Below are 72089 nucleotides of genomic sequence, written 5' to 3'. Positions count from 1 at the left end.
TGATTGGGACAGCACTTGTTGTGCTTTTCATTGCCTGTAATTCAGGCAGTGAAAAGTGCGAGGGGCTGTCCATGGGGCCCCTGCACTGCCCATGCTAAGTGCATGGGCAGTGCAGGGGTCCCCATGGGGCCCTCAGCACCCCGTTTCCACCACCCTTTGCATGGAGGTGGAACCGCTATACAAAAGCTGGCGGACATGGGACTCGTAATCCCCAGGGAAGCGCTGCTTGCAACTCTGCTCTGGCAGATTAAGACCACCAGCACTGCCAGACCGTCAGACAGCGAAAAAGTGGTGGTGCCAGGGGTCTACCGTAATTGGCGCCTCATTCTTGAAGTCAATAAAATGCATGCAATCATGCACACTATAATAAAACCAAAACACACATATTGACATCTACTGTGTTTGCCCTGTCCAGGATTCATGACTTCTGCAGAATCAGAGAGAAAATGGAAAAATAAAAAAATAAAAGATAAAACTGAGCAAAAATCAAAACAACATTTTTCTTTTTAAAGTTTCTTTGCACTATTTACAGCAGTTCTCGATCTTCAAGAAACTTCTTGAGCTCAGCAAAAAGTCGTCAAAAATCTATTCACATATTTATTTTCAATAGAACATAGTCTGTTTATAACTTTCTAGAGTGTAATGTCTCTGTTGATCAATTGGCAAGATGATTTCTAAACTCAGTTCAAATGCAATTTCAAGTTCCAGAATGTTCAACTGAATTTTCGTGGTCAAAATTTGCCATTCATTTGTGGCAAAATAGATCCATTCAGGTGAAGAGTATCTGCGAATTGGCACTCTTTTTCTTTTCATTCTCCTTACAGCACCATCTTTATCTTCATTTTGATTTGACTCTTCAATTGCTTCTGTTACTGATGGGAGTTTATCAGCAACCAGTTCATGTACAGCAGCAAGCCATTTGTCTACTTTCACAGTTCTTTTTTCAGATGCAACTGCTTTCACAACATTTGCTATACTGGCATGAATAAGTTGATTTTTTTTAGGTAAATCAGCTTTATTGAAATCAGACATATAAGAAACATATATTAGCAGTAAATAATGTTAACCTTAAAAATACATTTAAGTATACAAAAAAAACGTGAAAAAAGGAGAAAGCTGTTTAACATTTTGAAAGTATTCAGGGGTAAACAAGGAAAAGGAAGAGAAAAAGTGTTAAAGGAACAAGACCAATAAAAACTATATATTTGAAAACATAGCCACATTTGACATTAAGGCAACCAATGACAAAGAAAGCAAACCTCATATGGTGGCTTAAAGATTTCAGATAAAGTACAATTAGTACATTTACTAGCATAACAAAACAATATCAAGATAAAAAGTTAAAGGAAACCAATATATGTCTCTATTAATCAAAGGGCAACACAGAGAAGTCAGTACAGTATCCAACTTATGACAGTGACAAACACTGTACCACTAGGCTTTGTAGGAAATATTAGAAGAATTTTTCCAATTAAGAGTAACTTGTCAAAAGGCTGTAGCTAGCATAAGATCTAACAACCTCAAGTTATCAAAATCTGAATCAATATCTTCAGATAAACTGCCTAAAAAGAGTGTGGGGGGAGATATTCGGGAACATAAATAAAAAATTGAGGAAAGCTGAAGCTAAACATTTTCCCAAAAGAAGGCAGTAGGATGGCATTTGAAGAGGATATGCATGAGGTCTCCATTGGGATGGTCACTTGACCAACATTTTGAAGTAGAGGACATGGAACATTTAGCTATGGTGGAAGAGATGAAATATAGCCTATGATATAAAAAGAACAGTGATTGTGAAGTAAAAGCCGACCTAGAACTTTTATATGACCTATTCCATAACTAATTCCAGAAAGAAATAGTCCAGGTACAGCCCAAATCCAATTCCCAATGAGACTCTATTTTAGAATTAGGCATTGTCAGAAGAGGAGAATGACAAAAGTTTATAAATAGTTGATGCCTTCGGAAAAGAGATAAGAAAGGAAGATAAAGACAAGTGCGATGGCAAAGAAGGTGGGAGAATTGGCAATAAAAAGAAGATGTCAAGAAGGATATTTATAAGGAGAAGGTACTTCGGCATGAAGGGACTAGAGCAATTAAATAGTCCAGGGAACTGTGAAAAAGAAAGTGGGGTATCATTAGAGAATAAATCTTTGACCCATGCTATACCCTTTTGTCTCCAAGAGTTCCAAAATAATCATTTTTTATTGATAGTAATGATTTGATTATGCCAAAGAGGAGAATGTAGAAAAGAACGAGTTACAGTTGGTGATAAGTAGTACATTTGTAGAGGAGCACAAGTATGTTTAAGAAGCAGGGGAGATATAATAGATGTATTAGAAGAAAAGAAAAACAATATTCTACTATTATCAGAAGAAAGTCTTCCTTTGACAAATCCGGATTGTTCATTTCCTATCATCAATATGTAAAACTAATAATTTAGCAAAAAATTTTCTACTCTACCGTTTACAGAAAAATTGGTCTATAGTTTTAACAAAAGGTAGGTTCCTTACCCTCTTTTGGAATAAGCAAATAGTAGCTTCTTGAAAATTACCCCCTGTATTTCCTGAGTCTAATAAGAATTGAATTGAAAAAGATGTAAAAGCCTGGGAAATAAGGTGCTTGAAAAGTGAAGGAAGAATTCCACTGTGAAACCATCCGGTCCAGGCGGTTTACCTTTTTTAAGGGAACGAAGGGCCTGAAGAATTTCAGACAAAGAGATATATTATTCGAGGGGCGAAAATTCGATTAGATTCTTATTAGGATTTTGAGCCTTCTTTAAATAGTCATCAACCTGTGAGGGGCATTGTGGCAACTTAGGAGTAAAGAAAGTTTGATAGTATTTGACAAGCTTAGCCAAGATTTCATTATCCTTAAAAACAGAATGACCTGTACCAGTGTTTATAGATTGAACTGTGACGTTGCTTTTGAACTTTTAAATAATTAGCAAGAAGTTTCCCCATTTTATTTCGACATCCATAATAGCGGGCACTGCTATGCAAAAGAAAAGAAGAAGCATTATCCATGGAGATTTTATTAAACTGTAATTTCACTTGAATAAATCCTTGTAAATTAGGATTTGTGGAGGAAGAATAATATTGATGTTCTAAATGCTTAATCTTTGATAACAGAGATTTCTATTATTTATTATCAGCTTTATTCTTTTTTGAAACAAAGTCAATAATATATCCACGTGCTGTAGCCTTAAATTAATCCCATAACAGTTGAGGGGAGATATCCGAGTTTTCGTTAATATTAAAGAATTCCTCTGCAAAAGCAATAAAAGATGAGGAAAAGTAATATCAAGCAAAAGAGAGTTGTTAAATCTCCACCTATTAGATTTGGAGTGTACTGTAAGTAAATCAAAGTCTATAATGATTGGCGCATGATCAGATGTCACAATGTGTTCAATGGTGGAAATAATACGGTTTTGGGAGAGTAATTTTGAAATAAAAATATGATCAAGTCTGGATAAGGAGCCATGGGACGGAGAGTAAAATGAAAATTCCCTATTATCTGGATTAAATATTCTCCATGAATCAACTAAATTACATTGGGATAGGAGTGAATTAAACTGTTTATGCATTTTATGAGGTATAAATTGATAGGATCAATTATTTGGTTACAATCTCATCCTAAAATAAAGAAATCATCATTATACGGCATACATTGTTTAGTAATGATAGGCCAAAATAAATAGTCTGATTGAGTAGGACCATAAATATTACCAATTGTTAACAGTGTCCCGTTAACAATTAGTTTAACAAACAGCCACCTGCCATCTGAATCAGACTCCTGAGAAACGACACTCACTGCAAATTTTTTATGGCAAAGCAATATTACTGTATTTTTTTTGCCGATGTAGGGGACATAAAAACATTCTCCACCCATCCGTGTTTAAGTTTCAGTGCTTCAGGTTCAGTTAGGTGGCTTTCTTGTAGAAGAACGAAATCTAGATTATATTAGCTAAATGGAATAACATTCTCTGCCTTTTTATCGGATTAATAAAACACTTGACATTCCAAGAAATAACACTTAATGTTACAACGAATGGCAATATAAACAAACATAAGGTCTTGTAAAATATTCAACTCAAGAAACACAGAAGAATTGGGAACAAAAAGATCAAAGGGACGGAAGAAGCCAGGGCAAACAATAAGAAAAAAGATGGAAGAAGATCTGAGAAAAAAGAAAAAACAGTGCATGCCAAATAATGATGACTGTAAAAGCATACCTGATATGGATGAACAGTAGGGTAGGAACAGTGATAGCACAGGGTGAAGACGGCACAGCGAGGGAACGGAAGGCACCAACATACAAATGATACGAGCAAAGGTATTAATGAAAAGAACAACAGAAACCTGCAAAAAAAAAGTTCGCGAATAAAGATATATGATAACATTAAATATATATAAACAAAGGACCAGCAACTATAAACCAGTAATTAAGAGTTTACGATGGACATGTTAGATGAAAACTAGTTATGCAATCAACTTGTAGAAGGACCAGCAGTTTCCATAGAACTTATAGAATGCGTACGTAGAAAGCCTCGAAGAGCTGCTGCAGATGTATCTGTAGCTGTTTTATTTTGATATGTCACTTTGAAAAGACAGGGATGAAATAATTTAAAACAAGCTCCCAAAGAATGATGTTGTGGACGAAGATCCACAAATGTTTTCCTTCTGTCTGCTGTGGCTATTGAAACAGCCTGCGAAATGAAGATCTTGCTCCCCCACCAGGAAATATGCTTTTTGGACTTTGCTGCTTTAAGGACTTTTAATAAGTCAATGAATTCAAGAAAGAAAATTATTATTCCTCTTTGTTTAGATGAAGAAGAAGAATTTTGAAGAGGCTGGCCGAAACAATGTGCCCTCTGAATGTTTAGTACTGTAGAGGATGGTAAGCCCACTAACTGTGGTAAAAAAAAAAGAATGAAGTTGGATCATTACCTTCAAGACCTTTTGCTAATCCATAAAGGTGAAGGTTATTTCATCTGTTTCTATTTTCCAACTCCTCAGAGAGTGCCCTCCCGAAAAACCTCCTCGACGGATGAGGTAAGTGGATCGGCCAACGGAGGGGGATGTGCATGTGTGAGAGCATGTGTAAATGTCGTGAATGCGGGGGTTGTTTGTGGGTCAGTGTCTGCATGTTGGATTGATTGTGGACGGAGTGAGGGTGTGTGTGAGTGTTTGTTGATTGGGGCTGGAGGTGCGTGTGCGTAAGTGGATTGGGGCTGGGGATGAATGCGTGAGTGCGGGTGTGAGTGATTGAGTGCGTGAGTGTGATTGAGCAGATGGAAGGGGTGAGTGCATGTATGCATGTGCATGCGTATGTAAGTGGACGGGGTGAGTGTTTGTGTGAGTGGACGGGGGTGCGTGTTTGTGTGAGTGGACTGGGAGGGGTGTGTGAATGTATGTATGCACTGGGTGAGAGGGGGAGGGGTGAGTGAATGTATGTATGCACTGGAGGAGGGTGGGAGAGTGAATGCGTTTGAGTGCAGTGTTTTTGTATGTATGTTAGTGTGAATGGGGGTGTATGATGCTATTGCGTGGGTGAGTGGGGGGGTGTTTGTGTATGGGAGCATGTGGGTGCATGTATGCTGGTATGTGGACATGTGGTTCCTGGAGTATCCCGGTGAAAGGAATGCAGATTTCTATCACCAGGATACAAGACCACCAGCTTTTTCAGGCAGTCGCACAGCCAGAAAAACGCTGGTGCTCTTCTGCGTCGTAATACCGGTAGCGGTATTACGGCATCCGCTGGGGCGGGTGGAAAAGACCACCACCGCAGCCCTTGCAGGCTTCGGACCGCAAGGGTCATAATAAGGGCCATAGTCTGAAAGGCTTTAGGAGAGGAGGAAGATGACGAAGACTTCTTTGAAGTAGCAATACGATAGCTGTTTCAGGGCAATTATCTAGCTTTAAAAACTGGGAGAATATATTAGTGGAAGGTGCCAACTGACGCAAAGGAGTTTTAGTTTTCTTTAATTTGCCCATATGATGCACAAAATCTTAATTGAGAATCAGATAGATGAACTGTAGGAGTGAACCATCCAACAAAAGCAAAGCACAATACCAAGTTAAGAGTAAAAGAACTCAAAATTCCCAATAATTGCAGTAGGAGGAAGAGAACAACACAGGGGCTCAAGTTATATGTTGTTGAAACAGCACAGCAAAGAGAGGTCTCCACAGAATCAAGTGACTCTTCTACACTGGGTGCCAGCAGCTGATAAATAATGTACAAAAACAGTAATTGACATGTGGAATTCCCATATATTAGCAACTAATCACATGCCTCATGTTAGGGCAGGTACAGTCCATTCACTGAAGGAGCGCAAATAATCCAGTCAAGTGTGCACATTAGTCTAGTGAGTACTGTAAATTAAATATGGCCACCACCGTGAGGAGAACTTGAGTGGACACATTAACAATTATTAAAAGAAGCAGAAGCTGCATCCAAATGTGTGATAGTGCTCACCAATAAGTCCAGTAACATTTAGCAAAGTCATTCTGACATTTTATATCGCTAAAACGGTTCCGGTGACTGAAACTCGTCCGACGATATGTAAAGCTCCTGATTCAGGCGGCCATCTTGGCTGGCGATCAGCATGGACCTCCAGAATCAGTTGATTTTGACTGACTTTGTTCTGCTGCACTTTTGTCAGTTTGCAAGCAGCTTGCACCTTTGTCTGCGCCTTTATTTATGTCTTTGTGTGCGCCTTTATCAGCTTGCAGACTGCTTGTGCCTTAACCACTTTGCACATTTTCTGTTTAAGCCACAGGTTCCATCCTCACAGCTTGGTCAAGTCAAACACCTTCTTCATCAGCATTTACTCTTGCAGGATCAGACTCTGGGTTTTCAAGAGGACTCTGAACTTTGCATGTGTGGCTTGCGTGTATCCAGTTCAGAAGACCAACACACTTCACAGCTGTTGTCATCACCAAGATGACTTAGAATGGGCCTTTCCACGTTGGTTCTAGGCAAGTTTTCCATACATGTTTCTTAACCAGCACCTACTCCCCAGCCTTCTGACTGTGGCACTGTTCTTGAGCAGATTGAACTGTTGCTGCTTCAACCTGATGAGATAAAATGCGAACCACATCAGCCAGACCTTTGCAGTAATACAGCACTAAGTCATCTCTTATGTTCACAAGTGTATTTGCATGTACTGCTGGTAGTCTCATTGTACGAACCATCAAGATTTCATGGAGAGACAGTCCTGTCTTCCTGTCAGAGGTGCTACGCATGCTCATCAGGACAAGTGTCAATGCATCAGGCCATTTCAACACTGCAGAGGCACAAACCTCTGCCAATCGAGCTTTCAGTGTTCTGGTCATTTGCTCCACCAGTCAAGATGCCTCTGGTCTGTAACTGCCGTGCAATTTTAGCTTAATGTGCAGTGCTGGACACAACAACTTTTTGACCTCATTATTAAAATGACTTTATCGATCTGATTCCAAAGAAGTCGGGAATCCATCCCCATGTATTAGTTCCTGGAGCAGCAGCTTAGCTACACTGAGTCTATCATTCCTAGGTGTTGGATAAGCTTCCACCCACTTGGAAAACACACAAATGATGACTAACACACAATTCAATCCATTGCAGGCAGGCATTTCAATGAAATCAGGTTGCATTTTGTTGAAAGGACCTCCTGATCTGCCTATGTGGCTCATATTAACCACTGTGCATTTCCCTACATTCATTTGTTGGGATGTAACACATCTGTGACAAACCGCTTCTGCAATCAATCTAAATCTGGGGGTTGTACCATGTCTGTGAATGTGTGAATCATTGCATCCCTGCCGAGATTAACCTGACCATGATAATATCTAGCCAACAAAATTCAGTAAATAATCTGGCAACACAACTTTCCCTACATTTGAAATCCAGACATCATCTCCCTCTCTTAGAGCACAACCTGCTTTTATCAAACCTCTGTGTTCTTCCTCTGTTGCCTCTTCCTGCAACCTCTTAATCGCAGCCCAGGTATCAACCACTGACAACAAGAAATTATTACTTGTCTCACTGGTTTCACTTTCATTACACCACTCTTCATAGAAAGTGATGCAATGGAGTGCACAATATCTGGCAATTTGTTCAGCATAGGCATTACCCAATGTTACATATTTATTTGATCTTACATGAGTGTTGCATTTTACAACTGCAATCTTCTCAGGTATCTGTAAAGCATTTAACAAATCTTGAATTCTTTCACCATTTCAAATGGGTGATCCAGAGGAGGTCATGAAACCTTGCTGGTGCCATAACTGCCCAAAATCCTGGACCACACCAAATCCATATTGACTATCTGTAAATATTGTCACTTTGAGCTGCTCTGATACACAGCATGCTCTTGTAAGAGCAACCAATTAGACTACTTTGGCAGAAACAACACCTTGAAGCCTTGAGGCTTCGACAACCCCTGAGAGGGTACAAACTGCATAACCTGCTCTCAGAGTACCTTCACTGTCTCTAAAACAGGAGCCATCAACAAAAACAACTTGGTCATTTTCCTCTAAAGGAGTATCCTGAATATCAGGTCTGGGTATGATGCACAGTCCAGTTGTCGCATGGGCTCTCATTATCCTAAATGAGACTACTGGATTTCTAGGTAGGCAGGGTTGTTCCTGGTGTGGGGGACTAAGTCTTACCCAATTGGAAGGACCACTGTCACCCCAAATCCGGTTTTGCTCCGGCTAACTAGCAGTGCCTCATTTCTCCCAAGGGGAAGAGATGATTGGGCAGCCGAGCGCATGACATCTTTGGAACTTCTCAGGGAAGTCGTGGTCACTCAGATCCAAACCAGCTCTCTCATTTACAGTATGATCTCATATACAAATGACAAAGGCAGTTTGAGTTTTATAGATTGTTTTAATAAAACGACTGCATTTTAGATATTAAGGCGTGAGCCGCAATAACCAGAACCATACAACACAGTAGGATTGAAATAGTCACGAGGAGAGTGAAACATAAGAATAACGCTATCATGGTGTTAACAATTTCTACTCTCTCTCAGCAAGTTCTATTTCGAGCACAGCATGTTAAACTTCTAACTTGTCTTTCAGATTCCCTGGGAAGCCGTCAACCCTCATACCTGAGCAAAGGCCTGTGATCTGGTTCAGCATCTGCAATGAGGCAGTCAGCGTCTAGTTGTGGTTCCCTGGTCGGAATCTCCCTCTTACGTGTATTGGGACAAGGAAGTGTTTTTATAACTAACATGTCAGTGTGATCACAAAATGTCCCTACGCAAGAATGCCGAAGATTAAACTCCTACCACGTCTATCGGCAATGTACCAGACTGTATCCTTGACTGAAGCACAGAGTGAACAAGAATGTGTTATTGAGAACTCCAGTGCTGAAGTAGGCTAAACAGTGTGATATAAAAAATAAAACAAGACCGTAGAACTGGTTATTTGAAAAATAACAGTACGAAGCCGAATAAAAAGCATTTAGAGCAAAGTGCACAGAGGTTCTAAGCTGCGAGCAAAGGAATAAAATACATCCAGGGCAAAGTGCTCTATCTCATTAATTAATATCATTTGAGTCATCATCATTTACAGGCATCAATGTGGCAGGATTTAAAGTGGCACACCTCTTGGTCACAACACTTGGGGATCCAAGATTTAATTACTCATCGTGGGTAAGACGGGCAATTTTCTAATTTGGGTCTTCGACCTGGTCAGGAGTATTTCGACCAAGTGTGGGAAAAATACAGTTAAAGAGTGTCCCATCACAATGCCTTTGCACTGACTAATATGTACACCAGCCAAAGCCACAGCTGAGCAAAGCAGCAGCGACAGATCCAATGTGTTGGAAAATATGCCACTGTCCTGTTCGTTCCTTAATGTAACTGGAACAAAACAGAAAGAGCACAACTATCACATTCATGACAAAACAGTGCAAAACCTTTTGTGTAATCAGGCATTCACAAAGCTGGAGCTCGGCACAAACTCTCTAAACTCAGTAAACGCTTTCATGCACTCTTCATTAAAAGGGACTGGATCTGTGACTTCCTTGTGTGTCGGTTTGGAAATTACTGAAAGATTTGGAATCCATTTCTCACAATGCCCAAAAACATTCTGACACCTCTCTGAGTTACTGGGGGATTCCTTTGCATACTGGCCGCAACTCTTTCTCTGGACACTTTCCTTGCACCTTTCTCAATTTGGTGACGCAAATACTTCACTTCTTTCTGACACTACTGTAATTTAGCATGTGAAACTTTGTGTCCATTCTAACCCAAATGATTCAATAACGCTATGGTATCTTTTCTGCAAGCTGCACGTGTATTGGACGCAACCATCAGGTAATCAATGCACTGCACTAAAGCAGACTGAAATGGCATGTTCAAAGACTCTAAGGGCCATATTTATACTTTTTGACGCAAAACTGCGCTAACGCAGTTATGCGTCAAACAAATGAGCGCCGGCTAACGCCATTCTGAAGCACCATGCGGGCGCCGTATTTATTCAATGACGTTAGCCGGCGTTAGCCGCCGGCGCTGTCTGGTGTGCGTGAAAAAAAACGACGTACACCAGGCAGCGCCGACGTAGGGGGATATGGAGCTTGGGCGTCAAAAAATGGGGCAAGTCAGGCTGAGGCAAATTTTTCGCCTCAACCCGATTTGCGCCATTTTTTCCGACTCCCAACCCCCATAGAAATGACTCCTGTCTTAGCAAAGACAGGAGTCATGCCCCCTTGCCCAATGGCCATGCCCAGGGGACTTCTGTCCCCTGGGCATGGTCATTGGGCATAGTGGCATGTAGGGGGGCACAAATCAGGCCCCCCTATGCCACAAAAAAAAAATATATATACTTACCAGAACTTACCTTAATGTCCCTGGGATGGGTCCCTCCAGCTTTGGGTGTCCTCCTGGGGTGGGCAAGGGTGACAGGGGGTGTCCCTGGGGGCATGGGAGGGCACCTCTGGGCTCCTTCCGAGCCCACAGGTCCCTTAACGCCTCCCTTGTCCAGGCGATAAAAAAACGGCGCAAAAGCGGCCGTACGTCATTTTTTTTGACCCGCCCACTCCTGGGCGTGAATTTTGCCCGGGAGTGTAAATACGGCGCACATGCCTCGGAGTCATTTTTTTAGACGGGAACGCCTACCTTGCATCTCATTAACGCAAAGTAGGTGTCCACGCAAAAAAATGATGCAAACTCCATGGACTTTGGCGCTAGACGCGTCTAACGCCAAAGTATAAATATGGAGTTTGTTTTGCGTCGGAATTGCGTAAAAAAAAACGACGCAATTCCGGCGCAAACAGAGTATAAATATGCCCCTAAATTCTTCTTCTTCTTCTGATGAAAAATGGAGGGAGATTCTGAAAACCCCTGTGGAGTATGACACCATGAGTACACACGGTTGCCGAATCTGAAACAAAAGAGGAACTGGCTATCCTCATGCAATGGGACTGAGAAAAATGTTTGTGACAAGTCAATGACTGTAATCCATTCTGCTGCACATGGAATCTGAAATAAAATCACAGCTGGATTTGGCATTACAGGACAACAGGATACTACAATGTCATTCACTGTTCTCAAATCCGGAACTATGCGATATTTCCCATGTGGCTTCCGCAATCCCATAATTGGTAAACTAAATGGGTTGCCCATCACTTCTTTTAACACTTCCTGCTCAATAAAATCTGTAATTACTGGAGTAATACCTTTAGTCCTTTCTAGGGTCATGTGATACTGTAGTGTTCTGTCAACACCAGGACAGTGCGCGCTCTAAGGGCAACATAATGCAAAATGGCAAACCTTATGCAATGTAATAATTCATTCATTATGTGCTGATATTGCATATTAACTTTCTGCATTGCAAGTATTTATCTTGAAATGTCTTTAATACTGTTTGCAATGTATTGTCCATTTTCAAGCCTTTCCTGCAGCCTGGCTGGGTGTGGCTGGGTGTGGCTGGGTGTGGCTGGGTGTGGCAGGTGGGCAGGGCTTGGGTCTATTTAAGGAACTCAGCCCAGTTCCACGTGCTCACTATTCAGAGGTCCCGGTGCAGAGCAGCAGCATTTTCCAGGGCTCCTGTTCCGGAGCCTACTTGGATATTTCCTGGCCATGTCCTCATTATCTTGCTGATCTTCAAACAGGGTGGTAAGGCGGAGTTCAGGATAGACCTTGACTCCGTTTTCTAGAAACATTTGAGTTTTTGGCCTTGTGATTTACCGTGTGTGCGATTTACTCTTGGCACTTAACCCTTGCAGTTCAGATCGGCAGAGTGCGCAATTATTTCAAGGCATTTGAATCTTGATGGTTGAATCGGCAACAGTGTGCGCGATTCATTCTTGGCAATTAACCCTTGCAGTTAGGATTGGCAGAGTGCGCGATCATTTCAAGGCATTTGAATCTTGATGGTTGAATCGGCAAGACTGTGCGCGATTCATTCTTGGCAATTAACCCTTGCAGTTCAGATCCGCAGAGTGCGTGATCATTTCAAGGCATTTGAATCTTGATGGTTGAATCGGCAACAGTGTGCGCGATTCATTCTTGGCAATTAACCCTTGCAGTTAAGATCGGCAGAGTGCGCGATCATTTCGAGGCATTTGAATTTTGATGGTTGAATCGGCAACAGTGTGCGCGATTCATTCTTGGCAATTAACCCTTGCAGTTCAGATCAGCAGAGCGCGCGATCATTCCAGGTACTTGAATCTTGATGCGCAGTCTGACAATAAGGTGCACAATAATTTCTGGGCAATTGAATCTTGAAACTTAGATCAAACACAGTGTGATCTTTCTTGACAAAACAAGTTTAGTCAGTTTGCCTATTTTACAGTATAACTCATGAATCCTATAGCAGTTAATTCTTTGGGAACTAATGTACTCATTGACTCTTGCTGTGATGTAATTGCTATTCTAAGGATTAACTTGAGAAAGTTCAATGTTCAGAGTATACGATTATAAAAAGGTCACGCTATTGAAAAGTTCTTGATCTCACATGTTATTAAAGCATAAAGCGTTAAAACAAAGTTCATGAAGAATAATGTGAATGACTTTGCTATCATGTTCTTAACTCTTGCTTCCACAGGTCTCCTTCCCTGCTGTTCCCAACCTAAACCCCATCCCCCGCTTGGCCATTCTTTAACTCTGTGCTCTAATAGCTAGTAGAGTTTGGAGCTGCCAAGAGGTGGACATATTGGGAACAGGCGCAAACCCCGAGGATCCGGTCTCGCTGACAGAATAGTGAGCCCACAAATTTTTTATCCTCCTCGTTTGTGCTAGGTTTTCAATATGGCCACATTGGACGAGTTACTTAAGGTAATTACGCAGCTTCAAGTGGATGTAGTCGAATCTAACAACATGGCAACCAATCTAGCAGAAAGGGTGGATCAGTTACAAGACAGGGTGGGAAAGAAGGAGCAAAGTTCTTTGGGTGTGGGTAGGTTTACTCCCACTCCTCAAGGTTCAGGAGGGAATCCTCCAACTAACATATCACTTAGAGTTCCCACACCCATTCCTTTGGCTCCCTCAGAAAGGTTTTCAGGAGATCCTCAGAAAGTACAATCCTTTTTGACTCAAGTAGAATTGCACTTCATCTGTAGACCAAACACCTTCCCTGATTCCCAATCCAGGGTCACCTTCTTGATTTCTTATTTGACTGGAGACGCGGCCACCTGGGCAATCCCTCTTGTGCGTCAAGATAACCCTTTGCTTTATAACTGGAGAGACTTTGTCTGAGAATTTGAAAGTGTTTTCGATCGAAGAACAGTTACTCTGTCCGCAGACCGATAACTGTTAGATTTGCGACAAGGAAATAAGGATCTTGTCTCTTACTTGGCTAACTTTAATCGGCTGGTAGCAGAAACGGCCTGGCCTGAGGAAAAGAGATCAGTCCTGTTCTATCAAGGACTCAAAGATGAGTTAAAAGACATTCTTGCACTGATTGATCCTCATCCCACAGATTGTCAAGATCTGATAAATCTTGTTTTTAGGTTAGACCATTGTCTTGCAGAACGACGTGGAACACGTAAAAAGACTGAGAAAAGTTCCTGGTGTGTTCATGAGCATAGAGACTCACAAATTCATGGAGACCACAATCATGAACCAATGGAAATAGGAACCATCAGGCGGCCCTTAACAAAAGAAGAGGAAGATCTACGTAGAAAGAACAGACAATGTCTGTATTGTGGTCGAAAGGGCCATTTCGCTAAAGAATGTCCAGCAAAACCAAAAAGTAAACAAACCCCTACCAAGAAGGTTGTAGCAAATGTGCAGATCAATCAGGAAAACTAGAACACCCAAGATGTAAGGAAGGGTTGCTCTTGGGTGTAACCATGGACCCTTCACAAGATGCTAAAAAGGTTTTACTCGAGTCAAGACATTTAAAATTAGATCTAGAAGTACTGGTAAAACAAAAGACTTATCTAAATCAAGCATTAGTAGATTCCGGGGCTACTGGTAATTTTATCGATGTACAATTGATTAAAAAAAGGGGGATCCCATGTAAGAAGAAGAAAACACCAGAAATAATACAAGCTGTAGATGGAAAACTCCTAGCTGGAGGTCTGGTGACTCTACAGACCTTCCCCTTGTCTGTGATCTGTAAAGGGGGAAATCAAGACACCAAACATGTAGAGAAAATATTCTTTGATATAATCCATGCTCCTCAGTATGGAATTATTCTAGGCATGCTGTGGTTAAGTTACCATAATCCTTTAATAAACTGGCAAGAAAGAAAAATCAAGTTTTCTTCATTTCAGTGTACAGAAAAATGTCTCCAAACATCAAGTGTCACAGATTCCCACAAATCCCACATAGCCCCAGCCGCTGAAAAAGATGTAACGCTGCCTTTGCAGTATTCATCCTTCCTTGATGTTTTTGATGAAAACGAAGCAGGAACCTTGCCACCGCACAGACCTTATGACTGTCAAATTGATCTGACTCCTGGTGCTATACTCCCTAGTTGTCGTGTGTATGCCCTGTCTGAACACGAAAATCAATATCTAAGGAACTATTTAGACCAATTTCTAGCTAATGGATTTATCTGTCCTTCCAAGACTCCTGCAGCATCTCCTCTTTTTTTTTGTTCCTAAGGCTAATGGGGATCTTACGCCTTGTATAGATTATAGATGGTTAAACAAAATCACAATAAAGAATAAATACCCATTACCCTTGATCCCTGTCCTGTTGGATTAAGTTAAAAAAGCCTAAATTTACACCAAGTTAGACCTAAGAGGAGTTTACCACCTAGTCAGGATGAAAGAAGGCGACGAGTGGAAAACCGCCATTAAAACTAGATATGGTCTATTTGAATACACAGTCATGCCCTTTGGACTTTGTAATGCTCCAGCAGCATTCCAATTCTTTCTGAATGATGTCCTTAGAGAATATCTAGATCTATTATCAATAGTTTATATTGATGATATTCTAATCTATTCTGATAACGAAGCCGAACATGTGCAACATGTCCAAAAGATTCTCACAGCCCTTCGGAAACATCATTTATATTGCAAATTGAGCAAACGTGAATTTTATTGTCCACTGTTGAATTTTGAGGGGTCATCCTAACCCCTCAAGGCATGGTAATGGCAGAAAGAAAAGTGCAAGCAGTATCCGATTGGCCAATCCCAAAAAACGTTCAAGATGTTCAGTGCTTCCTTGGTTTTGCAAATTTCTATTGTAGGTTCATATACCACTTCTCACAGACAGTGGCACAAATCACCAAGTTACTACAAAAGAAAGAACCATTTGTATGGTCTCCAGAAGCTGACATGGCTTTTTCAATCTTAAAGGAAGCCTTCGCCACCGCTCCAGTCTTGACTCACCCAGATACTGAACGTTCATTCATAGTAGAATCAGATGCTTCAGATGTGGCAATTGGTCCAGTGTTATCACAATGCAACAAAGATACCGGTCAGCTACACCCTGTAGCTTACATGTCCCGAAAACTAAACGAAGCGGAACAAAATTATATTATTGCTGAAAAAGAACTTCTAGCAATCCGTGATGCCTTTAAAGAGTGGAGACACTATTTGCAAGGTGCCAGATACACTATTACAGTATACACAGATCATTGTAATTTCCAGTTCATTAATTCAGCTAGACTTTTGATTCCTCGACAATGAGGATGGATGCTGTTTTTTGCCGAGTTTAATTTTGTGGTAACCGTTCGCCCCGGCAAAGATAATCGCAAAGCGGATGCCTTGTTCAGACAAGAATCTACCATGTTACCCACAATCCAGCCCCCACAAGCTATCATTGCTCCAGACAAAATCCTTTGTATCCTCAAAACTGAAGATTTTTTTGAAAATATGCATAGTTCTTTCACCATCGAAAAATGGCAGAAATGGGCTCAAGCAAACCCCAAAAGATGTTTATTTGTTCCTACTACCAATTTGCGCAAATTAGTGTTTCATTGGTTGCACGTTATACCTACGGCAGGTCATCCAGGTATTCATAAGACACTTGAACTAATCCAACGATATTTTTGGTGGCCTACTTTGACAAAAGACGTCAAGCAAATGGTAACTAACTGTGAAGTTTGTGCCCGTACCAAGACAAGTCATTCAAAACCAAAAGGACTGTTACATCCTCTCCCAACTCCGCTCCGACCTTGGGAACACATATCAATAGACTTTATTACAGGACTGCCAGTTGTTCAACATCACTCAGTAATCTTTGTAGTGGTAGATAGTCTCACAAAATATGCACATTTCATTGCTTGCAGGAAATTGCCTACCTCCAGTGAATTGGCAACAATACTTTTAAATCGAGTAGTCCGTTATCATGGATTAACAAAAATGATTCTTTCCGATCGAGGATCACAATTTGCCTCTGACTTCTGGAAAACATGGTGCAAAACACTACAAGTTACATCTACATTATCTACCAGTCACCATCCTCAAACAGATGGCCAAACTGAGATACTCAATCAAACATTGAAACAATATTTGCGTGCTTATGCTGAAAAAGCACTCCATTCCTGGGTATCAATGCTTTGGTTAGCTGAACTGGCCTACAATAACTCGTATCATACTTCTACTGAAGCGATGCCCTTTTTCAGTCTATTTGGTTATCACCCAGATACTTTGCCAATCACAATTCCACAAGAAAGTTCACTTACACCAGCAGTGTCAGAAACAATACGACAACTCCATCAAACACAGAAACAAATCCAGCAACATCTCAACAAAGGAAAACAAAAGTATAAAAAACATTATGACAAAGCACATTGTGAGGGACCACAATATACGCCAGGAGATAGAGTGTGGCTTTCCACACCTCACATTGACTTCAAGAAAGACATATGTTTAATCCCAAATATATAGGTCCTTACACAGTTCTTCAACAGATCAATCCAGTATCCTACAAAATACAGTTACCAAAATCACTACGTATTCATCCCGTCTTCCATACTTCTCTCATAAAAAGAGCTTTCCAGAAAACTTGCTCTCGGCCAACTCCAGTACTCATACAAGGAGAACTGGAATACTACTCATACAAGGAGAACTGGAATACGAAGTAAAACAGGTTTTGGATTCAAAATTTAGAGGTCGTACTCTCTGGTATCTAATCTCCTGGAAAGGTTACGGTCCAGAGAACACTCATGGGTCTCAGCATCTGACATTCATGCTCCACGACTAGGGCGGCGTTTTCACCACCTAAACCCAGACAAACCAGGCCCTAGAGTGCGTTCGGGAGGGGGGAGTACTGTCAACACCAGGACAGTGCGCGCTTTATGGGCAACATAATGCAAAATGACAAACCTTATGCAATGTAATAATTCATGCATTATGTGCTGATATTGCATATTAACTTTTTGCATTGCAGGTATTTATCTTGAAATGTCTTTAATACTGTTTGCAATGTATTGTCCATTTTCAAGCCTTTCCTGCAACCTGGCTCGGTGTGGCAGGTGGGCGGGCTTGGGTCTATTTAAGTAACCCAGCCCAGTTCCCCGTGCTCACTATTCAGAGGTCCCGGTGCAGAGCAGGAGCATTTTCCAGGGCTCCTGTTCCGGTGGCCTACTTGGACATTTCCTGGCCCTGTCCTCATTATCTTGCTGATCTTCAAGCAGGGCGGTAAGGTGGAGTTCGGGATAGACCTCAACTCCGTTTTCTAGAAACATTTGAGTTTTTGGCTTTGTGATTTACCGCGTGTGCGATTTACTCTTGGCACTTAACCCTTGCAGTTTGGATCGGCAGAGTGCGCGATCATTTCAAGGCATTTGAATCTTGATGGTTGAATCGGCAGCAGTGTGCGTGATTCATTCTTGGCAATTAACCCTTGCAGTTCGGATCGGCAGATTGCGCGATAATTTCGGGGCATTTGAATCTTGATGGTTGAATCGGCAACAGGGTGCGCAATTCATTCTTGGCAATTAACCCTTGCAGTTCAGATCAGCAGAGCGCGCAATCATTCCAGGTACTTGAGTCTTGATGCGCAGTCTGACAATAAGGTGCGCAATAATTTCTGTGCAATTGAATCTTGAAACTTAGATCAAACAGAGTGTGATCTTTCTTGACAAAACAAGTTTAGTCAGTTTGCCTATTCTACAGTATAATTCATGAATCCTATAGCAGTTAATTCTTTGGGAACGAATGTACTCACTGACTCTTGTTGTGATGTAATTGCTATCCTAAGGATTAACTTGAGAAAGTTCAATGTTCAGAGTATACGATTATAAAAAGGTCACGTTATTGAAAGGTTCTTGATCTCTCATGTTATTAAAGCACAAAGCGTTAAAACAAAGTTCATGAAGATTAAGGGGGTTATTACAAATTTGGAGGAGGTGTTAATCTGTCCCAAATGTGACGGATATACCACCAGCCGTATTACGAGTTCCATAGGATATAATGGACTTGTAATACGGCTGGTGGTATATCCGTCACTTTACCGTCACTTTTGGGACGGATTAACACCTCCTCCAAAGTTGTAATACCCCCCTAAATGTGAATGACTTTGCTATTGTGTTCTTAACTCTTGCTTCCACAGGTCTCCTTCCCCGCTGTTCCCAACCTAAACTCCATCCCCCGCTTGGCCATTCTTTAACTCTGTGCTATAGCTAGTAGAGTTTGGAGCTGCCAAGAGGTGAACATATTGGGAACAGGCGCAAACCCAGAGGATCCGGTCTCGCTGACATGTTCTGGGGAAAACTGCATTTGCCTTAACTGTCATTTTGACTGGAAACACCTCAAGTCCAATATCCTTTCCAGAGAGATCCCAAATCCTCCTGTAATTCATCAGGTAAACCTTTAGGTGTAATGGCAGGAAACAATATAATGAAAGGATACATCTCATCAGTTTAACTGAAAGTTTCATCATCGCTATTAGTTTGAATTTCTATCCCTCTTGTGTACAAGTAATGAAACATTGCAACTGGCATACAAAGTCGCTTCCTAACAGACTCACAGGTCTCGAATCACAATCTACAAATCAGTGCAAACCTTCAAAGGTTCTTATTTTAACTGGAATGGAATCTGTTATGGGGTTTACCAAATACTGATATGCTATTCCTACACCCTGAACTGTTCTTCCTGGAAAGGGGACATTTGGGACTTCTGCAGATCAGGAGTTGCTCCAATGTCAACCAGGAATAAAACCTCATGACCCAAGACACTTGCATTCACATAAGGACCATGCTGATCTACCTCCAATGAGGCAGCCAACACACATTCTTCTTCTTCCGAACTTTTTCTCATGCATCTTCACTCACATCATCATCACTGAAATCAATCAATGGGTATTGTGTGATTAACTAATTTGCATGTGCATTTACATGTTTGATTGAGGTTTGGCTGAGGAACTATCACCTGTTGCTGTGCCATGGGAGGTTGTGGTATCTGCATCTGCTATGGGATATGACTTTGCTGCTGGGGAAATTGTACTTGTTGCTGGGGAACCTGCATTTGGACTGCTCCTGTGGGAACATTCAGAGCTGAATTTCAGGGCCTTTGTACTCTCTGATTTTGAAACCATCTGTGCAACACCACCACCTTACACCAAATTATTTACATTACTGCAAGGACACTCCTGCTTCCAATGTCCGACACAACCGCATGCATGACAAGGTAGCATTTTCTTAATGTTCGGAACAGCAGCCACATTTGCGTTCGGATCTGCTCGAACTCCACGACCTCTACCTCTGAACTGAGGCACCATATTGCCCTACTGTTGCATCCCTTGCATTCCTCCTGGGTTTGCCATACTCTGCGATTTTAGCATACCTGCTGCTTGGGCTGACTTAATATGCATCACCATTGCCTTTTCCTTCAAACTTATCTTGTTCAAATCAATCTCATCACTACAATATATTGCATATTGCAGCACTTCATTAATCAGCTTTCCTTGCCACCAAATTAAATGATTCTTAATCATATTACTGATTTCAAGCTTCAATCCCTGAACGAACCTAAACACAAAAGTAATCATGTCTCTTGACTCAATAATTTCTGTGCCACTGTATTGTCTGAATGCTTTCAGCAGCCTCTTATAATAAGCATGAACTGCCAACTTTCCAAAAATCAGCCTGGTGGCACAAGACATGGCACTACAAATATTCCTGGTATCTGAGGGACTTATTTGGTTAAACGGAAGAGAGAAGGCAGAATCCACAGCAACCTGCAGTTCAAGATAGGTCAGCAACCTTTTCTTCTTAATTATGTTTTTATACATGCCTGGAATTATGACAAAGTGGATGGCTTCCAGGGGGTACAAAGCGATGGAAGTGATCTCTTTTCCTTGAAATTCAAATTGGAAGGAAGGAGAAAAAAGCAGCAAGATACAGTGATCTCAGTACAAATGGATTATCCTAGGCGACTCACTACTAGAATAAACAATGAGAGTTTGGAAATATTGGCTAATTTTCAGCAGAATCCCCCAATAGATAATTTAATATGGTATGAAGAAATAATTAGCCAAGTAGTTGATTGTTTGAGGGTTAACTTCAAAAGAAAGGTAGTGGGTGAAAATAGGTTTCAAAGGAAATTAGTCAAAGGGCAAGTAGGGTTTAGTTATGAATGCTGGAAATTAAAGGCACATATAAGAAAAGGGGAATCCAAACTTGGGAAAAGGTATAATATTGAGTGTTAATATGATCTGAAGAAGGAAAAGAAAAGGTATAAGATGTTCATTAGAAAGCAGAAAATAACTAATAAAGAGAAATGTTGGGGAGATCTGCTGGGTGCAATCGAAATAAGAAATATAAAGAAATTCTGGAAGTTCATACAGGAAGGATCAAGAAAGGATCATGGGACTGTGAATTGCGTGTTGGAAGAAGATGCCTGGAAAAACAATTGGAAGAAATATATGGGAAAATAGTAGAATTGGTAAGGAAGAGGACATTTCCCTGGCCTGAGACAGAGGAGCAATTTAGATCCCGCTTCTCAGTAAGTAATATCAGGTGCATTACAGCAAGTTTAACATTGAGTAGGGCAGCTGGCCCTGATAATCTTCCCACTGTGGTAATAAAATCTCAACCAGATTGGTGGGCTAAATTATTTTCTTGTATGTTTGATGGTATTTTAGATACGGGTGAGATCTCAGAAAATTGGAGAGGAGCTGTTATTAGGCCCATTCACAAACAAGGGACTGTGCAATTCCCTAAGAATTATAGGATGATAAACCTCTTGGATGTAAGCGAAAATGTATTTGCAAAAATTGGTTTGGAAAGACATAAAGACTGGGCTGCAGAACATCACATTGTGCCTCCAGAGAAAGGTGGCTTTAAGGAGGGTCACTCTACTATTGTCTACTGCTTTTCCCTTTGGGCTATCTCGCGTAAGGCTGTAGAGCAGAAGGGTAGCTTGTATTGCTGTTTTGTTGACTTTCAGTCGGCATTTGACTTAGTAGACCGGAATATTTTATGGGCAACCTTGATTAAATATGACACACCTAAGGATCTTTTAGCCATGAAACAGGAATTGCGTAGCAATAATTGGGTTCAGGTTATTATAGATATAGAGGGGGGTATAGCAAAGAAAGTAAATATTAAAAACAGGTTCAGACAGGGTTGCGTGTTGGCACCCCAACTGTTATCCCTACATATAACAGATCTACCATAAGTATTGGTTGTGGATCACGGTGCCAGCCCTAAAATGAATGGGAAGCAGATTGTGTGTCTTCTGTATGCAGGTGATTTAGTAATATTAGACCAAACTGCAATATGCCTGCAAGGAAAATGAACATGAAGTATTGTTGTTACAAATAAAATGTGGTACATATGGAAAAAACTAAAGTATTGTGTTTTGGGACAAAAACTGTACATTTTAACTGGATGTTAGGGACCTCAAATTTGAAAGTTGGGAAAGAATATACATTTTGAGAGAAAGGGCCCTCACATCAGTTGGCTGTTTGAAAATGTTTAACAAGGATTATGGCGAGATGTCATGTAGGCCTGTCTTGAAAGCATATGCAACTGTGGTATGGTCCCAATTCCAGTATGGAGTGGAATGGTTACCTATAAGTGGAAAAAAAAGATATGGGATGTAGAGGAGGGGAAATCTTTAAAATGCTTATTTTCCCTATCTAGGTCTTCCATGGGCCACGCCATAAGAATGGAGACGGGCTTGGTGTCATGGAATGTATTGGCTAAAAATGCAGTGATTAGATTTTGGCAACGGCTGACCAATGGGGATGAAAACAAAGGCCCATATTTATACTTTTTTAGAGCTGCATTTGCGTAATTTTTTACTCAAAAACAGCACAAACTTACAAAATACAATTGTATTTTGTAAGTTTGCGCCGCTTTTGCATCAAAAAGCAGCGCAAGTGCGGCGCTAAAAAAGTATAAATATGGGCCAAAGTGTCTCAATGGTGCAAGAATGAAATTGAGAATAGTGAATTGAAATGGGTCATGAGAGAAAACAATCTGTCCATTTTATATGTACCTCATGGCGGATGCGCAGTCTGACAATAAGGTACGCAATAATTTCTGGGCAATTGAATCTTGAAACTTAGATCAAACATAGTGTGATCTTTCTTGACAAAACAAGTTTAGTCAGTTTGCCTATTCTACAGTATAATTCATGAATCCTATAGCAGTTAATTCTCTGGGAACGAATGTACTCATTGACTCTTGTTGTGCTGTAATTGCTATCCTAAGGATTAACTTGAGAAAGTTCAATGTTCAGAGTATACGATTATAAAAAGGTCACGTTATTGAAAAGTTCTTGATCTCTCATGTCATTAAAGCACAAAGCGTTAAAACAAAGTTCATGAAGATTAAGGGGGTTATTACAACTTTGGAGGAGGTGTTAATCCGTCCCAAATGTGACGGATATACCACCAGCCGTATTACGAGTTCCATAGGATATAATGAACTCGTAATACGGCTGGTGGTATATCCGTCACTTTACCGCCACTTTTGGGACGGATTAACACCTCCTCCAAAGTTGTGATCCCCCCTAAATGTGAATGACTTTGCTGTGTGTTCTTAACTATTGCTTCCACAGGTCTCCTTCCCCGCTGTTCCCAACCTAAACTCCATCCCCCGCTTGGCCATTCTTTAACTCTGTGATATAGCTAGTAGAGTTTGGAGCTGCCAAGAGGTGAACATATTGGGAACAGGCGCAAACCCCGAGGATCCGGTCTCGCTGACATGTTCTGGGGAAAACTGCATTTGGCTTAACTGTCATTTTTACTGGAAACACCTCAAGTCCAATATCCTTTCCAGAGAGATCCCAAATCCTCCTGTAATTCATCAGGTAAACCTTTAGGTGTAATGGCAGGAAACAATATAATGAAAGGATACATCTCATCAGTTTAACTGAAAGTTTCATCATCGCTATTAGTTTGAATTTCGATCCCTCTTGTGTACAAGTAATGAAACATTGCAACTGGCATACGAAGTCGCTTCCTAACAGACTCACAGGTCTCGAATCACAATCTACAAATCGGTGCAAACCTTCAAAGGTTCTTATTTTAACTGGAATGGAATCTGTTATGGGGTTTACCAAATACTGATATGCTATTCCTACACCCTGAACAGTTCTTCCTGGAAAGGGGACATTTGGGACTTCTGCAGATCAGGAGTTGCTCTAATGTCAACCAGGAATAAAACCTCATGACCCAAGACACTTGCATTCACATAAGGACCATGCTGATCTACCTCCAATGAGGCAGCCAACACACATTCCTCTTCTTCTGAACTTTTTCTCATGCATCTTCACTCACATCATCATCACTGAAATCAATCAATGGGTATTGTGTGATTAACTAATTTGCATGTGCATTTACATGTTTGATTGAGGTTTGGCTGAGGAACTATCACCTGTTGCTGTGCCATGGGAGCTTGTGGTATCTGCATCTGCTATGGGATATGACTTTACTGCTGGAGAAATTGTACTTGTTGCTGGGGAACCTGCATTTGGACTGCTCCTGTGGGAACATTCAGAGCTGAATTTCAGGGCCTTTGTACTCTCTGATTTTGAAACCATCTGTGCAACACCACCACCTTACACCAAATTATTTACATTACTGCAAGGACACTCCTGCTTCCAATGTCCGACACCACTGCATGCATGACAAGGTAGCATTTTCTTAATGTTCGGAACAGCAGCCACATTTGCGTTCGGATCTGCTCGAACTCCACGACCTCTACCTCTGAACTGAGGCACCATATTGCCCTACTGTTGCATCCCTTGCATTCCTCCTGGGTTTGCCATACTCTGCGATTTTAGCATACCTGCTGCTTGGGCTGACTTAATATGCATCACCATTGCCTTTTCCTTCAAACTTATCTTGTTCATATCAATCTCATCACTACAATATATTGCATATTGCAGCACTTCATTAATCAGCTTTCCTTGCCACCAAATTAAATGATTCTTAATCATATTACTGATTTCAAGCTTCAATCCCTGAACGAACCTAAACACCAACGTAATCATGTCTCTTGACTCAATCATTTCTGTGCCACTGTATTGTCTGAATGCTTTCAGCAGCCTCTTACAATAAGCTTGAGCTGCCAGCTTTCCAAAAATCAGCCTGGTGGCACAAGACATGGCCCTACAAATATTCCTGGTATCTGAGGGACTTATTTGGTTAAATGGAAGAGAGAAGGCAGAATCCAGGTCTAGGTCTTCCATGGCCCACGCCATAAGAATGGAGACGGGCTTGGTGTCATGGAATGTATTGGCTAAAAATGCGGTGATTAGATTTTGGCAACGGCTGACCAATGGGGATGAAAACAAAGGCCCATATTTATACCTTTTTAGCGCTGCATTTGCCTCATTTTTTGACGCAAAAATGGCGCAAACTTACAAAATACAATTTTATTTTGTAAGTTTGCACCGCTTTTGCATCAAAAAGCAGCACAAGTGCGGCGCTAAAAAAGTATAAATATGGGTCAAAGTGTCTCAATGGTGCAAGAATGAAATTGAGAAAAGTGAATTGAAATGGGTCATGAGAGAAAACAATCTGTCCATTTTATATGTACCTCATGGCGGAATGGAGCTTGGTTTCTATATATATATATATATATATATTGCCAAACAGTCAATATAGAAATGAACTTCTTTGGTTGAGAATTGGAATGAATCCCTGTTATACAAATGAGAAAATCCAAATGATGATGATGGGACCAGGGGGTATTGTATATGTGGGTTAACAATGAAATGCGACATCTTCCACATTTTAATGGATTCTTTAAAGTTTTTAACTTTACGCAAAATGATTTTATGGCATTTCTTTTTACAGTATGGTATTAAAAACTGTGCCAGCTGTTGAATTATTAACACAATGAGATGAAATGAGCCTTTTGGATATTGCTTGTGCTATTGGGATGTTTATGATTGCAGTAAAAATGGTTTTCATGTGTGTATAGGATAATGGGTTTTATGAAATATGTATTCATCAAACCTAATTTTAGTGTTGTTGTGTCGTATCCTATTTTATTTATTTGTGGTTTTACATGTACTTTGTAATTGGTTTAATGTCAAAATAAACATTTCTTTGACTGACTGACTGAAGCATGAAGAGACTCCTTTGCCTCTTGAGATGTCCTGTCAATTATTTGCCAGTCAATGTCTTTAGGATAAACTCTAGTCTTCAGAAACTCAATCACCTACTAATAATTTTTCATCACTTCTTCAGACGGCGCACATGTTACTGGATCTCTCAGATGCTCAGGAGTTCTCCAATCCATGCTCCTCTTGCACTCAACCCACAAATCTGCTGGAACCACAATCTCAAAAAAAGTGTTCAGCTCTTCCCACAAACACTTTCCAAGCTTGACAAACCTCTCTGCTTGCTGCTACCATGACACTGGTTTCTCTCTTAACTTTGGATACTCATTTGTAAAAGACAATGGGGGTGATTCTCACCCTGGCGGGCGGCGGAGGCCGTCCGCCAGAGTTCCCCCCTCCAGAATACCGCACCGCGGTCATTAGACCGCTGCGGGTATTCTGGGTTTTACACTGGGCTGGCGGGCGACTGCCAAAAGGCCGCCCGCCAGCCCAGTGTAAAACAACCTTCCCACGAGGACGCTGGCTCCGAATGGAGCCGGCGGAGTGGGAAGGTGCGACGGGTGCAGTGGCACCCGTCGCGAATTTCACTGTCTGCAACGCAGACAGTGAAATTCATTGTGGGGTCCTCTTACGGGGGCCCCACGACACCCCATACCGCCATCCTGTTCCTGGCGGGCGAACCGCCAGGAACAGGATGGCGGTATGGGGTGTCTGAATCCCCATGGCGGCGCAGCGAGCTGCGCCGCCATGGAGGATTCAGAAGGGCAGCGGAAAACCGGCGGGAGACCGCCGGTTTTCCACTTCAGACCGCGGCCGAACCGCCGCGGTCAGAATGCCCTGCGGGGCACCGCCAGCCTGTTGGCGGTGCCCCCGTCATTTTAGCCCTGGCGGTCGACGACCGCCAGGGTTAGAATGACCCCCAATATGTCACTTCTGCTCCAAGGGACATGAACAAAATTCCCTCCTGGAATTTCTCTCATTGGCATCATTTTTACAGCTCCTTCGGCCTGCTGTGCATCATTGTACGATGCAGTTGGCTTCTTCTTCTTCTGACCTTTTTTATTTGCCCATGTGCCTTCCCATTTATCTAATGCTCCCCATGTTTGAATGCTTTAAATCAACTTCTTTATGTGAATTTTCATTACAGGTGATCTTAGATTTACAATATCTCTTGAGTCAAATTCTAATCTGTAACTCTTTTTCAACTGTTTGGATTTATTCATTTTGATTTCATATTTCTCAGACAAATTAGTTAATTTCTCGTACACCTGTCCTGCTTGAAGAGTAACACCTTTGCACATGAATCGCAGTTCATTCTCATTGTAAGAATCTAATCTATCCAACTCAAAGGTTCCCTCAATCATCTAATTTAATTCCAGTTTTAATCTGGCCATGTTAAATGTCTTCTCTCCCTCTGGTGTGTTTCCTGGAACTGAAGCTCCACTCAAATTATCTAACCATTCAGTCAATTGTTGGGCTGCCAACCCTTGTAAATGAATGTTATTTCCTGTATCTTGGGGCATAAACTGTGGAACATTGCATGGGGCTCTCATAGCTTGCACTTGAGCCATCACAGGTGATCCCACTGAGCATGGCGGGACATGTCATATCAATAAGTGGACCAACTCCATTATGTGTCAGGTTCGACCAGGAAGAATTCATAGGGGTCATATCTGGCACAGTAGTGCTCAGTATCTACTTTTCTGCATTAGTTCCAAAAGGTGAATTCATTGCTGATACTGGATAAAAAATCTGGGGACTATTCTCATTATTTCCCATTGGCATATAATGGGACTACTGGATCTATGGTTACGGGGACTGTAAATGCGTTTGGTCCTGTCAAATTCGTCTGACTTTGTGGGAACATTAATACTTTACCTTGGCCAGTTAATACTATACCAAAACACTGATTTGACTGATTCGGGGCTACATTCTGTGGAGTTGCTTCTGGGGAATACATTGGCATTGTCTGTCTCTGGTTCACAAATTGTACAGGTGTCTGTACATCAGATGTGGACTCAGACTGAGTCATTTTCGCATTCTGAATTGGCTGTGACATAACATGGGCTGGAACATTCTGAACTGTATTAACATTTGGAACTGTTGAATAGATCACTGGCAACTGGAGCTGTGGTAACACTTGGTAGTGTCTTCTCTGCTTTTCTGATTCTCCTTTCAAATTTCTGAGCCTCTTTTTGTTTCGCAACTAATTCCCAAATAGCAAGTGCTTCAAATTGTGCAGGTCAAGGAAGGGGGCTTTGATTCATATAGCACCCTCCTTAGATCTCTAAAATTCTCAAATTAAAAGTTCCATAATTAGGAAAAGCTAATGTGTCTTCCTTTTCTGTCAATTTGCATCATTCTTTTACTCAAAGACATGCTGAAACTCTTCTCTCTTCCGTTACCGCGAATGCTGGTGTACCTTCAGGTGGAGTAGAATCACCCTCCCTAATTGGAATAAAGAGATCTCCTCTCAACGCTCTCTTTAAAGCTTTGAAACACTTCATTTTTACACAAGATTAATTCACAGACACAAAATCTACGAAACTAGGAAGTAATTTTTAATCCCGCAATCCTTTTCACGAGCTGTCCTCGACCAATAGCAGCGCAATCTTGTCCACCAATCCGTTTGTGGCTTTCTCACCAACTGACCTAACCCAGTGTGGACCACATGACATCACATTCAGTCCGTTCAGCAACTGCGACTCACTTCAGAGCCATCTCACACACCTCTCACGCAAAACCTGAATGCAAAATATTGCAAGCACAAAAACCATAACCTGTCTGCTCACTACAGGTAGGACTCAAACACTTCGGAAGCTGTACGGCCATTTCAGCTGTGGCCCTTTGCACAAACAGCTACTCTTCCGACCGTGGCTTTCTCACAAACGCAAGTAAGATTTGAAATGCAAACCTCACTCAGATTGGTACAGATCCTCCATTTGCACCCATGATTCTCCTAATACCAACCAACAACACACACACTCAAGGGAAATCTATTGGGGTTGTTGACAGCACTCAAACGACCAACACCTTACCTGTAGACAATAAATTATCCAAGTGCCTCCATACACTCGTACAATACTCTGGAGTCTTAGGCCTCGCATGACCCGTTACAACAGCAATGACGTGGGCAATTTTTTAGCACAAAGCGCCACATTCACTTGGAGTACACCAACTCCACACTCTCACACCTGGAGTATGCAAACTCCCTACTCAATTACCTTGGAGTACGCAAACTCCCTTCTTCACTCAAACATTATACTTCACCACGATTTGCCAAAGCACTGCAAGTGCAAACCCTGCTCAAAACACATACCATACAGTTGTAACACAATGCTGAGATTTCATCAACCCCTACACTACATCAAGAACAATTCACAATGTGGGCAAATTCTGACTCTCCTCCTTAGAAGACATAACCGTAACACTACTACCAAAAACTGCTGGCGTGCTGTCTGAGGCTCTAGAAAGGGATTTCCATTCTCTGGTTCTGGAATTAATATCTACCAGCGCACAGGTGAGACACCGTCACTATTCTCGCCTACAGAAGTTGACTGAATCTTTAGACTTGGTGAAGAGTGTGGTAGTCAGAATCATTTAATCATTAAATAATGACATTATGCCATTAACAATTTAGACACCATAAACAAATTAACTCCAAATCAAACTCGGAACTGATAAAGTTTCAAAGCTTTATTACAATCCCAAAATCAGTGTTACGTAAATGGTGCGCAAAACAAAGTTATAAACATACATGAAAACCATAGGCTGACCAAAACGTCTGAAAAAAACCTACTAAACATCAACATTGTTAGACACTCCAAAAGAATTATGTAGATTAGCAACAACACAATATGCACATTATTATTAGAAATCAAAGCAGATGCTGGTAACATCAGTAAATCATCGAATTAAAATTTTAATAGTCAATTTCAGAGCTTGGCCATTGCTAACACTAACCAGAATTGGGATTTGCATGTGTGGGAGCGGGCTAACAAAATAAAAGAAAGACAAAAATAATTTGGAAAACATATGACTAGGGCAACTAACTATAAAACTATTTTGATGTATGTGACTAAGCTAAAAGAAACAAGAAACCACATTTAGTTATAACTCTCCTTGTGGGACAGCAGACAGTAGTAGTTCATCAAGACAGAATGGTCACTATCTTCCGGCATTGGTTGACAGCAGCATCAGGACAGTGCAGAACATGGGCTGCACACAGGATAAATCAGGAGTTCAGAATTATTTGGCCTTATTAGTGCTAAACTACATAACACATTTGGGCAGTTAAGACTATGATGATGAAACTCATGAGGGAACTTGGAGGAAAGAATGTGACAGCAGACTTAAGTAGCTTTAAGACAAGAGTAAAACTGAACATAACAAGATTCTAAGAAGAGCTGTTAAGGACTGACCTCAGTTCCAAAGTTCTTTACTAATTAAAATACACACAATTCATTAATTGGTTCTTCAGGTGGGCACACTCTGGATGCTGAAACCGACGCCCAGTCACTGTAGATGGCACCACCAAATTCTGATACTTTTAAGAATCTTCTCAGCAAAAGTGCTTTGTTTGCTGTGTGATTTAATACAGTTCTGACATAATATTAAATTTTCTAATGATATGCTACTCACAGCTCTTTTCACACGATCCACAATAAAGTAAACTAATATTCAACAGCTAGAACAAATACTGTTACATTAACTAAATTTAAAACATTCTCTTCTCCTCCAATACAGTAGAACATTCAACATTTCATTAGCAGCCTAGGATAAGAATGCAGGTCTGAGGGGACAGAATGAACAAGTATTTTTCCATGGTTGCTTGCTAAATGAACCTTCAGGTCTAGTCAAGTTAGGAAGCCTAAATACACATTAATACATTAATAAAACCTGTTGTGCACCTTAAATTCAAATCAAATATGTAAAACAAATTATTTTATCTCAAATATTATTCATGTTATGTAAAAGCAATTTTAAACGTATTTCTATGCACATAATTCATAATAATGAAAACCATTAATTTCAATGTAAGTATGTATAATCCCCATTCATTTAATACTCATAATACATTTTATTTCTACTGTCTCTACCTAGACAAATACTTTCAGGTTAATATTTATTAATAAATCACTCATTTATGAAGGCACAGTGTTTCCATGTTAAATGTTGGGTGGAAATATGATTGAGAGGCACAAATGTCCACCACAATTTAAACATGCGCATTTTCATTTCTACTTTATTTTCTCTGTTAGGCTTTTACAAATGCAGATTTGTTAGTTGCCATATGCTACATCTATGCCACCAATTTATTAATAAAAACGTGCTCTCTCTCTCTCACTATATTGATTTGCATATCGCACTAATCACCAGAGATGGTATCCAAGTGCTTGAGTAGGTGTGAGGTTCTCAAGGTGCTTACTGGATCAGCCAGATCTTCAGCTTCTTGTGGAACTCAAGGACTGAGGAGGAGGCTCTGATGTGTTGAGGGAGGTTGTTCCATGTCTTGGGTGTGATGTAGGAGAATAAGATACCTCAATTTTTGCTTTTGCAGATGCATGGAATGTGGGTGAGTGAGAGCAAGGCAGAGGGTAGTGTCTGCAGTTGTTCATGTATTCTGGTTCTATGTTGTTTAGGGCTTTGTATGCGTGTGTTAGAAGTCTGAAATTGGATGTGCTTGTAAATGGGGGGCCAGTGAAGCTTCTTGAGGTGCGGTGTGATGTAGGTGCAGGGTGGGAGGTCGAGTATGAGTCTTTCAGCGGTGTTCTGGATGGTCTGGAGTCTGTGTAGGAGTTGTTTAGAGATTCCAGCATAGAGAGTGTTGCCATAGTCCAGCCTGCTGGTGATGAGTGCTTGTGTGACAGTCCTTTTAGTGTTCCAAGCCAACCATTAGTAGATCTTTTGTAGTGTGCATAGGATGTGGAAGCAGGAGGTGTACATTGTTTTGACTTGAGCTGTCCTGTAGAGCTTGCTGTCTTGGATGATCCCTGGATTTCTTGCATGGTCTGTAGACCTAGCTCCAACAGCCACCAGGTGGAGTCCCATGAGGTTATGTTGTCAAAGACCAGTACTTCTGTCTTGTTGAAGTTGAGCTGCAGGCAGCTGCTTAGTATCCAGTCTGCTACCATAGTCATGCAGTTGGTGATGTTGCTCCCAATTGTTTTGACCATCAGGGAGAGGATGAGTTGGGTGCCATCGTCGTAGAAGATGAAGGTGATGATATTGGTGAGTGGTGTCATGTATTTGTTGCACCTGCTTCCTTCATTCACTCTTATCACAGACTTCTAGCAACTGGATCCTACATACTTAGAACAAATACATATTTTCTGAGGGTTGTCTCTGTAATTTTTATATGTACTGACTGTTTGAAAAGACAGTAAACTGTTGTGGTATTACATTTTATGCTCCCTTGAAAAAACAGTTTGAAAGTGTTTACTGGCCAAACATTAATATGATAAATGATGCTTTGATCGATTAAACAACCCAGATGCCATTTTAACCCAGAAAGAGGTACCTTTAACTTCTGATGCAGAAACATTTGAGCTGCAAACAGCCTGGCTTACACCTGAAATTCAGCAACTTCTTAAGACTCAATTACTGGCACGTTTCATAGATCTATTTATTGCCCATCATCTTTCATGCTTCAAACAAAAAAGTCATAATCCACATTTTTTTTAAACCATGGGATGCAGGCTTTGACTGGCTTTAGGTCTATTTTTGGATTCATCCTTAACTTTCTTCAGTTCTTTTCTTTCAAACTGTTCGGTGGTGTATCAGCTACAATTTATTTAGTTGGCTGTGTAATTCTTTCTTTGTCCCATTGAGGAAATAAAATTATCATGCCTCTCAGCATGAATGGAGACTAAATCCCAATGTTGTGAAGAAATGGCATTCTATTTTGGTGGAGACCTGCTGGCTAGGTTAGGTGAAAACTGGATTTTATCTTTTCACAAATTTGAAGCTCTTGGAGTGAGTCTTGCATTTTGGTGCATGAGCTGTTAGGAAATAGTTTTCCAAGGCATTCCATTGGAACAACTGCCAGTGATGTCTGTTGCCACTTGGGACGTGATTTGGCCAGTCTGTTTGTATCAGGCATAATGCACAGTAATCAGGGCACAATCCACCCAAAAACATTGTGGGGGGACTAATTAGCATAGTCGGCATCCAATAATGACATATGGACTGATGTCACAGGAAGTGATGTCACATTGGCATCATACTCATGACTTTAAAGGAATAGGAATATTTATTTCACTCATCACCCTGCTACCTGTGGTGGCTTGCACATTGAAATAGTTTTTGAAGAGCTTGTGTGTGTACCTGCCTTCAGTGTAGTTATGTACGAGGTTGCTAGCCTGGTCCAAATATCACTAGCCCAGTGGGCTGCAGCTGTACAGATGAAGTTTTCACCTAATGGAAAACTAAAGAATCAACAGGAAGCTCAACAGTTTCTAAATGTACAAAGCTTTTTTGCTTCCTTTTTTCATCTAAATACCCATGATACCTTCTGAAATCATCAATGCAATAATTTATGCATGGACGTCATTAATGGGTCGCAACTGCGACCCTTGGCTTGCCCTTTGCGACCTCTACCACTGCCTTTGCAACCCTTGGCCTCAGAGGTGGCAAAATCAGTGCTGGAAAAAAAGGGGCAACTTTGACTGTGCTCCACTCTCCTTGTTTTCCAACAATGTTTTTTATTACACTAATATTGAATAATATTACATTATTCACTACCAGTGTAAAAATAAATGAATGCAGTTAGATGGAATATGATCTTCCTTAGTAGCGGAGGTAATTTTTATTGCTTTTAAATGTATGTTACATGCATGCTTGCGGGTGAGAATGTGTTCATGTGAGGGAGATTGTGTGTATGTGTAAGCATATGTGTTAGTGGGTGAAAGGGAAGGTCAAAGGGCGTGCAATGTCACTTTCTGCTACCCCTGGCATTTTGGTGAATTGATGTCGATGGATTTATGTCTAGAGGTAGTATAGGTAACACATCCATCCTTGGATTGTGCTTGACAGTATAAGTGCCAGAGTGAGTGAGAGAGTGAAAGTCCATGTGAAAAACAGGAGATGGGGAAAGTGGCGTGAAAGAAAGAGGACATTGTCTAAATAACGTTAAGAGAGTACAAGAGAGAAGAGATGTGAGAAAGGGAAGATACTGTGTAAGAGAGGAGAGTTGGGAGGCAATTTGTACTGATAGGAATACTTGGTGAGTGCCTACACTTCCTCTAAAACGGCGCGATTTCTCCGTTAGGGCTCTGGGGCTGTGCCCCACTAAAATTCCTATGCATTCCTGCACAAATATTAATTACATCAATTTATTTAGAGATACGATCTTATCTCTAAACAAATCGATGTATTTAAATCTGGGCTGTCTGTCCAAGACTGCCTGCTCCGCCTCGCTCTAAAGTAGGAGACAAAAGCTTGGCAGTAAATCAACATTTTGAATGCTGTGATGTAGGACGCAGTGCTTACTGTTCTGAAGCACTTCTTTGCTATTGAAGCCTATGGTAGTATTCAATGTAGACCAGTGATGCTTTCTGCATCACAGTTTTGGGCGTTGGAGGCTAAGGCCCTGCATGATGCCCGACATCCATAATTTACAGGCATTGATCAACCCCTTTCCGTTCGTCAGGGAAGGCAAACCTGTTTGCCTCAGCAAGCAGGAGGCTGGCAGTGGGAGTTGCAACATTTCTTTCAGCAGACCAAGGCGAGAAACTACTTTTCTGTTTCTAATTTTCCAAAATTGTTTAGAAAATGGGCAGCGCATGGGACATTCAGGTGACTAACTTTGGTTTGTTTTGTTTTCACTGTCCCTTCAATTCCAAGATTCTTCAGGCAGCAGACTGGTGCATTTAAATGTTGCGCCAGTTGAATTTAATCTGTTACTGGGGCTGAGAATGCAATCTTACACTCTGAAAAGAGCAGAAACTGTTCCTTTCAAAATATATACCACAGAAAGAATTCCGCAAGACATTTTAGTCAGCTATTAGCATGGCTCCTAGAAATATGTGATTTTGCAGCAGCAGTGTTTTCGGCTTGATTAGGGATTTACCACACTTGACACATAATCCGCCATCTATTGTGTAATTTTCAGAGCTTTATAGGCTTGTGTTAAACTAGTAACAATGAGGTGAAACTTTTGGGAATACATTATTATTGTTTGTTAAATGTATGAAGTAGTGAAGTAATAATGCCAAACGCGCTGCATTATGCTGTATAATTTGCCTTTTCTCGCTACATAATTTAATCAACATTGCCGTAAAATGTGTTCCTCTTTTGCCATATAATTGTAGGGACCAAAGAGTTGGTTACCGTTCCCGGGCCATCGCTCACATTATTGTTTGCAGTTGGAGGATTTGGGTCACTTCACATCAAGCCAGCATCTTCTGCACTGTTTAAAATGCTGAAAGTAGGAGCAATTGCCTTTTTAAAATATACATTTGCAGTACTGCCAACATACGCTCACAACATCTGCAGCTCGAATGCACGTACATGCAGCTGCTGTTTAAAAAACAGGAAGTGCTCAAAATGTAATACGTAAAGGCAAACACACTACTACCCAGGTAATGGGAAAGAAAAGGACGTGCAAGGTCTTGCTTGTCACAGTTGAAATTATTGGACAGATGTGTGCTTTCTTTGGTACCTTGCCTTACAGTGGAGTAGTGGGTTTTGTAAGAGACATTTTAAGCAAACTAACACACATCAGCATTGGAAGATTCACTCCTAAATGTGGAGACGTTATTTAGTAGTTCACGAAGTCCTTGTATTGCCTTCTGGCACTTTTACTTTTAATTTTCCCAGTATAGACATATTACTACACATGCTATGACCCTGATTACAAGAGAGGAATTCCTATATGTAATTCTGGTTTTAGTTTTTTCCTGCATTGAGAAATATCCTTTAGAAGCAGGACTGAACACCAATCCCTTGCGAAGTTGATCCAAATATCTGAGTCAAGCGCAAAGGGAGACATATGTGCTTATAGTAGAGACAGTTATCTGTTATATAGTGATATAATTGGCTCTATCTTCATGCCCTTAACATTAATGCCAAATACATGGATTGATTTAAGAACAATGAATGCTAAAAACTTTAAGGCAATGCATGTAAGTGATTTACTTCCTCTCTTGTTTCATGTTTTACTTAATCTTGCACTGCCCAAGAATGTCAGCTATTTTATCATGTTGTGTATCTGTATTTGTTTCTGTGCATGTTATTACTCCTGTGAAGTGCATACTTTCAGCCATGCCAGATGTTTAGTATGGGTATTGATTGAGAGCTCTGACTATGAGGCTAAAGCCAAAGCAAAGTGCCTGTCAGTGGGCTGGCCTCTGCAGAACCCTCAGAACAATGGTCATGTAATCCAGTTGTAGTTGAAATTCTGTGGAAATCTGTGTGCAAGGGGGATACAGATGTCAAAATATTTACAAGGGAAAATAAAAGACTGGGTGCCTTCCAAAGCCTGGTTAGAACATTTTCTTCTAAAGTTGATGCCGCATGCAATGCAAGACACTGGGCAAGCAAACACTTTAAAGGGTTGAAGTTGTCTCAGGTACAATTTGCACAGTACAGTGACTATTGAACATATTAATGTAGTAAGATATGGGCAGCTTTTAATGTGTTTAATATTTCAGATTATATGTTTCCACTGCTGTATAAACCTTGCTTTATCACGAAATTCATTTGCTTTAAAATGCTCTCTTGCCAATCTTTTTTCAAATTTTACTTGTGAGGAGGACCCACCCTCGAACCCACATTTGTCCATTAAGCTTGCTTGCTGCATACAAGTTCTACCTAACTTTTAAGCCCCACCACTTTCAAATGTAACCAGCCGCCACTGCCATACAAGCAGGAGATGTGGTACTGTTGCTAAAAAGAGTGGAGCAGAAAAACACAGTTCACTCAGAGTATTACTGTGTGGTGAAGATTGAGATAATAGACAATAGCACGAAATAGCAGATGGGGATGAGAGATGGAGAAGAGTGAGAAAGTAGAGGGAAAACAAGAAAAGCATGTTATCGATGGGAGAGTGGGGGGTAGGAGGTAGGTGCAAGAAAGAAGACTGTGGAGAGTAAAAGTAGAGGGTGAAAATAGAGAAAGATGAAACAAGAGGAGGAGAAGTGTAGCTGAGATAAAAGAAATCAAGAAATGATAGCTGAGACGGTGAACATATGAGGGAGAAATAGAGAGAAAAAGAAACACGGAAAGAGAGAGAGAGAAACAAAGAGACATTTGAATAATGGGGGGGAGGGGAAAACTATAAATACAGTATTGCTGTCTGTTTTTAGTTTCCATTCTTGGGATAATTTTTTGCTGGTTTCTCAGTCTTACCACTTTCACACGCTGAGTAGGGAAGGACTCTTTAAAGTTACAGCAGAGACTACAGCCTGTCAGATTTAAGGTTTACTGATTTGTTTGCCTCACAGTTCCAGCACAGCCAAGACGGGTGCATGTCAGGTTTGAGGTAGAGCGATTTTCCAGAGGTATGTAAGTCTCAGTAGTATTCACTGATGGTGTGATAGGCTAGGGCTCAGCTACTCTGACAAAGCTATCCCAGAAATTCAACACGGGTATGCCTCGGTCAACGTACCTCTATTCTGACCTTCAGCATAAACTGCTATCTCAATACTGTCACATTTAGAGGATTCTCATGTCACATCTCTACACTTTTCTGGGGCTCACACCATTATTAAAAGCCATCTGTTTATTTTAAAAAGTATATAAGATAAGGATAGTTTCTTGTTCCTTTCCATATACTATTCGTCTGTCACTCTGCATTCTTTATTATTTTCTCTCTCTTTTCTCTCTCTTCTTGTCACTGTTTCTTACTCGTTTACTTGCTTCCTGGCTTCTGTTTTGATTTCCTATCACACTTTGTTATCATTGCTTCCATGTATTTCTTTTCTGTACCTCCTTACAGGTTTATAGGTAATATATATTTTTTAAATTGAATCAGAACTTGGAGAGTTGGAAAAACAAAGATACTCTGAATGTATTTCATTTTTAACACAAGTTATGAGGTGCTGTAACACGTAGATAAAATACTAAAGAATTTTGACAGAATGGGCAGAGAGAAAGCATAACATGACAGACCGCTGAAAGAAAATTCCCAATAGGGACAGGATAGATGGTAGTGGTATCCTAGGTGAGAATGAAAGAGAAGAACGGAAATGGGATGATTCCTGAAAGAAAGGAAGTTACAAACAGAGAAGCAACTTAGACAAGGATAAAGGCAAGAAGATGGGATGTGGGGGGATGTAAATAAAGACCCAGTGCTATGTGTGGCAGTGTTAAAGATGTGTGTGGAATAAGAAAAGTAATAAGCACTATCGAGCTGCATAGGGAAAGGAAATGCATAGATCTATGTGTAAAAAGTTGATAATGTGATGATAAAGCGGTTATGATAACTGATTTGTGGATAATTACAACAAAAGATAGTAAAAACAAATGTTATCTTGTCTTTAAATATCTTCAAATGAACCAGTAGAAGTCAGTGCCCAGCTGAGTGATGAGTCAGGGTTACAATATCCTTTGTCTCCGTTTTCTCTCTACACCCATCTCCCTTTCTCTGGGTCAACTGCTAGAAAATATATTTAACTCTCCCTTGTATGAGGCCATGCACAGCTCAGTGATTCGTCTGTAATAACCAGCAATAGGGCATCCCACATTTGTAAAGGTATTTGGAATAAATCGCAAATTTTGAAGATATTTCTAATATCAATTAAATAGCATTCAAAAGGCCACCAATAGTAGATGATTGCTGTTCATGGTCACTTTCATTTCATACCAGCACACAAATCTCGGGCTGAAAATGAATTAATATGTATCTACAATTAATTTATCCCTAAAATACAATACAAATTCCAATAAATGCTGACGGATTGCCATTACTCGTATGACTGTTAAATTGTTTGAAATTCTTTTCAGAAGACCGGGTCAGGAATAGATTTGAAAATGTCATTCTCTTTCATAATCGCCTGATCTAGTTGAGGTTAAAAAATATGAGCATTAAAAACACTACTGTTGGCATGTAAATGTTCCTTGTACATCTCTGGGAGTGTGCACCTACTTTGAGATCCTCTTCAAGTGAGTTTCTGGATATGTATTTTTTTTTTTTTTTTGCCTCGTTGCACAAAACCATCATGTGTGGACGAATATGACCCACTGTGACAAGAACTGTGACCCAGAGTCGTTCTCTGTGGTCTGGAAGGACACTTCGGGGCATATTTATACTCTGCTTCCGCCGGATTTGCGTCATTTTGTTTTTTACGCAAAATCGGAGCAAACCTAACACCATATTTATACTTTGATGCGCGACCCGCAAACGTCAAAATTCCACAGTGTGCGTCATTTTCTGGATACGTGAAACCACCTTGCGTTAATGACATGCAATGTAGGCGTTCCTGTCCAAAAAAATGACTTAAACACCCGTGCTCCATATTAATCCAACCGCTCAAAATTCCCGCACGGCTGGGAGGTGGAGTCGAAAAATGACACACAGCCCGATTTGCGTCAAAATTTAACGCCTGGGTCAGGGCAGGCGCAAATGGGGCAAACACACCAGTACTTAAGGAAAACACACAGAACCAACATCAGAGCTCAAAAAGGAAGACATGGAGGTGCTATTCATCCAGCATACACGAAGACGCAGAGCACAGGACCAACAGCAGCAGCTTCCACCACACCAACAGGGACCCCAAAGGCAACGCAGAAGGCAGGAGAGGATATTCCGGACCAGGGCAACCCTTCTGGGCCTCAGGGATCATGACATCATCCAGAGATATAGACTAAACTGGCAAGCCATACAGCAGCTGCTGCGCAACATTGAGCCACAGTTGGCACCCAGCTTGCAGACACCCACACCATTCCATCAGAGACCAATCTGCTAGCTGTCCTCCACATGTTGGCAAGTGGCTCTTTTCAAACAACTGGTGCCCTGGTTCCCGGGATCTCATAGCCCTCATTCTCTGCCTTCCTACCCAAGGTACTGGGTGCCATCAGCTCCCTCACACCCTCCACATCAGCTTCCCCAACACACAGCTGAAGCAGCAGGAAACCAAACAGGGCTTCTACCAAATCAACAGCTTCCCACACATGCTTGGTGCCATTGACTGCACACATGTACAGATTGTGCCACCTGCTGCAACCGAGCATCTATACCGCAACAGGAAACACACACACTCCATCAATGTGCAAGCCATTGTCGATCACTGGGGATTGATCACCAACATCGTGGCAAAGTATCCTTGGAATGTACATGATTCATTCATCTTCCGCCACTGCACCATCAATCAACACTTCCAGGATGGACGATATGGAAATGGCCTACTTGTTGGTAAGTACAGAAACCCAGTTATATACACACTGCACAGCAACCCTGTAGGACACACAGCACATACATCACTACATTGACATGTGGCCAGGAAGACACTGAGATTGTGACACTGCTAGTCATGTTTGATATCCTGACCCAATGGGATACACACCTATGGACAAATGACGGATGCAAATAACAATAGATGCCACTCCGGAGCCACATGGGACCAATTTAAAACCACACAGTGACAATGACATGGCCTTAACTGGCAGTACAACTTGGAAGATGAATCTTTCAATATCACATCAATTACACTCAATCACACACCCTTCCAAGCAATACATACTGTGTAAGGTGTGTGCAATGTATTTCGCTGCAGGTCAAACACCATGAGACACATAGCACGATGATGATTACTCTAATGAAGGTGACATGTAATCATTGAGGAAGTACCAACATCTCACATCACTCCTGGGGTGACATTGCCCGCTACCAATAAGCAAGTGGACTGTGCCAAGAACACATATTGATGTGACATTATTGCAAAGTGCACATTGAGACAATTATACATATATACAACAGATTTAGAGGCATATGGACCTTCTGACAAACCTTCACCCCCACAACCAAGTTAGCCAGCTTACCTGGAGCAGGTTCAGTAGTGTAGGTACACGTTTGCACATGAGCCAACTCAGTGAGGGCACAAAAATAGGTTTGAATTGAACTTGTCACACGTGGGTTATTTTTGCATTGTCAATTGTCAACACTTCAGTGCTGCCAACTTATGGAGATGTGTTGTACATAGTCACATAGCCAAATTAAAGGTCCTCACTGTTGTTTTCACATATGTAGAATTGGATGGGATCTTCAGGCCACATAGTGCAACCGTGTTACCACCACTGTGGAATCGTTTCTGTGTGTGGAAGTATCATGTCACCCCCAATGAAGACACATGGACACTTCTTTCACATGACATAATGCATGGGAGTACACAATGTACTCCAAGTGTATAAAAATACCGCTGACATCCGGTCCATCAGTCAAACACCAGTTTAGATAAATACACAACCCAATGCTGATGGTACATCCTAGAAGCCTAGGCTTCCACACAATAACACAAACACATATGAGTCACAGACAACACAAGATAACAACTGCCATGCAAAGTGATAATCCTGGTGCAAGCTACATCAAAAAATGTTCACTCATTTTCTCTTTCAGCTGATCAGGGGTATGGGATCCAGCCATGGATCATGACCCCATTTGCCAACCCAAGCACAGCATCAGAGCGTGCCTATAATGAGGCCCATTGGAGGACACTCACCATAGTGGAGAGGACTTTTGGCATCCTGAAGTCACGATTCAGGTGCCTCGACATCACCGAAGGCAGCCTCTTATATTCACCTGAAATGGTCTGCAAGATCATTTTGACCTGTGCCATCCTGCACAACATATGTGTAAGGAGGAACATTTCCCTCTATGAACCAGACCCACAAATGCATGAAGAGGAGGAAGAGGAGGATGCTATCCATCAACATGAGGGGGGCCATCCAAACACTGCAGCAAGATTGCGTTGGAGACAACACATTGTACAAAACGTCTTTTAACTATAGTCACCATCACCACTGTCTTACCATATGTCATTAAACACCTCAATTCATCACTAAGTCATGGTTTGGGTAATTATTTATGCATCACATGATCCCTAGGAATCATCAGAGTTTAGCCTCATGGATCATTGCAAATATACAGATTAGGATACTAAAAAAGCAACATCACATTTGATGGGTATGAATGTACATCCAACTTCACACACAGTGTAAATGACATATATCCTGTCCATTTCACATTTGAAGGGCAATATCAGAAAAGCACAGCTACAGCACACATCCATTTTGGCAACATGGGTCTTTGCAGCATATGGCACACAACTAAGACACCATCAATCATAAGTTAAAAAACTGCTTCATACATGTGGCAGTGGATGTGTTATTGCATTGGTAACGGGAATGTATGACCAGACCGTTGACAGCAGTAAGTGTGACATCAGCTATCTCTGCAAGGAGCATGTGTGACAAGAAGTCCATGTAAGCTGCAAATGGATAGCACGAGTGCCCCAGGTATGACAAGCATTGCTCACAAGACATGCCCTATGCATGCCATCCCAGGTTATAAGTCCTGCCCCGGACATGTTTTCATTTTCTCCCCACTCTTCTCTAGGGGGGCCTGTAACTGAACTATTTGTACCTGATAATCCTTCATCTACACACACCCAGACTCACAGTCTGACTCCAGTGTGCTTCCCTCTTTAGTATGGAGGCCATAGTCCTAGTTCATCTGTCTGCATGGACTTCATGTCCGATAATGTACTGCCTGGTAGTCTGTAGGACCTGTAATCACCTGTCCATTGCTTCCCATGTGAAAGGTACTGTTGGCCCTTTGAACTTGATTCTCACCTACAGGACTTGTGAGAGACTGAAGCTGCACATACCTGTGAACACTTCCATGCAGACCAGCCATTTGAACCTGCACTGCCATTGCTGCTGCTTGAAATGGCTTAGAAGCTGCCATTTTATGTATATTATTGTTGTGCATTGCCGTATAAATCACTTGTGTAACACAGGCCTTGGGTTATTGTGTAACGTTGCAGCTCACAGCACAAATACAGTTTTTATTTTCCACAGTGTTGTTCCAGCTTTTCCCAGTCAGAGTCTGCTCACTGTGCATTTGCCTTGTTCCTGTTAGTTCCTGACAGAGCCTGCATCCTGTTAGCCTGATTGGTTTCTGTCTTTGTATTACCATAGAGGTTCCCTGTGGCTACATTTGTAACATAGTTGCTTTCCATTCCCTCACTTTCCTCCTGGGGTATTGTGTCTGGTATGTCTACGATGAATCTTCAAATAGATTATATAGTATAATCAGTTTACTTATCGTATCATGGTCTGGGACATGTATTCAAATAGCCTAATCCCGGCCCTATCCCTTGTCTGGGTTTCATGTGTGCATGAGTGACAACCAGTGACAGTCTACTATGGCTGTATGCATGGACTGGGTATGGTGCCTCCAGCACAACAAACAACGTTTGCTAATGTGCATGAAAGGACACAACGGGGGTGATTCTGACCCCGGCGGTACAAGACCGCCGGGGCCAGGGTCGGCGGGAGCACCGCCGACAGGCCGGCGGTGCCCCGCAGGGCATTCTGACCGCGGCGGTTCAGCCGTGGCCAGAAAGGGTAAACCGGCGGTCTCCCGCCGGTTTACCGCTGCCCTTAGAATCCCCCATGGCGGCGCAGCTTGCTGCGCCACCATGGGGGATTCTGACACCCCCTACCGCCATCCTGTTCCTGGCGGTTCGCCCGCCAGGAACAGGATGGCGGTAGGGGGTGCCGCGGGGCCCCTGGGGGCCCCTGCCGTGCCCATGCCAATGGCATGGGCACGGCAGGGGCCCCCGTAAGAGGGCCCCACAAAGTATTTCAGTGTCTGCCTAGCAGACACTGAAATACGTGACGGGTGCAACTGCACCCGTCGCACCTTCCCACTCCGCCGGCTCAATTCTGAGCCGGCATCCTAGTGGGAAGGTTGATTTGCCCTGGGCTGGCGGGCGGCCTTTTGGCGGCCACCCGCCATCCCAGGGCAAATGTCAGAATCACTGCAGCGGTCTTTCGACCGCGGTGCGGTGTTCTGACGGCGGTACCTTGGCGGACGGCCTCCGCCGTCCGCCAAGGTTAGAATTAGGGCCAACATGTTTGTGCCCTGACGATCCACACTTAGATTCACATTGACCGCAACCCAATGATGGAGCTTGCGTGGTGACTAGCTGTGAGATTAATCAGCACAGAGGCACTGATGTTCCCTGTTGCAGTGGGAATTTTAGAGGCCACCCTGTGTACAAATGTTGTGATAAAAGCTGCCGGTTTCCATTTACTAATCTATTAAGTTTGTGAGCACACCAAGGTTGCCATGTTGTCAGCCTCATAACACTTCTGCAGTGCCATAGCTGGACTATCCCCATGTGTGTTGTCAATTCCTCTTTGGCTTTCGGTCAATTCTGCTTTGAAGGCTACTCTGTTGCAGGGAATGGCTCCACAGACTCATGACTAGACTTGCACATAACTGTGACAACATGGAGGCCACTAATGACAAGGGGTACACATTGCCACACACTTGAACTGGACACCTTTGTGCAATTAACCACTGGAAATATTTGAACATATGCAGCTTGGTCTGCTGGTCCTCCACTACCACAAGAGAAACATTGGTCATTTATATGATTCAAATTGTGAAGTGACATTACATTTTTGGATTGGTTTTGGGACTCTGTGTCACAAACACTGTACCTACATAGCATTTTCAAATGCCTGACTCATGGGTAGTATACAAACAAGTGACCAGGAAGTGGTATCCAACATTCCAGTACATGTGATGGCTTACTTTTGTAACATTGCCATTATCAACCATCCTCTATCTATCCTGTGCATAGTTTGTCATGAGACATGTTTTGTCCTAAAAGTCAGGGACGTTCACACAGCATTAGATGCTACGTGTATGACAAACACATATCCTGACTCATTTCCACACTGAATAGCATCTGATGGTTATCCACATTTACAACACATGCATACAAGCACATTAATGAAAGCACGTCTTGTGACATTCACACAGAGGCACAACAACAATTGAAATAGCCAATTCACAGAAATAAACACACAGGCCATGAGTGAATGTATTAAATTGCGTAGCCTTGCTATCCTCTATCGACGCAACACCTGCTCAAACTAGGTAATACCAATTTTTATTCAAAATGTTTGAGTAGCTGTTGCGTCAGTTTAGAGTGCTCATCCGGTACAACAACTTGAGTATTATGGTCCGCAGTAATGTGGTTTGCCACATGTGCCCAAACACTGGAACACACAATGCAGGCGCAGACAGCCTATCTCTGTACAGTTACAGTTTTCATGTACGTTAAAAATGAGAGAAATGACACAAATACAGTTAAAGACAGATATTTTGATGCAAACGCATCAAAAAAGACGCATATGCTTCAAAATTAGCCACATATGCGTTGAAATATTACGCTCTCAGCCATTATACATCCATTGGGCCCGAGCGGTAATTCCTACACTGTACCCCATGAAATTGGTTACCAATGAAAAATATATAGATCTATGAATGCGGGGGAATTTTTAAGCATTTGTGTAAAAACAAATTGATTCAAAGCCCGGAAGCGTCATAAACTTTTCATGCATCATAATAAAAACGCACCGCATTTGAGACAGGAAGTGATGTAATAGGATATCCTGTTTGCAGAAATAGTACAGTGGGTGTACTTTCACTTTCACTTTGCAGCCTGTGATTTTTCTAGTCTGTGTGGCTGTGCTGAGAGTTTTGCCTGTCCAAATTGTGGTTTTATCTCCTGTGTGCCATCCTATTTGTCATCTGTTGTTTTAGTAATTGTCTCAGTTGTTCAGTGTAAGTGTGTTTGTGTCATATTTGGTGTCTAATTGTGTCTTTGTACTGTTGGGAGTTTGTAGTGGGTATTGTTAGTTTGGTGATTGTTGGGCTGTTTGTGGGTTCCTTTACCTTCATTTTCCTCCCTCCTTTCCCTGTACTTTCCTCTGTATCCTTTCCTATAACTATTATTTCGGTCATGTTGGGTAGGCCACGTCTGGGGAGAATGGGTGAGGAGGAGCTGGGGGCATTCATTTGGCTGGTGTGCCACTTCCTCCCATTGATGATTGAGGCTGGTGGCTGGGTGATACAGGGGTATCACACAGGCGAGGAGGCTCAGGTGCTCCAAGGTGCTGTACCATCTGAGGAGAATTTTCAACACACTGCACAACGACCACCAACTCAAGCATTGCTGGGCTGACCTTGTTGCCAGAGAGCAAGACCTGCTGGACCACCTGGGTGTGGTGATTGGTGGCCCTGTTGGTGAGTACAATTCATAGTAACGTGCACATTTAAATGCTCTGTAGTGACAGTAGGAGATTTGTTTATATGCTGCAAGCAATGTTTTTGGACATGTGGAATGCAAGTTAAATATACAGTGGCCCTGATTTATAAAATATTTGCTACACATTACTGTCATTTGTTGACGCACCAGCTGCACAAACTTACAAAACACAACTTGATCTTGGAAATTAGTGTTCCTTTGAGGTCAATAGATTATGGTAATACGGCTCAAACATATGTTTCATTCATAGTCTGTGAGTGTACCAGGAAAGAGATGTATTTCACAAGCTAAAGCAAGGAATTAATGTGGTCCCCAATTAGTTGGAATACATGTCTGAACTGTATTCCTGGCCATACGTACAAAGTTCTTCCTAACCTCAGGTAATATCTTAGGCTGATAGTTTGACTTGGTTTGTGCAGCATTTAAATTAGAAATGGATGCCAAAGTAATGCACACGGGTTCATATCTAAATGTTTGGTGCTACTTTCCATAGCTGTAGCGTAAAACATGAACCAAATGCTAAAAATTGAGGGATAAAAAATATATCTGGCCCTCTGTTCATTGTTCCTGTGTGTTTTAATTTGCCTTGGGCTCAATAGCTGGAACAGAGCTGATGCATTTGCCATCTGTGTCACTTTATAGCCATGCAATTCTCATAATTTATTGGGTCATCATGGGATACCTGAAGTTGGTGATTGCATGGTCACAATGTATTGCAAGATGTTGTGCAAGGGACCCCTGACCGATTCCATCATACATATAAAAGTGCCCAAATACTTTACGTGTGGTACACCCCTGCTGATCTAGTGCAGCATATGTACAATAGCTAACTTCCCAGTATGAAGGCTATCACAGACTACACCTGTGCCCATGCATTCTGTCGCAGATGACCAAAATAGACACTGTCAGCATATATTTCTTTGTTGTATTAATTTAGATAAATGGCCAATCCATGTTTAGCATCAGATTGTCATCAAGTAACACACAGGATCCCTGCCATTATGGTGTCATTGGGGGCATATCTGGCTCTGGGTACACTGTCAATGTAGTATGTGTAACCTACAGACAACACAGGCCCACATGTAGTGGACCATTGGAAGCATAATAATTAATGAGCTAAACTCAACCCACATGAGCATCACACAGTAACTGATTGCCCCTTGATGCACAAGCCACAATACCTGAGTGACTGGTATTGCAGTGCACCAGGAGCGTGGCTTTGCATGTCTCTCATAACAACAGATGAATAAATGGAGTACACTCTATAAATGAATCTGCAACCAATTGAGGAATCATGTTTGTCACCACATGATAGTTAGGGCCACTGCATGTGTGCACATGTGTGTGTATCAGTTACTGGGGTGACAGGGTCAATACATGTTTGCAGTGGTATGTATGTTTGAGTGTCATCATGCCTGAGGGGCTGGACTATCAGATATAATTTCACACATAGTAATTTTTTCTTCAAAGTGTTGTACAGTGCACAGACATTGAGTACATTTCACCCTTCCATGCTTTGCAGGAGGAGCTGCCCCCTACACAATTGGAGAAGTGGCTCGATTTGCGGACCCAGACATATCCAGTAAGTGTTGATATTTCAGTTATGTGTTGTGTTTGCAGCTGTTGTGTGATTGACTCTTGTGTGTTGGACACATAGCAAGGTATGATGTGCTGGCACATGATCTGATATGTGACTTGACTGAAGTTTGACCTTTTTTTCCATATTTGAGTTGGACAATCTGTGGCGTAGAATCATCATTTGGGATTGTATTGCAGTGCTGTAGGCATGGCCATGTGAATAGGGTGACATTTGTTGTTACATTTCTTGTAATGAAAAATTTAGAGGTAGCCATTTTAATGATTTAGTCAGCAAGTCATACCCTGAATCACACAGAGCAGGGATGCCGAAGTATTACCCACAGACTTGAGCCTCCCTGTTACCTAATGAACATGTAGGACTGTATGTTTGAATTTCTAGCAGCATCTAGCTCCACATGTTGTGCTACGTTTATGTGGCACTTGAGTACAATGCCATAGGTGTGCATGCAGCTTAAGCCCAGATGGGTGCTTGCATCTGTGTGCTTGTTGTAGGACAGGTATTGGTGATATCAAATGATGTTGACAATTGTCTGCAATTAGGAACATAAATGTAGATGTGAATGTACAATGTTTGTGTCTATCCTAGTTCGACACACTCCTTACCTGTGGTGGACTAACTAAACCCATGGACAGCTGTCCAAAGCTTCCTGGCTGTCCTTGATGTTTGAAAGTATGTGTTGCCTGTCCATACCCCCTGAGGCACAGGCTTAGGGTTATGAAATATGTGTACCTAGGTGTGAGGATCCAAGTGTAGTACACAGACATGTAATTCAGAAATTCATTTGTTCCAACCTAGGATGCCCACTCATGATTAACAACTGCATACCATCCTGTGAATTCCATTTACAAATCACAGATCTTGTGGCCCTTGATTGTCATCCAGAAGATAGTCATTAGTTGGCCTGCCACATGTAGAGGAGTTGCAGCATTTGTTATATGACTAATGGCAATGATGCTTAGATCATTTAAGTAGGTACATATTTTAGAGCATTGCTGTGCTGTTAGATAGGACATGTGTAGGCTGTGTTGGCATGTACTTCCTCAGGGACAATCTGTGATCTTTACTGTGATTTGGCCTGTTTAAGCTAATTTTGATGATTTTTTTAATATCATCAGTAGCTGTATCACACAACGATGTAACTAATGTTTGGCTTCATCTTTTCTAACAGCAGCCAATATGGATGCCAATCAGATCTGCGAATTCCAGAGGAGGGCGATGCGTTACCGCCACATTCTGGATGTTGATTCTGGGTTCCGCCACATGGCACGGCATTATCGCAATGAGAGAGCCACAGGGATCTGGAAAGTTTTTGCCCCAGGGGGGCCATTCCTGTCCACAACAGCCACCACCACCAGCACCACCACTCCGACCCTAGTGGCACCAAGGATGACAGCCACCACTGCAGGTCCCTCAACATCATCCACTCCTGGATCACTGACAGCAGCCCCTGCACCTCCCCCTCCAAGCATGGCACCGGCAACAGCACAACCCTCCACAACTGGCACACAGACCACCCCTGCTGCAGTCATTGACAATGTTGAATTTCGGAACATGCAACGTGACATGCAATGGATATTGAGCAGAATGGACCGTCTGCCACAGGACGTGTCCCAGATTAACAAGAGAGTGCATGGGAGAAAAAAGATCCTGCCGAGGGCAAACTTATAACTGTTGGACCCTCAGCCATGATTCTCTCCATGATTCCCTCCCCCCCCCTCTTTCCTGGTTCTTATATTTAGTGGGTTTAGGGGGCTTAGTGTTAGGTTAGAATAGGCTGTTAGTTTGGTTAGTATCAGTGGGTTGGGGGTGGTGGGTATGATATTTTTACATGTTATTTTTTGTTGCTGATGTTGGGGTTTTTGTGTATTAAAAAAATACAAAAATACAAAAACAATATTTAACCCCCCCCCCAAAAAAAATAGATAATTGTTTAGGATAAGATAGTATGTGTTTAGGTTAGTATATGTTGTTCTCCATGTGTCCCGTCATATAAAGGGGGTGGGGGTTGATGTTTAGATTGTTTAGTTAAATGTGATAAGTAAGTTTGGCTTAGGGTAGTTAGGGCCAGTTATGGGTAATGCATAGTTAGGATAGGTTAGGTTAGTAAAGGTGTTTCCCCTAGTTGTATTGTCCTTTTTTTACAGTTAAATAAATATTTAGGTACTCCTTTACAGTATGTGTCATATGCTTGGGGATCAGGGCCTTGGCATGGGTGAACAGTGTCAATTGAGTATTTCCATTTGTGTTCCATCCTGCATCCCAATCCCAATTGAGCTGTCACATTGGCAGCTACACCAAAGCTACTTCTCTATGCATCTGCCATCCACTGCACCCACCAATCAAGGTTAATATGGTTCCCAATGTGTTGTTAAGTTTGAATGTATGTTTTCAACCTGTCATACTTTGAGACCAGATTTGGAATATTGGGCACTGTGGTACGTCTGCCTGCAGCCTGATGTTTATGTGAACCCTAATAAAGTGAGTGATGGTATAATCTTATGTAGTTCTGTACACATAACTCACACATATCATTTCTTACATTGTACTGCCAGGTTACATATTTGTCCGTACACTCATACACATCCATTCCTGCTGTATGGTGTGTGTGTGTGTGATGAAATTTTAGAGTCAGATGTCACTTACCTAAAGATTGTCTAGACGAAAAAATTTAAAGCATTGATTTTCTGCTTATACATCCCTTGAAGCAGACTTATTCTGTCCAACACAGCATTATACTGTCATTTTTGTATTTACTTCAGAAATAACCCTTAGGAAGGGCAGATGATGGTACAATCCAGACCCCAGTGCATAGTTGTCAGCCCACAATCTTTCAAGGCAGTTGTATTGACATTCTCTGGCCACTGACATGAGGCAAACATCACTAATCTCCTACACGGTTGATGTGTCACATTACACAGTGACAAAGTGGTTGTGTAAGTTCTGTAGTGCTATATTTACATAGTCCAGGATTGTGAGTCCATTAGTGTGACACCTTCTATTGTGATACTACACAAGTGCAAAAGGACATGTCATTGGACATGCTGGGGTGAAGTGTCATACAGTGCAGAGGAACATGAATTGACAATGAGGTAGTGAGAGACAATCACAGAGCATAGTGTTAAGGTAAACAGTGGGCTGGAGAACAGTACATGTGAGCAGCTGTTGCAAGAATGGCATGTTGCGAAGCACAGGACCTTGGATTTAAGTGCCCATTTGGCATGGACTTGTGCTACCTGGGAAAGCTTACAGGTGAAGGTGATCTGTTCCACGTCTTCATCTTCTGATATGTGTGTTGTCTCCTCTGCCCTTGGTGGTGGTGAGTTTGAAGGGGCAATACACACTTTAGTGTTTGAAGAAATGGAGTCAGAAATCCCGGTAGGTGCCAACTGTGGGGCTATTAAGGGCTGTACTGCAGCAAGGAGGAGCTGCTAGTTCAGCAGTACAGCAGCTACATAACTGTGCTAGGCAGCCAGGTCGGCCCTGAGGGGGTCAATATTGCATTTGTGCACGCAGTGGAAGGTTTGGTGTGCGAGGTGTTGTGGCAACTCCCTTACTGCTGTGCTGATTTTCTTCACTCTTTGTTGAAGTTCTTGCAAGATAGATGTTCACCCTTGCATGGCTGCTGCCTGTTCTGTAGATGACATCATGCACAAACGCACCCCCTGTAGGCTGGCTGCCATATTTTGCATCCTCATCCGCACCTCCTTGGCCAGCTCCCGCTGTACTCCAACTACAGTCCTCTCAAAGCTGGTGCCAGTGTTGTCAGAGTCCTCAGCTGGGTTGGAGCTGGCAGGTTGTACAATTGTGGTGGTGGGTGGGTCCTCTGTGATGGCTGCTACTTCTGTGCTCCTCCTTGCGACTGAAGATGGGGTCTGGAGGGTTCCAAGGACATCTTAGAGGGTCTGCTGGCTGATGTTTGTCAGCTCGTCATCCATGTCATCAGGGAAGTCCAGGACAGGCATATCCCCAGGAGAGCCTTCATCCTCTGCAATGAGATATTGTACAGTTAGTCAATATTAGCATTCTCCCAGGCCTATGCCCCGCCTGCATGTCACATGTAGTGTGGGCAGTTTGGGGAAATGTCTGCGTCACATCCTCTAGGTGTAGGTTCTGGCCAAATTGTATGTTGCCACCTTCTTGTCCTATCCAACCCTCTGTCTACTTCCATTATCTAGGTGTGACCTTGCAATGGCGGTGGGTGTTCTGATGGCACTTGCACCACACTTAACAATCTGGAACTGACCCAGTCTCAGATATTTCACATCCAGCTATATGTTGCTGGGACCTAGCATGTACTATGTATAGCATTGGCATGGCACAATACAGGTGTCAGCATTGGTAATGTGTAATGTTGATGTTGGGGAATGTGTGCTACATTGGATTGCACTGATGGTCCTAGCAGTGTTCCATTTCCTCTTCTGACTGTGCGGGTGTGTTTCACTAGCCGGAAACATATGTCCTTCCTGTGAATGCTGTTGTCTTAGCACTATGACACTTGAGATGATGCATGGTGGCATTGCCGTTATTGTGACCCAGGCACAGGGTAGACCCTGACATGTGCAGCATGGGCATGACATTACTGTTGTGTACCTCATAATGTTTATGACAATGCCTGATGTTTGTAGTGACTATGGACATTAACATTTGACAGGATTTGCACATTTTTTATTGAATACAGGGGATTGATAAAGTTGTCATCCTAAACCCTCTATTTTGGGTGTGTTTGATCCATGGGCATGGAACTGCCATTAGCTACTTGACCTGCACACACAGAAGAGGTGGTAGTGGCAAATGCTGTCAATGTTAAATTCCACTCGCGGATATGGCCTGAGACTGTTAATTGAGCCCTAGTTCATGTGGTGACAGTACCAGCTGTCGTGTGACAGCATGCCAGTTTTACATTGTACCCTACCCTCCGGGACTGGCTTTGCTTTTACAACATCCTTGGCATGGCTGAGTACCCCCATGCAAAGGTTGTTGGTGTAGTGTTGTGCTGTGCCCCAGGTTTCCCCTGCACAGCCCATGCCCCCGTGCCCTGTCCCTTTGCCCTTTCCACTACCTGATTATCATGGCTGACATGCATTGTGTAGTAGGTATGCCCTTCCTGCTTTCAGTTAACAATTAGGCATTTTTGTTCCCCATGCCACTTACCCTGCATCTGTGTGGTTTCCTGGTAGTCTGCGCTGTCCTGTCCTTGAATCCCTGTGACGATTTCCTCAGGGATGACAGCTGCCACCATCTCCTCCATGTGGTCCAGGGCCTCCTGCGGTGCTGGACTCCCACCTCCAGTCTGCAGTGCTGCCTTCCTGTTCCTGCCCATTTTTTCCTTGGTCCTGCGCTTGCAGTCATGCCAGCGTTTCTTGCACTCTGTGACTGTTCTCCGTACTTCTGCCACACTGTTGATCTTATCAACAATTTGTTGTCAAATTGCCTCTCTTCTCCCAGTTGGCAATTTACAGGTGACAAAAAGTCGGTGCTGGTGTTCCGTCACCTCTTTCACCAGTATTTCATGCTCCTCTGCATTGAACCAACACTTCCTTTTCTTCCTTTCCCTCTCCTGGGTCTTGGGTGGGTCGTTCTGGCTGGTTCCTGGTCGGTTGTCATCCTTCTGGGGTCTCTCATAGGTTCTGGAATCCAATTTGGGGCTCTTTTGCACATTTTGCAGTGTTTGCGCCGCTTTTTGACGCTATTGCGTCAAAAAATGGCGCATATCCGGTTTGCAATGTCGTAAACCGGATAAAAGTCATTTGTGCCGCATTAACATCGTTTTTCTTAACGACGTGGCGCATTGGTTTGAGTAAAAAAAAATGACTCTCACCAGTGGTTTGCGCTGCCGTGCGTCAAAGTATGAATTTGACGCCCAGGTGGCGCAATTAAATGGCGTTAGCCGGCATTAAAAATGTTGACGCTAAACTGCGTTGCCGCAGTTTTGCGTCAAAAAGTATAAATATGGGCCTTCATGTGCACCCCCTTTGTCTGAGTGTGACTACCAGCAGCTTTTCAGGCTACAGAGGAATGTGAGTGGTAACAGCAACAGATAATACATTTAAGACATGCCTTTTTACCTGTTGCCTGTTCAAAAAGAGATGCTTACTGGCCTGTTCTCTTAAAAATTGTCTGCCAGTCCTGTACAGCCTAGGTCCGTCGTTCAATCAATCTGGGGCATATATGTCTCGTATATGGTTACACTGTGTATGTGTAATAGGATGAGCATGGAGTATATGTGCTGTGACTTGCAGTACAGAAACACATTTTGGATCTCAAGTGTTTAAACGGTAAATGAGCTATTGGTTGAAGGGAGCCTGTCAAATATCATTGTAATCCACAATGGGATTCCTGAGGGACTTTGAAATTGACTATAATCTAAAGTGTGAAGAACAAGATTCAAAATACCCTTAATAAGTGTAAGGGCAGTTTTGCAACCTTCATTCCCCATTCCTTCCCAGAGATGTTACCCCCATCAGGTAGCTGAATGAGGATGCCTGACCTACTTTCTCTTCTTTTGTACCTTTGTTTTGGGTCTCTCTAATAGCCCCAACTCATTCTTCCTACTGACATAGAGGATAGCGACTGTGTCTTTAACAGCCTGGAAGAAGTGCACAATTATCCAAAAAAGGTGTCAACCCAGTTTAGAGGCCTGTGGAATCCACAATCTTTGTCTGCAAAATGAGTATAAGTATTGGGCAACCCCCAAATCATGTTCTGAAATTTTTCATACACCATTTCCAGGGATCCAAACGCGACTGGAGGCTGCAAAAGACAATTGAGCTCGAGTTGAGGTTTCTGACTGCCAACTCCCTCAGCCAGAACATTAATGTTCTGTTAAACCATCTCAAGGAGTCCACTGACTGTTGAGGAGGGGTGTTAGTGGTTCCTTCCTCACAAAAAAGGCTTTCTACAAAAGGGGAGCCATAAAGAAAGAACTGAACATTTGACCAATGTAGCACAGGAACGACACTGCACCAACAGGCTATGTAATGAGAGCTTGTGTCCATGGTCCCCCTGAAGTGTGCCCTAGAGTAAGGCAACTCACTACCATAATCTGTGCTTGCATCTCTTTCTACATCCCTCTAATGAGAAGATGACTTAAAGAAGAAGTGCCTGTGATGCCTTGATGGCAATAAGAATATTCATGGCCATGTTTGGCGACTAAGCTTTCTCTCACCACAACACATGCAAGTGAATGCAGTCTGTGGCGATCTGTGGCTACGCAGTCCCTCTTCTTCTGTAGGTGTGTGCCTGGGCACATTGTACAATCAGAGGCTGTGCTTCTTCTCCTTAGGGCCTGTGTACAAGTGCGCATACCGGCCCAAGCAGCACTTCCACTTCAAAGTTAGCAATGTACAGCAGAGGAACAAAGTGTTCCAACATTCGATGACAGTGCCCAGCCAAGGCTGGTGTCACCATGATAACTTTAACGGACACCCGAGTAGCTAAGCAAGTAGCTTAGATATATTTGTACCTTTTCAGTCCCAGGATTGAATATTGAGAGCCTTGAAAAATTGAAAGGAGATTTTATGTATCATGTAAGATTGGTTAACTCCCTGCTGCTGATAAATATCCCAGGAGCTGCGTATAATATTTTTGTCTTTGGCATTTCATGTGTTGTGTTTAGCTGTGTGTCATAGTTAAGTACTTCTTCTGTTTCACGTAAAATGATTGTCAGTGTTTAACTTTTGTTTTATGCTTAAATGAGTGCAGAATCTCTAGCCTACACCACCTCCCTTGAGAAACCTTGAAATATTCTGCCTAGCCACTCTGAGCTTAAGTGCTCAAAGAGTATACTTGATGACTGCTTGTGGTCCAGTGGTTTGGTGTCCATGATACAAAGAGGCGGGGTATCTGTTTGCCACAGAGCACACCTATAGCCAGACCTGGCACAGAATGGAGCAGTGCACACTGTTATAGTCCATGCACTGGGAACAGAGCATTAGTGAAATTAGTAAAAGGCAGTCTGGAAGGTCTCTCTTTCAGTGGGAGGACAGTATGAGACTGCACCTGCCTGCAGGGGATACTTTTGAGGTCCTTGAGTCCCCTCTCACTCGCTGCAAAAGGGACATCTTTGGGGCATTGCCCAGAATGTGCGCAACCTCATACGTGAGATACAGTCTGTGTGCCTCTAGACAGGTTTCTTGCCTCTGTGCCAGCATCTGTAATATGGCACAGGCACAATGAGGGACCACTCATTTGTTATTGATGAGGTGCATATTTTGCACCGGCAAGATTGGTATTAACAAGAGGCCGTATAAGCAATTGAGGCCCCCTTCTCTAACACCAAAGTGTCCCTGCGGATGCAAAAAGAGAATACAAACAGCCGTTGTGCCCCAGGGAATATTGTATAATGTGGCTGCTAAAATAAAATGCTGGTGAAAGGCTCTTGTTATCAAAATTTGAGCCTGGTAATTTCTGATTGATCTATGATTTCTGACAAAGTTTCAAGATTCAATCAATATAAGATTATCTCCAAAGAAAAATCTAGACATTATTTTTAAAAAGTTCTCTAGTTTATCATTCATTATATGATTGCTTGACTTGCCAGTTGCAAAGTGAACATTCACCACAATGATATTGGTTGCAGCTTTGTGTGAATTATTACATAACAGTAAACAAACTACAATAATATAGGTAATGCAAAGAATAATTTCAGATCTGTAATCTAGTTCAGGAGTATTCAAACATATGGCCAGCCCTCCCTTGCCTCGCCCTGAGTGCCAGATGCTATAGAGCAAAATAAGTATCCTGAATAAAGCTGTTATCCATGTATTTTGGACAACTCTAATGCTACATTATGTTATATTATGTTATGTCATGTTATGCTATGTTATGTTATCTGTGTTTTTATAGTGCGCTAATCACCCTTGGTGGTATTCAGGCACTCTGTAGCAGGTGTGTGAGGCCAGCCCTGGGTAATTACCCAAATAAACAGGTCTTCAGATTCTTGCAAAGTCAAGAAGAGAGGAGGAGTCTCTGATGTGTTGTGAGAGGTTGTTTCAGGTATTAGGGGCCAGGTACAAAAAGGTGTGGCCCCTTGCTCTGGTTTTGTGTGTGAGTGGGGTGTGTGCTAGTGAGAGACCCGTAGAGCAGAGCCGTCTGAAAGGTTGGTGAAAGTGAATGTGGATGCTTAGGTAGGCAGGGCCAGTGCTGTTGAGAACTTTGTAGGTGCGGGTGAGGAGTTTAGAGTTTGAACACTTTTTGTATTAGGAGCCATTTGAGTTTCCTAAAGTATTGTGTGAAATTAACTCGGCATGGGAGGTTGAAGACAAGTCTGGCTGCTGTGTTTTGGATGGTCTGCATTCTCCTTGTGAGCTGGTTGGTAATCACTGCATACAGGGTGCTTCCATAGTCTAGTCTGCCAGTGATGAGATTTTGAATGATCATTGCCCTTGTGTTGTCTGGTAGCCACTTTTCTTTGTCATAATTAGTGTGTTGAAACAGGTTGAGACCACTGCATTCTCTTGGGCAATCATGTCCAGGTTGTTGTCTATGATGATTCAGATGTTTTCCGCTTGCACAAAGGGCATAGGGGTGGGTTCAAGATCTGTGGCCACCAGGTCAAGTCCCATGGCAAGTCATTCTTCCTGAAGACTACCACCTTGGTCTTGTGCGAGTTCAATTTGAAGCAGTTGGATTTCATCCAGATGGCTACTTCTGTCATGCATGTGGTGAACTTGTATTTGTTGTTGGGTGTCTTGTCGAAGAGGAACCGTATCAGTTGTGTGTCATCGGCATAAGTGAGGATGTCTATGTTGTGAACTCATGTCACATCAGCCAGCGGGATCATGTAGATGTTGAATAAATATCAAACATATAGCAGGTGCTCCTAAAAAGTGTGACTGCATAGTGCTAGTGATCAAGTGAATAACTGAGGCGCAAGTACTATACAAGATGCAAGTATAAAAGTGATTGATAGGGATATATAGATGGAACGCACAGGACTCAATATAAGAGTGCTGAAATCCTCAATCAAAAATTTAAAAAGTCTACTGTAGAAGTTGTTGACTTTTCAACCCATACAATATAATTCTTTAGATAAGGGCCATCATCAGAACCAAAATATATACAGGAGACACTAACTGAGGTAAGTCACCACCACCGTCCAAAAAGGAGTGCAGAAGCACTGGCTCTGTGGATAATTGGAATAAAAGGCCTGAGACAGTGTTGTAGGTGTCCAATTCCACACCGGATCAACAACCTAACATGGCATCTGTCACGAGCAGAGCCCAAATCCCACAGTGGAGTGCCTGGTGCAGCTCAGAAGGCAAGAGACACCTACGCTTCAGGGAAGCTCTTCTATGCTCAGTTAAGTGATCTACGAGCTCCAATACAGACATTGATTTAAGGAGAAGGAACTGTGACTGAAAGTTGGTAGAGGCATAAGGAGTCCTAGACAGGTCAGGCTGATGCACAGGACTGAACACATAACACACATAGGCCACAAAGGGCGACAGCAGCAAGGGTGAAAACATTACCTACTATGCACCAAGAGAGAGATATGGGAGCACCAGTCAAAAGAAAAATTAGCCTGAAGAAACGCATAGAGCAATTGCACCCACTGTTTGACGCTCTTCACACACTGAGAAGCATGATCTGAAATACTAGACTTTGAGATTGATATGGAGAGGTTTGAAGGAGTCTCCATGAAAACAACTTGGAAGAGTCCCCAGGCCTTTAGCAGAGTGAGGCTAGGAACGAGTCTGGGAGGTGCTTCAAGGAAGGCAGACATCCTTGGGGTCTGTAGTCTGACAGTCACCTGGGAAAGTCCCACACAGCCTAGCCGAGGTGCCATGCACAAGGAGCTCTAGACAAAACATATTATACTGAAAATGAGACCCTGGTGGTGAGCGGTATTGCCCAATATGCGTAAAGCAAATGAACCCCTGAAAGGTGGAGACATCACAAAATACCGGACACTACTAAAAGTACAGTGGACGTTCCAGAGATGGCAGGGAGCAGTACAGATGCTTTCACTAAAGAAGATCTAAAGTCATACCTTACAGACCTGAAAATAGGGCTGAAAAAAATCATTGTAGAGGGGCTAGCAGTACTAAGTGCTAAGCACTGCCTCCTGAAGTGTCCCCAGGACCAATTGATAGGAATAGGGAGGCCACGCAGAGTAGAGATGAGATCTTTACAGCCTTTGGCAATGCCTTGATATATACTAGCAAAACTGCCCGAATATAGGGTTAAAGAGGAAATATTGCACAAAGTCAGACAATAGGAGTTCCTCCAATTTGAAGACAGCAAAGACATTTTGCCAGGACCTGGCCGCTGCTGCTACCTTACAGTGGAGAAGACAAATGTGACCACTAAGAAAATCCTAAAAAAGTATAGAATGAAATAGATATATTTATAAAGTTCATCGTTCACCAACTTAGGCATCTGGGCACTAAGATCAGCAGTGCACCGTGAAATTTAAACAAAGAAGCTGAAGCACAGTTTGCCGAACAGAGAGATTTTCAAAGTCTTCCTAAAGGATAAGTAACAGATAATTAATTTGATCCCATGGACGTCAATTAGGGGTCGCCATGAGTCACAGCTGCAACCCCTGGCTTGCCCCTTGCACCCCTTGGCACTGCATTTGCGACCCCTGGCCTCAGAGGTGGCAAACTAATTACATGAACACATAGGAAGCTTGTCCTTATGGAGGTCGGTTGGAGCTCTACTTTCTTGCTTTCTGTCAATTTTTTATTACACTAATGGTGAATAATTTACATTATTCACCATTAGTATACTAAAGAAAGGAGTACAATTAGCTGAAATATGACCCTCCCTGGTAGGTGAGGTAAGTAAAAATTGCTGTTAAATGTATGATGTGTGCATGCTTGTGGGTGAGGGTGTTCATGTGAGACTGTGTGTATGTGTGTGTTGTATGTATATGCAAGAATGTGTGTATGAGTGAAAGTGAAGGTGAAATGGCGCACAATGTCACTTCTGCTACCCCTGGCATTTTGGTGAACTGACGTTCATGTTTGATCCCCAGAGGAAGATCATTTCAAATTTGAGGTCTAAACAAGGAAAGGGTCCAACCACCAGGCCTTGTTCTTTTAACATGCTGGATAAAGAACAGTAATTGAGAGAAGGTAAGCTTCTTAGAGGATTATAATGCTTGAACTATAATGCATGAGTTGATTTCTCAGTGCCTTTAAAGATTGATCCTCAGACAAAGAGCCTTGAAAACTGTTCTTTGTGTAACCAGAAGCTAATGTAAATGGATGTGTGCATGGGTGATATGACATATTTGTTTTAACCCACAAAGTTACCACAAAGGCTACCACAAAGTTGTAAACTCCTTGCAACTGATTTAAGGAGAATTCTGAAAGGTCAAGATAAAGAAAGTTACAATAGTTGATCCTAAAAAATGTAAACCGCGAACTACTTGAGCAGGAAACTGTTTAGGGAGAAATGGGAAACTTTTCTTAGCATTTTTAAGTTTAAAAAAAACAGGACGATGAAATGGCTTTAGCCTCGGCTTGCGTGGACAGATGAGAATCCAGAAGAGCACGCAGAGATGTGACCTTAACTGCTGGGGAAGGAGCTGAATGCAAGGCCGTGGGTAGGAGAGTCATGCCGTTTTGCTATTACCAATTAGTAGAATTTCACTGGCATTCAGCCGAAGAAGGTTAGGTGTCATCCAGCGTTGTAGAGCAAATAGCGGGGTAAGCTATTAGTTTAACCACAGATCAAGGACCTTGATGGTCAGGGCATACAGTCAACTGGGTATGGTTACCATACGACATGACCACACAAACTAGGACCAATTCCAGATGAAACATACAGTTAAAGCAGCAATCAAATCAGGTCCTCGGCCGCCTACAGCTGGAATTGGGAGTTTTTGTAAGCAGAGTATAGGAGGCGTGGGGTCAAAGGTGACCAGAGATCTGTAAGGGCAATTCCTGAAGGTCCAAAGACAAAAAGCTCACACCTAACTCACCCTGGCGGAGGTAAATGCCCCAAACAAGGCCCAGGATAAGTTCCTGAATTATTATTTGTTATAAAGAAATTTGGGTGTTATAGAAGGTGACTTGACATTAGTGGGAGATTTAACCGTGACATAGGACCCCCACATATGGCCTCAGCGGGAGTAGGTGCTAATTAAGTGTGAAATGTTTCTAGAGCCCTGTGCTGTCATATGCAGAAAGCGCATTATTCCCTTTATTCATTGAAGCACTTTGAACTGTTCTGCGCCTTCCTGTTTGTGGTCCTTTCGGTGAATGAAGTGGAAGATTTCTTTTCAAAGGGCACTTCTGATGGCATGGGAGCTTGCCAGGTACAAAATTCCTCAGACAAATGGCTGCATGACCCCGGCAGTGGACTGGAGATAGCGTGTCTGAGCCCAGTTTCTCAAGCGGGATAATCATTCATATGTATAGAATTCCATCTAGTTTTCAGCGGCTACAGTAGCGAAACTGCCGCCAAAAACGTCCTCAAAGGCCTTTGATGAGGAGCTAGATGAAAAAGACAGTTATACTCCCTGGCCGGCATTCCTACTTTTTTCTCTGACGCTAAACAAAAGGTCTCTGTGCGAGGTCGCTGCATAATGAGCCCCAGTTCAGTTGTAAGTACGTTTTCGATGTTTCCGTCCCAGTGCAGAACAAAGGCCGCCGGCCCAATTCAGGTCAGCACTTTGCAACATCATCATTAGATGGAAGAAATAATTTTTGTCATCAGTTGTCTCCTGAGCATCCTCTTACCATGGGAAGCGGCCTCCCGACTATGTGCGACTCCGCTGGTGATGTCAAATGTCTGTCTCGGCCTGCTTCAATCCTAAATGGAAAATTTAGCTCCGGGTTTGAGATTACTTCTGCATGTGTTTTGCTGGTAGTTGTGTTTTGGGGTATTTTTTTTAATACCACACACGTTTCAGCCATGGCAGTGCAGAGGCTGCATCATAGCGATGAGAGTTTCATGCTGTTCATATTATTTCACATTGGCAGGTAGTGCCTGGTCAGCGTGGCCATCACCTGGATTAGAAGCATGTTATCTTGCATTTGTAATGGAAGCAAATTCACGACAAGGATAGCAGGCAACAACTGGTTCTCCTGTTGCTATCATGGTAGGCCAGGGATCCCCTTCCTGGTGTGCTGCAGTGTCACGCACATTTAATTCTTGGCAGACCCCTTTCATTCCCACCTGAATGCTCGCCCCCCTTTTATGTCGCTGGTCCTTTGAAGATGAGCCAATTGCCCTGTTTTTTTTTGCTTGGTGAATTATGATATTCAAAGTTATATGTTCAAATATTCAATGTTTTTTTATATCTTTATAATTTACACTTGACATTAAATGCATGATTTTGTGAGGCTTTGTTATGATATTTTGCAAGGCGCAAATTAGTACCCAGACAAGTGAAGTGTGGCCACTTTTGTTCTTTACAACTGTTGAGAAGCCAATTTTACCTGCTCTTGATGTTGGGGTGTTTTGGTAAAATAGTGTTCCTGATCTGGATGGACATTCTTATCTTTTATGTAATGATATGGAAAGAAATGTAGATAGCTGAAATGGCGGTACTTCTAGATCATACATTAGAATGAATGCTTTATGTTTCTATTGATCAGTGCACATGATTTCAGGCATGGCATCTATTTCCAGCTGCTCTAGGACATGATCTAGACCCACTGGGGTAGTGCCTGTGTCTACGCGCGGGTGTGTGTATATATGATGTGTTTGAATGTGGTTACAGGAGTGTGTGTGAGTGTGTGTGTGAGTACGTGATGTGGTTGAATGTCTTTGAAGGACTGTGCATGTGGGGGGTGGTGCGTGTTTACCTAGAATGTGGGCATAAAGCAGTTGAATTTTTTATTCATGTGTGTATATGCAGACCCGTATGTGGTAGAAAGTGCGTGTGGAGATGTAGCGTGTGTTTTTCTGTGTTTGGAGGTGTCTGTGCCTTGAGTGTAGGTATAAAGCATTTTAGTGTTGTTGAACATGTGTGTATATGCACTTAAACATCATATGTTTGAACCTTGTGAGAGGGTATTTGTGTGTATCTTGAGTGTGGGTGTAATGTATTTAACATGTGTGTTTGGGAGCATAGCCGAGCCGAGAGTCAGCATGGGCACTTGAATGCAGAGCTGAAACCCGACTCCCACATCCAAGTTAATCCCATTGCTTAAGGGCTGTCTTATTGGCAGTAGAGGCACAAGAAAAGTGAGGAAATGTTGTAGGATCTGGGAGCTGGAAGATGTGAGCTATTAATATCTGGTGGGGAACAATTCATACACTGTAGGTCTGTGCATGATTGTGGCCTCGGAAGCCCAGTGGCAAAGGAGTGACAGATGAGTCTCAGCCCCTTCTGCAACCCATCTGCTCCGATGCGTAGGGTTGTTGCTCTCTTCTGGGCCCCGGGTCCTCTCACTTTCTCTTGGACCCACTGCGTCTTGCCAAGGGCAGATCATCCACAGCCTCCATTTTTATCAGCACCCTCTCAAGCACAGTGGCTGGCCAGTGATGGATAAAAGGGAAGCCGCCTCACTTGAGTCACCAGCGCTGATGGTGAGCATGTAGAACCAGCAGTGAATCATGGCAACACCCAAGGTGGGTCCTGCTATTGGACTTCTTCATCAAAAAAGAGTTAGTTGAGCTCTTCGATCACACCAGTTTTACAACCACATTTATGGTAGAAAGGAAACACTGACGTCTTGCCCCAAGAACCTCAACAGGGGCCCCTCATGGTCAATAGTGGCATTCCTACTCAACTTCCTCAACAGGAATATGATTCTGCACCTCACTAGAGAGGAAGACACACTGCAGTTTTGAGGGCTCCAAGTGTTGCAATCTATCTGGCCTTTACTGCTGCATTTCAAGCAGGCTGACATAAGTTTGCAGAGGTCAGAAAGGGCCTGCAGTCAAATAACATAAAATACACCATACAAAGATGTGCCAGACTAAGAATAGAACTGAATGGCAAGATAACCTCTGAGGGAAAGTACTAATGTCATCGCTGTGATTTTTTCCTTTGTAAGTATAGATTGTGGATGCAATCGAAATGTAACTTGTTGGCAAGGTGTGTTCTGTGTACACTTCCACCTTAGTTTAGCCAGGCTGCGCTGGGCACGTATTTATTCATCTTGTTTGAAACAGTGACTGGCGAGGCTCCTTACTCCCACAAACATATAGAAATCACTGCTAGTTGTAGTATTAGTAGGGATGCTGTTAATTAAGTAGGGAATTCATCTGTGAATGTTTGGTTTGTCAGTGTGGGTGGGGCATAATTGTTTAGATTGTAATCACTTATACCAACTCTTTCTGCATAAACGCATTGACTTCTGCTATTTTGAGCCATCATATAGGACGATCAGGACAAAAGCAATTAATTATAATGGCCGAACAAAGTAAGAACTTCACATTTTTCTCATTTAACATAAGGGGATTTAATAATCCACAAAAAGCTATACGACTCTTAGTCTACTAGATTTAGCCAACTTGGACTTGAAACACCCTGTGAACTTCACTAGAACCTGGGGTCAACAGAGATACATTTCCTCCAATATATCATGCTATGGAAGGGTCTGTATTCTGATTCACAGATCACTAGTTTTTAAATTCTCACAGCTACATCTAGACCCAGAGGCTAGACACCTAATTCTTACTAGCCCTATTGAGAAAGGCAGTAGCAGAAACACAACAACACAACTCTGTGTGTGGGGGGGGGGGATCAAAATGTCGTAATTAATTTAGTGCTAAATATATCACACCACAGGATGGTCCAGACCCGCGCTACCTGATTCAGAGTTTGGTGGAGGGATTACTCCTTCACAAACATGACGGATATCCTGTCCGCCGTATTATGATCTCCATAGGCTATAATGGGATCATAACAGGGGCGGCTGGTGAGGTTTGTGAATGGTGGGTCTGGGCTTGGCAGCGGGGAGGGGATGGGTGTGCGCATTTTTTCGGTAGGTTAGTAGCAATTTTAAATATGTATTAAATATGTATTGGTTCAAAGAAGAAATAAATAAACCTGTCTTCAAGATGAATGGGTTTTCCCATTTTTATGTAAAATATATTATCTGACACCCATGCCCCCATCACAAAATCTTACTAGTAGTCGTAGATAAGTCAACATGTGCCAACATACACAAACAAACATTGTTATATCATCATTTATCAATCATAAATGAGTCAATATTCAGACAACTTTGATGAAAATGTAAGTGCACCTTTATAGCATTTGCATCACTGCAGATTGCGATTAGACTCAGATTCTGCTAAACAAACACGCTTGATCAACATGAAGTGGTGCAACCTCTATATAATTGTTTGAACTATGAACCTTTTGATTTTGGCATTGAGCAATCAAGTTTGATATAACACGTCATGTGTAGATCTAAAGCTATTCACTGGTGTCAAATAATCTACTAGGCCCTTCAGTGGAAAACGATATTAAGCCATATCGATTTAGTAAGGAAGTCCATCATTATAAAGCAAGAAATCTTATCAACAAATTCACTCATTATCAGTCCATGTGGTACTCATAGCCCTAGATATGGTAAAAAAAACTATGTCCAGGATTCTCCAGGCTTCTAACAGCACAGCAAATGTTACAGTTCATGATTTTGCAATTCGGAAAAGAGCAAACAACTAATGCTTCATCAGCCGGATAGCCATCAGAAAATCCAAGAAAAGGCCGCTCGTGGAGCTCAGACCCCCCCATTGCCTGGTAAAATACTTTAAAAAGTGGCTTTTTATTTAAACTGCACTTTGGATGCACAGCTACCTTGTGATGTATTCACGGTCTCCTTATTCAACTTATAAAGTGTTTACGTGCCATTGTAGCATTGTAACTGCCTTGTCTGCGATATCAGAGCATGAGGGCATGGTTAACTGTGATTTATTCTTGTCTCCTTTACACATTATAACAATAAAATGCATGTTTCAACTGAAAGGCTTTTGCATAAAAAAAGACTGGTAAAATGGCCACAAGTTTTTTAAATTAAACTTTTTTTAAGCATTGGCATTTAAGTGGCGGCATGGTTTTAGTTTTCTTTTGTGGCACATTCTTACATAAAAATTAAAAATACAAAAGAAATTAAACACTGCACTGGCCTGCCAATGCTTGTTCATTTTAGATTTTGTCTGAAATAATGGCTATTCATAGAATTGGGATGATTTGGCTGATTCTTGGTTGACAAAATTCAAGCAGGGAGAATCAGTGTCGCACAATTCTACCATGTTCTACTCAGCAAATGGTTTAAGTTGTTCATTTACAAAACGCTTTGTGGACCTAAATGGAAATTCTGCGTGCAAAATGTGGAATTTGTGGGTGTAATCTGCAGGCATGGATTTACAGAATTAGGATTTGTGGATTTTTACACCCAGAATTTTTATTTCCAACTGTATACAAAATTACAGATTTTCTGCAGCTAGACAATTAAATAAGGACTAGAGTGAATTCAAGCCATTTACAGTATTCAGATACTACTGGGTCCTCACTGAATTACAAATAACCTACTAATTAGTCTTTGACTTCTGTAATGATATTGTGTCGGTCTAGTGGCCCTGGAAATGCATCATGCGGACTCGGTTGTGGGGAGCACTCCTGAGGGTCGTTCCGCATGGCAATGAGCCACTGTGTGTGCATGTGTATTATTGGGCACGAAGGCCCGTCTTGCAGAAGCACACTGCATGGTGCACACTGTTTTACACTGGCGACGAGGAGGTTCCGCCTGTGCATGCAGCCGCTCGCTGGCAGAAGTGTTGCAGGAACCTATTGGTTTTCTCCCTGCAGTCCCGCTTGCCCCGAGGTGTGTTGGCACGTCGCCTGGCAGATCGGTGCGGCTTAGCTGGTGCCTTCACCACCTGATGGCAGCTGCATCCAGACCTCTGCCTACTGCTTTCTTCCCTGAGGTTTCCCCGCAGCTGGCTGCCACGCCCGACGATGGCATTGCCCACGTGCCTGCTCTGAGGCCTAACGGAGGCGCGCGAGGACTCCCAGTCACCGCTCCGCTATCCAGAGACATCCTGACTCCGCCAGTAGGAGTGCCAGGTAGACTGTGCTGTCTTGACACGTGGACTTGAGCTGCCGGCAGCTAAGCTAAGCAGGAAAGTGTGGCATTGGTGTGACCCTGTGCAGTGCAACTCACCAGGTCAGAAACATAAAAGAGTAAAATTAAGGGAAGACATACATAAAAAACCCAAAAAGGGACATAACCTAAGGAAGGGTATTATTTTAGACACAGGAGGAGCCGAGGTCTAACGGCTAGAGCTGTCAGATTTGGTAGGAACACGGAAACCAGGATCAATCCCCAGCCTCCACTCAATATCCTGTGATTCTCGGAAAATAACTTAATTCCCCCAGTGTTATACATGAATTACGCTGTCTAAAACTGCAAAAGTCGCCATAATATTAGTAGCCTAAAATTCTGTCCCTACCTCCATTCAGTCAATCCATCAAACGTTCGATGCTGGTCTTCCTGCCTGCCACACCGTTTCCCAGCTCATCAGGGGTTGAGGTCCCACCTACGCTCTGTTGTAAGTTGGGAAAGGGTGGGGTGATGCTCTCCACTCCCTGATTGACGTGGAGGTTAAGCGCTTCTGGGCTTGAATGAAAAATGTCCGGGGCTAACTTGGCCTCCGCGTCATCAGTGGGTGGAGACTAGGCCTTGATGCTGGGTCTTTGCTGAGCTGATGACATCACATGCCTCAGGGCTGTGAGACTGTCAGCCCGGCAAATAGACTCACCTTGGGCCTGCCTACGGGAGCAGTTAAAGTGATCATGTGACGTCAAGTCACTTCACTTGTCGACTCGAGCAACATATTGCTGGTGTTGGTGAGTGGGGGAGATAGTGCCCCCTGTTTTATAAAGTTACAACCAAGAGGGTATTATTTTTTAATGTAAAAAAAAAAAATGATCGCTTTGTTTTTTAAAGGGGGCGGAGCCCCAATGCCCATGTATAGAAACCACCACTGGATCATAATACAGTGGATGGGATATCAGTCACATTTGTGACGGAGTAACCCGCTCCACTAAACTCTAAGTTAGGCCCTAAGTAAGGTGATGGTGATGTTCAGCTTGGTGGATAACTGGTGGCAGAGGTACAGAGATAAAAGGGGTACTCTTTCTACTACTAACCACACTACTCATAATCACACATTGATTACTGGCATATATCTCGACAGATAGCTGCATGGACATGCAATATTTCATACCTCCCACACACACTCTCTGATCACTCATTTGTCATGTAAGAGTTCTGTCTCCCAAAGTCTAAGTTCTGGAAACCAGATTGGAGGTTTCCAGCAGAAGTGTTGGTTGACCCGGTATTCTGATACAATCTCCTAACTGCAGCCCTGTGATACTAATACCCGTTTACTGTACTGTCAAGCTACATTATGAGAGGTATTCAAAGCCTATAGAAGAGAGTTGGCTATTTTAAAGTAACATGGCATTCTAAGAGATATCATTACTCAACTGACCCATATTGGATGCGACCTACAAAAGCACAACTTAAGCATCACTGCTGGTGCAAACAATAACAAGCTCCTAGGAATGAACTCTCTCCTATGTACATTTTCTGTCATGAGTGATCAGGAGGTGGCATGCAATGACAAGTTAATACAGGAAAGGAAAACGTGCAGGATTCTGGCCTAGCTAATTAAAAAAGAAAGAAAAAATACAAAATTATCCAAATCGAAGAGTCAGCAGGAAAGTTAGTAATAGTGAAAATATACTAGCAGAGTTTTGTACATGCTACACACGATTAAATACCCTGTGAACATCTATGTCACCTAAGCAAAGTAAACAATATTTCGATTCAATTGCCATTGTGTAGCTAACGGCCATTGACAAATACTATATAATCCCATCTCAATTGAAGACATTCTTCTAACCATAGATAGTATGGATGTTGGGAATGCCCCTGAATGGATGTATAGACCTTGGAATTCTACAAAACATAAGGAGCTCCTAGCCCTGTTTCTCTCTGAGATGTACAAATTCAAATTTCTATCGATTTAGTTCTCATCAGAGATCAACAATATTTACAATTATAAATAATTAGAATGAAAAGGAGAAACAAATGGCCTCGCAGACTCAGTTCAAACGTTAACAATTAATGCACTGGTAAAACAAGTTTAAAAAACTGTGACAAATTATAAGAAGCAATTCATTGGGAGGAGACTTTGCCAGGGCATTCAATTTGTTGGTTTTGAATAATCAAGACACAAAGATTTAAAAAAAAAACGATTTCTAGCTTCCTTTACTGGCGTACAGGAACAAAAAAAAAGGAATGTGCTTAATGTCTCGTGTGCCACCATTGCAGAGATCACACATTCCGGTCGTATTTCCTTTGTCGGACCAGTGCTTCTAAAAGTTTTTTAAAGGTAAAATGTCCAATCTTAACATGAGTGGAAATTGACCGACACTATGTTCAAAAGAAAACTTTAGATATTTATGATTCTGCTTAAAAAATATGCTGTCAGATTAAGACATATATTTCTAATAACAATCAGTGTTTAATGTCACAAGTGTAGCTTGTTCTGGCAGTCACATTTTTTAGGAACACGTTAAGTTGTACTGGAGTCCACATCATCAGATGGTTGATAGTACACTTTAATTGTGCTAGTGCAATCGTAAGAAGGTATAGATTTTTACTTTCCATTGAAGGTTTCCTGCCTTAGGAAGTCTCTCAATCTGAGATGTACAATTTAGCATAAGAGGAAGGTGAACTTCCACAGTCACTAAAAGAAGCAATAATCACAATTCTCCCTAAACCGGGAAGAGATCCCACTAACTGTAAATCGTATTGCCTCCTATCTTTGTTAAATTTAGACAGAAAAATATTGGCAAAAGTAATAGCGGGCTGAATGGCAAATTTGATGAAGGGCTTGATTCTCCCTGCCCAGTCCGGGTTCTTTCTGGAGAGTTCTAACTATTCTAACGTGCAAAAAATATTCACAGTTCCTCATCAGTTAAACAAGCAGTTAGAGGTTGGCAATGACGTTTCTTGATGCCGAAAAAGTCGTACTGTGGCCCATTAGCAGAGATCCCACTAGGGATTTTGTGTTATTTTCGGAGGGAGGGGATAAGAGTTGGGTATGGGTTGATTCCCTTGGAGGGACATGTAGACTTTTGTTGATTTTACCTTCCCTGGAGGAGTGGAGTGGGGTGACAAGGTCTCTGAGGGAGTGCAATCACCTACCCCCAGGAAAGAGAATTTGGCAGCCATACATTTTTCAGCATCTGGAATTTTCTGACACATCCTGGGCAGCACTATTAGGAAGTTGGTCCTACCTTCACCCTTCACCCAGGAGATTTTCTCTTCCTGAAGAGGGCTTTTTCGGACCACCTCCCCCCACAGAAAGAAAAATAAGGCAGTCATTCTTGTATTTGCCTCAATCTGCCAAAGGCTTTTTTGGCCCATGCAGGTAGTACACTTGGATGGTCAACCCTCTCCCCTCCAGGGTGCATAATGTAATTTGGAGATTTTCCATCCCCTGTGAATCAAATCGGGCCCCCATACAGAAGAGAACATTTGGTATACATTTATTACCTACTGGTGCCTGGGGCATTTCAGGCACCCGCTCCTGTCATGAAAGTGACTGTTGGGCTATGAATAGGCCCTCTTCAGCCATTAATTGGTTATTCAGCCACTCACATTTTGCTTTGCTTTGCCCATGGCATTTAGGAGGATGTGGTGGATGAGAGCACAGTGTGAATGGCAGAGTAACTGATTAACAGTTAAACGTTTCTCAACATTTAAAGCATGTAAAAAGGTCTATGTGGTAAATAGAATGCCATTCACATTGTTGTGTCATGAGCGTGATGCATGTACATTGTCTGTCTTGATGCAGGTCCATGGAGGTGTCCATCGCCCAGTAGCATATTTTTCAGCTACCTTGGCCCCAGTCGCAGCAGCCTTACCAGGTTGTTTGCGAGCCGTTGTCGCAGTTGGACAGAGCCTTTCACAGTGTGAAGGAGTAGTGATGGGATATCCCCTGACTGTAATGGTCCCTCACTCGATTGAGATTTTACTGACAAGGACGAAAACCCAATACTTCACTGGTGCTAGACTGACTAGATATAAGACGAGCATTTTGGGTGCTCCAAATGTGACACTGAAAAGATGTACAGTGCTGAACCTGGCAGTTTTACTTCCAAGTGATACTACTGAATTTGAGAAAGAGGAGGATGTTGAACATGATTGTCTCGAAGTTGTGCACGAAACCGAGACTTGACATTAGAGATACCTGATTGGAAGAAAATTACCAATTGTTTTTGTCTTAGAGTCAGTACAGGGACACTGAAAGCAAGATATGCAGTGTGCACAATTACAGGTACCTTAGAAGCTTCCTGGCTTCGAGGAGGGTATTCTGCTCAGGTAGCGGAATTGGTCGATCTTAATAGGGCGTGCCATGTTTCTGCTAGATTGAAAGTTACTATCTATACGGATAGCCAATACAGATTCGGAATGGTTCATGATTTTGGTCAATTGTGGTCACAGATAGGTTTCCTGACCTCTACTGGGTCACCAGTGAGAAATGGAGAGAGAATAACAGAGTTGTTATATGCAATTCAACTGCTTGAAGAAATTGCAGTGGTGAAATGCAGTGCACATCTAAAGTCTCAGGACTATGGGGGTCATTCTGACCCTGGCGGTAATTACCGCCATGGCGGAGGTCGGCGGTAGCACCGCCAACAGGCTGGCGGTGCACCGCTGGGCATTCTGACTGCGGCGGTTCAGCTGCGGCCAGAAACGGAAAGTCGGCGGTGTCCCGCCGACTTTCCGCTGCCCTTGAGAATCCTCCGCGCGCTCCGCCGCCATGGGGATTCTGACACCCCCTACCGCCATCCAGTTCCTGGCAGTTCTCCCGCAGGGAACAGGATGGCGGTAGGGGGTGCCGCGGGGCCCCTGGGGGCCCCTGCAGTGCCCATGCCAATGGCATGGGCACTGCAGGGGCCCCCGTAAGAGGGCCCCAAAAAGAATTTCAGTGTCTGCCTAGCAGACACTGAAATTCGCGACGGCTGCAACTGCACCCGTCGCACCTTCCCACACCGCCGGCTCAATTCTGAGCCGGCGTCCTCGTGGGAAGGGTGTTTCCCGCTGGGCTGGCGGGCGGACTTTCGGCGGTAGCCCGCCAGCCCAGTGGGAAAGCCAGAATGACCGCCGCGGTCTTTCGGCGGGAACCGCGTGGCGGGCGGCGACCGCCGTCCGCCGCGGTCAGAATGACCCCCTATGTGTCCTTGGGAAATGGATATGAGGATCAAGTCGCAAGGTTTTGCACATTGAACTGTATATCGTTCAAAGACAAGTGGGAATTGATGTCTGAAGAAGACAAGACATGTACGAGCTTTGCAT

Source organism: Pleurodeles waltl, chromosome 1_1 (assembly GCF_031143425.1).
Source record: "Pleurodeles waltl isolate 20211129_DDA chromosome 1_1, aPleWal1.hap1.20221129, whole genome shotgun sequence".
Taxonomy (NCBI): Eukaryota; Metazoa; Chordata; class Amphibia; order Caudata; family Salamandridae; genus Pleurodeles; species Pleurodeles waltl.
Note: the sequence above shows the minus strand (reverse complement) of the source record.